General features: G+C 38.0%; 7 protein-coding genes across 10 annotated transcripts; 4 read left to right on the forward strand and 3 right to left on the reverse strand.

Annotated features, from left to right (window-relative positions):
- Positions 1–11,784: 11,784 nt before the first annotated feature.
- On the forward strand, positions 11,785–13,762 carry BNAANNG02220D (protein yae1). Its single transcript, XM_013806726.3, has 5 exons — positions 11,785–11,938; positions 12,016–12,075; positions 12,708–12,829; positions 12,915–13,036; positions 13,102–13,762. The coding sequence occupies exons 1-5, from the start codon at positions 11,923–11,925 to the stop codon at positions 13,391–13,393; spliced, it is 612 nt and encodes a 203-aa protein (XP_013662180.1). The 5' UTR covers positions 11,785–11,922; the 3' UTR covers positions 13,394–13,762.
- Positions 13,763–18,530: 4,768 nt separating this feature from the next.
- BNAANNG02230D lies at positions 18,531–22,732 on the forward strand. Its single transcript, XM_013806724.3, has 7 exons — positions 18,531–18,955; positions 19,026–19,571; positions 19,636–19,991; positions 20,583–20,794; positions 21,102–21,358; positions 21,721–21,899; positions 22,255–22,732. Exons 1-7 carry the CDS (start codon positions 18,661–18,663, stop codon positions 22,339–22,341), a joined length of 1,932 nt encoding a protein of 643 aa, XP_013662178.1. The 5' UTR covers positions 18,531–18,660; the 3' UTR covers positions 22,342–22,732.
- A 1,272-nt stretch (positions 22,733–24,004) lies between these two features.
- On the forward strand, positions 24,005–26,379 carry LOC106367039 (dihydrolipoyllysine-residue acetyltransferase component 5 of pyruvate dehydrogenase complex, chloroplastic). The gene is made up of 6 exons (XM_013806727.3): positions 24,005–24,977; positions 25,277–25,468; positions 25,550–25,637; positions 25,713–25,783; positions 25,902–25,985; positions 26,072–26,379. Exons 1-6 carry the CDS (start codon positions 24,165–24,167, stop codon positions 26,174–26,176), a joined length of 1,353 nt encoding a protein of 450 aa, XP_013662181.1. The 5' UTR covers positions 24,005–24,164; the 3' UTR covers positions 26,177–26,379.
- A 618-nt stretch (positions 26,380–26,997) lies between these two features.
- On the forward strand, positions 26,998–28,708 carry LOC106367041 (5'-3' exonuclease). Of its 2 annotated transcripts, none has more exons than XM_013806729.3 (5): positions 26,998–27,427; positions 27,507–27,650; positions 27,754–27,988; positions 28,059–28,281; positions 28,370–28,708. In XM_013806729.3, the coding sequence occupies exons 1-5, from the start codon at positions 27,071–27,073 to the stop codon at positions 28,467–28,469; spliced, it is 1,059 nt and encodes a 352-aa protein (XP_013662183.1). In that variant the 5' UTR covers positions 26,998–27,070; the 3' UTR covers positions 28,470–28,708. The 2 variants fall into 2 exon arrangements, with proteins under 2 accessions (XP_013662183.1, XP_022547173.1); XM_022691452.2 differs by having other exon boundaries at positions 27,188–27,427; positions 27,507–27,654.
- A 61-nt stretch (positions 28,709–28,769) lies between these two features.
- On the reverse strand, positions 28,770–30,801 carry LOC106367040 (protein SENSITIVE TO PROTON RHIZOTOXICITY 1). Of its 2 annotated transcripts, XM_022691451.2 has the most exons (3): positions 30,413–30,799; positions 29,937–30,310; positions 28,770–29,837 (listed from the first exon to the last, which is right to left on the reverse strand). In XM_022691451.2, the coding sequence occupies exons 2-3, from the start codon at positions 30,288–30,290 to the stop codon at positions 28,947–28,949; spliced, it is 1,245 nt and encodes a 414-aa protein (XP_022547172.1). In that variant the 5' UTR covers positions 30,291–30,310; positions 30,413–30,799; the 3' UTR covers positions 28,770–28,946. The 2 variants fall into 2 exon arrangements, with proteins under 2 accessions (XP_022547172.1, XP_013662182.1); XM_013806728.3 differs by having other exon boundaries at positions 28,770–30,310; positions 30,413–30,801.
- Positions 30,802–61,339: 30,538 nt separating this feature from the next.
- Positions 61,340–64,687, reverse strand: LOC106367042 (embryogenesis-associated protein EMB8). The gene is made up of 14 exons (XM_013806730.3): positions 64,351–64,687; positions 64,184–64,273; positions 64,029–64,090; positions 63,820–63,920; positions 63,632–63,721; positions 63,433–63,555; positions 63,151–63,228; positions 62,921–63,006; positions 62,784–62,832; positions 62,630–62,686; positions 62,339–62,469; positions 62,175–62,258; positions 62,010–62,076; positions 61,340–61,889 (listed from the first exon to the last, which is right to left on the reverse strand). Exons 1-14 carry the CDS (start codon positions 64,593–64,595, stop codon positions 61,560–61,562), a joined length of 1,593 nt encoding a protein of 530 aa, XP_013662184.1. The 5' UTR covers positions 64,596–64,687; the 3' UTR covers positions 61,340–61,559.
- A 1,381-nt stretch (positions 64,688–66,068) lies between these two features.
- On the reverse strand, positions 66,069–69,944 carry LOC106367043 (protein PSK SIMULATOR 1). Of its 2 annotated transcripts, none has more exons than XM_013806731.3 (13): positions 69,700–69,944; positions 69,159–69,622; positions 68,767–69,092; positions 68,596–68,688; positions 68,421–68,511; positions 68,247–68,340; positions 68,074–68,177; positions 67,922–67,991; positions 67,727–67,830; positions 67,403–67,519; positions 67,190–67,266; positions 66,971–67,015; positions 66,069–66,874 (listed from the first exon to the last, which is right to left on the reverse strand). In XM_013806731.3, the coding sequence occupies exons 2-13, from the start codon at positions 69,450–69,452 to the stop codon at positions 66,334–66,336; spliced, it is 1,956 nt and encodes a 651-aa protein (XP_013662185.2). In that variant the 5' UTR covers positions 69,453–69,622; positions 69,700–69,944; the 3' UTR covers positions 66,069–66,333. The 2 variants fall into 2 exon arrangements, with proteins under 2 accessions (XP_013662185.2, XP_013662186.2); XM_013806732.3 differs by having other exon boundaries at positions 69,696–69,930.
- Positions 69,945–70,140: the final 196 nt, after the last annotated feature.

The raw sequence follows: 70,140 nt of genomic DNA on the forward strand, positions 1-70,140 counted from the left end.
CACCACCATTAACGGAATATAGTGTTGTGATTTCAGTTTGAAATAGTTTATCCATGAGATTTTTGTAGGCAATGAACACCTCGCATACTTGGGATTTTATGGTGAGTGGGTACATCCAAGTATATTCGGAGTTATGGTCAACAAGAACTAGGCAGTATTTACTGTTTTCAATCGAGGGTATAGGAGAGCTCCAGACATCAAAGAATATAATTTGAGAAGAAGATGAATGTCCTAAGTGGGCATGCCATTGCGTACTGCTGGGTTTTTGTGAGGGTGAAGCGAAAACAGAATGGATGGTTGAGATAGTATATCCGAGTATAAGTCCCAAACTAGTAACCCTACTTGCAAGTTAGAAGGAAGAGGATTCACAGACCTAGGCGTTGATCACGTAGGAAGAAGGATCAGCTCGAAGAACCTGAAATCTTTGATAATAATCGCTTGCTTGCGCAGAAAGTTATTTAGAGAGTTTAAGAGATTGTAAAAGTATTCGTATATTAAAAACATGTCAAGGTTATGCCTTATATAGAAAACCAAAATCCTAATTAGAAAACACTTATGTTAATTATCCTACATATTAAAAAGGAGAAAAAACCAAATTGTAAACGTCAAAGTCGGTGTAGAGACGGTGGCATTTGTGCTGTCACAATACTCCCTCCTTTAGAAAATACTTGGCCTCAAGTATTGAAATCAGGATGTTTAGCGACAAATTCTTGGTAGAATTCCTATGTTGCCTGATCCGGGGAGTAACCTTTCCATTGTACCAACACCTTTGTCACATCTCTGTCTCTGCGATTGACCATCTTCTTCTCGAGGATCTTTTCTGGTTCTTTAGCAGTGCCTACGTCTTTGAGGTACTGAGGTAAGGTTGATGGAGTTGTTGGAGGGTTGGGGCAGAGCTTCAGCTGACTGACATGAAAGACATTGTGTATAGCTGCACCGGGAGGAAGAAGAAGTTTATAGGTGAGGGAGCCAACACGATCTTAAATCTCATATGGTCCGTAGAATATTGGGGAAAGCTTGTGAGGCAAATTTCTACATTTGAGAGAATGTTGCCTATAAGGTTGGAGTTTCAGGTAGACATGATCCCCAATTTGAAATGCGCGGTCCGAGCGATGAGAGTCAGCATATTGTTTCATCCTATTTTGTGTGCGCAAAAGGTGAAACTTCATCATGTCGATGAGCTCTTCGCGGCGTTGTAAGGACCTGTCCACTACAAGAAATTAGGTGTATTGTTACTAATTTCTCTGTCACAATATTAAAAATTCTGTCACAATATAACTATTGTAACCAATTTGTTACGGTTTATAAACGGTTACAATAGCGTCGTCACAAATTTTTATGGGTAACAAAAACGTTACAAATGTTGTGACTAACTTAATAGTGATAATTTCATCACAAATCATGACTATATAAAAAAGTAATAATATGGTCATAACTATCGACCAATAATAACGTAATTAAACCGTCATATTATGCGACTAACATAACGTTACAATTTCGTCTTTAGTTGTGACCGCACAATAGTCTGAAAATTGTTACAATTAGAGACTGGTAATTTGTCTCCACTCCGTACTAATTAGTGGCCGATATACAAATTAACTCTGTCACGCTTTATTACTAGAAATTCTCCACAGAACGTCTTAATGAGCTACTCGTTCCACATGTATTATACGTCAATTATTTATGAGAGCTTTTTGCGATTTCATCGAAATTGGATGCTAATAATTCATCCTTATTTTAAAACTTTGACTAAATCATTCTAACAACCAGTGTAAGCAAGAATACACTATATATTACACCAAAAAAAAGAAAAGAATACACTATATTATTACTATTCATTAATAGTATTTTGTTTACTAAAAAAATAAACAATTACAGTATAAAATAAACAATTACAGTATAAAATTAATCACACAACGCCTTTGTCTTTGCCTTTGTGTTCCCCGCCGCTAGTGATGAGGGAGGCGCCTCCAGTAAAGCACACTCGAGGCTGTGCTTAATGATGAGCGGTGGTAATGAAAAGCGACTCATCCGGTCTCTTCCCATTCTCTCTCAGATCCGCTGCACAGTGATAATAAGAATAAGGTGACGCCATTGATGTCCGGTAGTTCCAGTGGCTACAGAGTAGCTTATGGTGGTCAGATGAAGCTCAAATGATGACCAAGGTGATGGCTGAGTATTGTATTATCCGAAGGCAAGGAGAAACAGCTGAGCAGAGGTGAAAAGATTAAAGAAAACGGCGGCTACTACTCTCTCTCTATGGCTGCTAGGGTTATTCAGTGAAGAGGGTGATGCATATATACATATATAATACGATTAGTAAAGAAATGAAAAAAGAATACTGGGCTTTTATTGGGCTAAAGAGTGTTAATAAAAGTAAACCATATTTCAGTTTCAATACTCTCTTGCGTGGTGTTTAAAATGTTTATACAATAGATATATCACATCTCTCATATATCCCTTTTTTACCTAACTGCTTGATTTTACATCAACAAAATAATAATCAAACGCTAAATATCACAAACATAATAGGTAAAAAGTTTAGGATTTTGGTATGATAAATTATGAAAAATGATGCGTAAGCTAAATTATCATCTCTAAATTATTGGAGTAAATACTTGTTTAATATTAACTCATAGAAAGTCTTAAAAACTTCAACTATAGCAAAAGAAGTAAAATGTAAATATAATAATTATTAAAAATTAAAAATACATATTTGTCATATATATATAATGGTTTGTGACTAATTGTTAGTAGCTAAATTATAACAAATTGTTACATAAAAAACGTTAATAAGTTAGTAAAAATTAGTTACAGCAAACATAGTTACAATGACGTCACAAGTAGTGTGTTGACAATTTCCGTTACATTAATGTTACTAATTGTGACAAATTTTTGTTACAACTTTGATCGTCACTGTATTGAGACGAAATAATTACTAAACTGTGACGTAAAAATATAGTTAAAATAACGTATCTTTTATGTCACAAATTTGTCACCAATAAATATTGTCACAAAATTTCGTAACAATATCTCATTTTTCTTGTAGTGGTCTACTGCGGTGGAAGTACTCTCACCAGGAAGGTAAGGTAAGTGCACTGGAGGTGGCTGACCATAGATGATTTTGAAAGGTGAGCTGCGTGTTGCCGTGTGGTACCACCATTCAGCCAATGGTAACCAGGCGCTCCATGTTGAAGGCGAATCAGATGTCATGCAACGAAGATATGTTTCCAAAGTTTTGTTGGTAACTTTGGTTTGTCCATCAGACTGAGGATGGTAAGCAGTGGAGAAGTTTAAATCGACACCATGAACACGAAACATCTCTCTCCACACTTCGCTCAGAAACGTTGGATCGCGGTCACTTGTAATGTCTTTGGGCATTCCATGTAGGCGAAAGACCTGATCCAGATATAGCTTTGCGATGTCCATAGCCGTATACGGATGAGACAAGGCGAGAAAGTGGGCATTCTTGCTCAGTCTATCGACAACAACTAGGATGCAATGTTTACCAGATGATGGTGGTAGTCCTTCTATAAAATCAAAGCTGATAGATTCCCAAACACCAGTAGGTACTGGAAGCGTCTGGAGGAGTCCAGGTTTTGCGGCCAGATCGTATTTATTTCTTTGGCAAACCAGACAATTCCGCACATAGTTTTGAACCTCCAAGCTCATCTTAGGCCAAAAGAACAGTGACTTGATCCGTTGGAGTGTTGCATCACGACCTGAATGACCACCTACAGCGGAATCATGTAGCCATTTGAAGATATGAAGTTTGACAGAAGGATCGTTACCAACCACAAGCTTTCCTCAATGGCGAAGTTCCCCATTAAGAAAGGTGTACGCAGCGTGTGACGAGGGCTTGGCATGCAGTTCAGTGATGAGTTGCTTGAGAGTAGGGGCTGTATCCCAGAGGAGTTTTAAAGCTTCATAGAACCCATGGTTTGCTTGAGACAGGGTAAGCTGAAGAAGTTGTGAACCGGAGACCCTAGATAATGCGTCCGCGGCGACGTTTTCTTTGTCTTCCTTATACTGAATCTCGAAAGTATAGCCCATCAATTTTGATAACCACATGTGTTGGAATGGAGTTGTGATCTTTTGTTCCAGAAGGAACTTTAAACTCTTTTGGTATGTCCGAATAATGAACTTGTTGTGAGCTAGGTATGGGTTCCAGGTTTGTACGGCGTGAACCACAGCAAGGAGTTCCTTCTCGTAGACGGAGAGACCTTGATGGCGAGGTCCTAATGCTCGACTGATGTAACATATTGGGTGGTTATCTTGCATAAGAACTGCGTCTATGCCAGTGTTGGAAGCATCTGTTTCGACGATAAAAGTCTTTGTAAAGTCGGGGAGTGCAAGGACTGGAGCGGAGATTAAAGATTGTTTGAGTAGTTCGAATGCTCTCGGAGCCTCTGTATCCCAAGAGAAACCGTCTTTGCGAAGCATGATAGTGAGAGGACGAGAGATGATGCTGTATCGTTGAATGAATCTTCGATAGTAATTGGCGAGTCCCAAAAAACTTCAAAGTTGTTTTTGGTTCTTCGGGGGTGGCCAATTTTCGACTGATTTGATCTTAGTTGGATCAGTGCTGACGCCCTCAGCAGAAATAAAGTGACCAAGGTATTCGATTCTTGTTGCTCCAAAAGTACACTTTGATTTCTTGAGGTATAGTTGTTGATGTTGCAGTATAGCAAAGGTTGTGTCCAAGTGAACAAGATGCTCTTCCCAGTTCTTGCTGTAGATTAGTATATCGTCGAAGAAAACCAGAAGAAACTTTCGAAGAACAGGCCCAAAGACATGATTCATGAGTCCTTGAAACGTGCAAGGTGCATTAGTAAGGCCAAATGGAATCACGAGGTACTCATAGTGGCCTGAATGTGTTTTGAAAGCCGTTTTGTGCACATCTTCCGGAGACATACGGAGTTGGTGAAATCCTGCACGTAAATCAAGCTTAGAAAAAAAATTTTGAGCCGCCCAATTCGTCGAGGAGATCTTCTAGGAGTGGTATGGGATATTTGTCTTTGATTGTTTGCTTGTTGAGACTTCTGTACTCTACACATAGTCGCCAAGATCCATCTTTCTTCTTCACAAGTACCACTGGTGAGGCGTAGGGACTTGCGCTGTACTGAATGATGCCTTGAGTGAGCATGTATTGTATCATCTTATCGATGGAATCCTTTTGTAACGAGGGGTATCAATAGGGTCTGAGATTTATGGGGTTCGCTCCTGATTCCAATGGAATTTTGTGGTTGAAGCCCTCACGATAGGGAGGCAGAGTAGACGGTTCATCAAATACGTCCGTGTATGATTCAAGTAATTGATCCAGTGAGCCGGTGTTGTCTCTCTCTGCGCCACTTGCTTCAATATGATAGAGGATGGTTTCCGGATCCAAGGGCTGTTGTGTTTCATCTGTATCGTCAACCTCTCGAAGATGAAGCAAAGCTATGTGTGGTTCTTGTAAAATAAGTTTGTTGTGGCTGCTTCCGGAGATAACTTTGGAGCTGTTTGGTGATATTCCTCTAAGAACATGTTTCAGACCACTGAAGTGAAATTCCATGCGGAGGTTCGGGAAGTCCCATAGGATTGGTCCTAAGGTGGAGAGCCACTGAACACCAAGAACAAGATCACTGCATCCTAGCGGTAAGGTTTGGATTTCAGCCTTGAACCCGTAGCCTTGCATCTTCCATGCGAAGGAGCTGCACTTGTACTTAGTAACCAAGTCGCCACTTGCTGCAACAACTGACATTAGTTTGATTGGTGTCAAAGAGCAACCAAGTCCTTTGGCGATTTGGATATCAAAAAAGTTGTGTGTGCTGCCTGGGTCGATCAATATGTGTAGTTTGCGCTTCTCATACTGTCCCATTAAACGCATACAGTTAAATGTCGGGGCGCCGTTGAGGGCATGGACAGAGATAGTTGGAACTTTGTCATCCTCATCGCTAATAGTTGTCTCTCGGATTTGCTCTACTAGTGCAATCTCTTCGTCAAACTCTGTCTCAGCTTCCATATCTAAGAATAAGAACTCAGCACGACGATGCTTAAGTTGATGACCTGGTGTAAACGGTTCTTCACAAAACATGCATAACCCTTTACGTTTCCGCTCCTGCATCTCTTCGAAAGAGACTCGTTTTTATGGTACGTTGGGGAGGAGAGGTTTATTGTTTTGATTTGCGACTGTGTTAGTCGTGGGTGTTGATACGGTGTTGTATTGATTCTTGTTTGGTTGCGAGAAATTTGATTTTTGAGACGAGCTGAAACCAGATCGAGATGTCCTTGTAGGCGTGTGTAGCAGAGATAGCTCGTGTAACTTAGCAATTTTTGCTGCTTCAGGAACGGAATTGACCTTGGATTGACGCACATGAAGAGCTAGATGCTGGTGCATGTTTGTCAAAAAGATACTCAAGGCGTGACTCGGAGCAAGTGTGATCCTTGTCATGGCAGAGTCAAACTTTTCCAGATACACATCGATGGTGTCGTTTCCTTGTTTCAAGCTGACTAACTGCGATAGAGGATCATCAAAAAGCTCGCTGAAACGTTCTGAAACTGCAGCAACGTATTCCGGCCATAAGGGGAATATGTTGTAGCGGTTGGCAAGATATGAGTGGTGCCATTGGAGGACTTTTCCAGTCATGTGGAGAGAGGCGAGGCGCACCTTTAGTTCGGGTGGGGTACTATCAATTGAGAAGAATTGTTCGCAGCGGTAAATCCATTCTCTAAGTTCCGAGCCATCAAACATCGGGAAGCCCATTTTTGTAAGTCGTGATGATAGTCCATGGTGAAGGGGTGGGTTGGTGTTGCTTGGGTTTTTTTTTTCTGCACTCTGTTCTGGATTAGATCGATCTGGCGGGTCTGTTTGAGACATTCCCCCAGTGAGATCAGAAGTCGTTTCGCCTTGTATCCCTTCACGATGGGTAGAGGGTGGTGGTGGTGTATTGGCGAAGTACTTCTCTATGATTGCTTTGAGTGCTGTGATTTCACCTCCGAGTTCCTTGCGGATCTCTCCTGTTTGTTGAGTTTGCGTTGTGCGCAGCTCATCAATCTGTTTGCTCATGTCGTTCATAACGGTAGTCGACCTTGTATCCATATCTTGGTCCTGAGGGGTTTAGTATCTGATACCAATGAGATAGGATATCCGAGTATAAGTCCCAAACTAGTAACCCTACTTGCAGGTTAGAAGGAAGGGGATTCACAGACCTAGGAGTTGATCACGTAGGAAGAAGGATCAGCTCGAAGAACCTGAGATCTTTGATAATAATCGCTTGCTTGCGCAGAAAGTTATTTAGAGAGTTTAAGAGATTGTAAAAGTATTCGTATATTAAAAACATGTCAAGGCTATGCCTTATATAGAAAACCAAAATCCTAATTAGAAAACACTTATGTTAATTATCCTAAATATTAAAAAGGAAAAAAAAAACAAATTGTAAACGTCAAAGTCGGTGTAGTAGAGACGGTGACATTTGTGCTGTCACAATGGTGGATGGGGTTACTGGCCACTTGTAGAGCTTGTTTTTAGCGTCCTTGGAGTAATGGTACCCCCGTGCCGAGATATTTCACCTGAAAATGAGCAGGGAAAAATTCCACATACACTTGGTTAGAGTTACATAAATGATAAATGGTAACATATATATTAAGTTTTTATTGATTTTGGGAACACAAAGAATATTGGTTAAATATACAGGTTGAAGTTTTGAAAGTATTAAGGAAGAACCAGTGTGCGAGATCGCGAGACTAGACCCATCTCTTATGAGTACTTCATCGTTTCCAGAATATGGCTGATGGAGAGACGTATTTTCGATATTACTTGTGATGTGGTTAGTTGCCTCGCTGTCCAATAATCAGTTGTTGGCCATGAACTGAAGTGCCATAGCCACATTTTCTCTTGGCTGCGAAGGTGTAAATGGACAGCATACATCATAAACGTTGCGGTTTTTCTGAGCTTGAGTACACCTGCAGGCACTATGACCTTGAGTTCCACATAGTTGCCATCTCCCGAGGTATGGACAAGGCTGATATGTATCATGTTGATTGTTGTTTTGCTGCCAATTGTTGTTCTTGTTGTTGTTGTTTCGGTTTGTAAAACTTCCTGTTGTTGGGGTTGGAGCCGCGCTAGTTGTTTTTGGTGTTGGAACCTCGATGTGTGGCTATGTTTTCTGAGACATGATGGATCGTTTGTTGTAGAGTAGCGGATTGTAGTTTTGCTTCATGGTTGAGCAGCCTCTCATGAATCTTTGTGAGAGAATGAGTTGTGTCTTTATTCTCAATTTGATCAGCCACATTTTTGTACTCTTCAGGAAGACCATCAATGACAAACTCCACTTGATCTTCAGTATTGTAAAGCCTACCAAAAATCGTGAGTTGGTCAAACCTTGTGATGAGTCCCTGCATATACTCACCAACAGTCTTATTTCTCTTCTTTCAGTCTTTAACATGTTGTCTCAGTTGTTTGATGTGACCACATGTGGGTTTAGCATACGTAGCCGCCAGTGTTTTCCAGATTCGGTACGCTGTTGTGGCTCGTGAGAGCAATGGTTGGATGGCCGTTGAAATGGATCAAAGGAGAGCACTGAATACAAGTTTTTTTTGTTTGTTTCAATGTAAAAAATTCTTGATTCACTGCAGGTACAATATCAGTTGCTGAAGGAACTTCGAGAGAGTCATCTAGGTTGCCGGTGAGATCATAGGCATCAAACAGCACATGGACTTGTCTGCTCCACATCAAATTGTGTGTGTTAGTGAGTTTCGTCCCATTAGTCATGTTGACACTCAAAAATATTTTGTTAATGATGACGATGGTCTCTTTGGTTTATATAGGGGATGAAGCTATTTTGAGTGTTGTTTAGACGAGGCAAAAAAAGAGAGTATGATTTTTAGGTATGGTGGTTCTGATACCATATAGGTTTAATGATTTGATTCATTAGAAGTGTAACGTATAACCTTATATACAGACTTGTATGACGAGGATATTGAGAAACTCTAATTACAGTTAAACCTTTAAGCATATATTTCCTTGTATGTCTATATTAACCAAAAAAAAACACTTTTGAATAGTTGATCGTATAATATATAAATCTGAAATAAGAATATATTCGAATATGAACTAAGAATATTTTTGAAATTTTTGAGGAATACAAAATTCTTATCTTTCGAGGTTAATTAATATTATGGTTGGATATTTAAAACGGTTTAAAAAAAAAGAGAATTTGCCAAAACTAATCTACAACTTGATTTTAACCCCAAACTTATACCCAAATTTGAATCAAATGCAAAACTAACCTAAAAGCCTTGTGAAATTACAGCCCAGTCCCTTGTGACCAAACAAAAAACCAGAAGTCATTTTTACGAATATAGCCCTAGTAAGTCGTCTGAGATGTTGGAAGTCGTCTGGACGACTTCAAAGTAAGTCTTCTAGTGTAGCTGATCTTAAAAATAATTTTTAAATTTTTAAATAAATATTTTGATAAGCGAAAAATTAAAATCATGTAATTATAAACAGTTTTAAGTGATATAAATTAAATATAACAAAATTGAATTGTTTTCAGCATAGATGAGTGTAGGTAGTGAATCATGGTATTCTTTGGTCTAGGGTTTGGCAACATATGTTGTAGTATTGTATGTATTCTTAGTGTTAGATTTTGGAAAGCTTGAATGTTTTTTTGAAAAATTAATTTTTTACCTATACGTGTTTATTTTTGTGTATAGTAAACACTTTTGAAGTTTCATTTAATTTTATGAAGTATTTAGTTAGCTAATTAAGTTTAGGGTCTAGACGACTTGCATTTTAGTCGTCTGGTAAAGAAATTAAAACAAAGGACTTACATGTAAGTCGTCCAAATATTCCCGCCTAAATGTTGGTAACCTCATAAATATCACCAATAAAGTTATAAATTTCATTGAGTAGCCCAAATATTCATTAATAAACATGAATTAACAAGACAATGTTAAAAAGTCTTTATAGTTTTAGAGAAAATGCAAGTTTATTAAACATTGACACAGACGAAATCCACGGAGGTCATCTAGTAGACTTCCAGAGAAGTCGTCCATTTAGGTCGACGCGGACGACTTCAATCTATGTCTTCCAGACGACTAAAATATAAGTCGTCTGGTCAACGCAGATGTTATTTTTGCAATTGACTTTGAAATCTATTATCTGGGACGACTAAAAAATAAGTCGTCTACTTTTGTTTGGTTAAAAAAAACTCCAAAAAAGCTAGACGACTTACATTTCAGTCGTCATATATTAGTTTTGCATTTGACTGGATTATTTCAGAAATTTGACTTTCCTGAACGACTTACATTTCAGTCGTCTGGTGAAAAATTCAAATATCAATAATTTATTAAAACTCGACGACTTACAATTAAGTCGTCATAGGTTAGTTTTGCGATTGAAAAATAAAACTTTAATATTTAATTATATATAGATGACTTACAGTTCAGTCGTCCGTCCAACGACTTACATGTAAGTCGCCCAATATTTACGAGGTTTGACCAGAATCTCGAAATGAAATCCTGGACGACTTACATGTAAGTCGTCAGGCGGACGACTGCATTGTAAGTTGTCTGGGTATAATTAAATATTGAAGTTTTTTTTTCAATTGCAAAAATAACCTATGACGACCTAATTGTAAGTCGTCTAGTTTTAATAAAATATTGATATTTCAATTTTTACCAGACGACTGAAATGTAAGTCGTCCAGAAAAGTCAAACTTCTGAAATAATCCAGTCAAACGCAAAACTAACCTATGACGACTGAAATATAAGTCTTCTAGGTTCTTTAGAGATTTTTTTGTAACCAAACAAAATCAGACGACTTAACTTTCAGTCGTCTCAGAAAATAGATTTCAAAGTCAATTGCAAAAATAACCTCTGCGTTGACCAGACGACTTCCAGGTAAGTCGTCTGGACGAACAGATCTGAAAAAAAACTTGATTTCATACCTTATATTGGTGAGATAACTTCTTTAGCACACATAAGGCTTCTCCAAGAACACAGAATCTCAAACGAAAGTGACCCACCCAGAATCGTTAGCTTCTTTGACTCTATGATCCATAAAAAATGTAGAATCAAAATCTTGGGTTTTTTTAGCTTCATGTGGAGAGAAAGTAAGAGAGATATTGTGTTTAGTTCATAAGAATGGAGAAAGAAGAAGGATAAATCGATTTTGGGAGCATTAAGAGCTTCAAATTGGTTGTTCATGGTGGTTAGTGTATTGATGACAATGGCAATCTTGTAATTACTTAAAGATGATGAGGGTGAAAGAATAAAAATGTCATTTTCGAAAAGAAAAAAAATTGATGGTATTTTCGTGAATTATGTGAACTTGTGGAGGTGAATAGAGCAAAACTAATTTCCAAAAAAATGAGATTAGTTTTGTGTTTGAGTTTGAGTTGTAGGTCAATTTTGCAAAAACAAAACCTTACAAAAATCTGTTTACTTATTATGATAACATAACAAACAACATCCCTAGGTTTCAGAACTTAAATAAATAATCGATTAAGTTTCAAAATTCTAAAACTTATAGTATAGCAATAATCAATGATTTATACACATTTTTAATATATAATAAATTTTATATGAAATTTATTTATTATGTATTCAAATCTTCTTTTTTAGGCAACATCTGTATCGTAATCTATATTTTTCATTCTGAATTGAAAAGTTTGGATGTTGAGATTGATTTTTACCTAATTGAAAATGGTAGATAATTAAATTATAAGCCCACAGTTTTTAAATCCAAATTAAATTAACCGAAAACAAAACTACTGGGTTTGAGCCTCATAGTCATCATAAGACATAGGCAAAACTGGGGTGGGGTGAGGGGTAGAAAAAAGTAAAGTGAAAAAGTCCTAAAATCTCTAAACTTAGTAGTGGCCGTCGAAGTCTCTCCGTACTCTGACGTCTTTTGGGTCAAACTTCGCTGTAGAACGGATGGAGCCGTCTGAAGGTTGTGATAAATAATAATAATACCATTTCTATGATTTTGAATAAAAGCTTTGTGTTTTGTTTGTTACGATTACACAGATGACAAGTCTAATTTTGCCAAAGAGCTTTACGGAGAAGGTTTGCAGCTTTCAAAACCTGGTGAGAATCTTACCTTCATATATATGTTAGATGCAATTGAAGTAGCTTGAGGTCTTTGTCTCTTGCTCTGTACCTGACAATGCTTTTTTTTTTTTGTGATCTTATGGCTAAAATATATGTTGTCATAGTTTAGTAAGATTTCAGTGTGGCCTCACTGAGAAACTGGATGATTCATATCCTCATGTTTGTTTTGATTTTGACGTGATCCTGTCACACACTTGATGAAGTCGGTGTCTTCTCAGTTCCTGCCATCTGTTCTAGTTTACACATGCACTTTTTGTTTGCTAATAATGTTCTCCTTGCAACCTATGCTCAGTTATAGGTATTGTTAATTATATTAGATTTTGTTTGCCAATGTTGTTCCTGCCATCCGGGTCTACGGATGAAGATGCTTTTGTGTTCCGAAAACTTCAAAATCATAGTGTGAACATGGATATGTTACTGTATTGTTGTGCTAGATATGCTCAGATGATCAAAGAGTGCATGTTTCTGAAACCCATCTGCTCATGAGTTCTTTGTTGTCTTGCTGTGTTCTTAGCTGGATCCTCTTTTCTTGGATTCTTATGTGAACTAAGTAGATTTCATGATATGATTAGAGCAGGCAGGCATTAACTTAATGTCCGTTCGTTTAGGTAATGATGATCACAATCTTGAGGGTTTAGACGGATCCTTCTTTGGAAGTTCAAATGATGAACCAAGTGAAGCTTACTCAATGAACAAGGAGGCGGAGAAGATACGTGAGAAATTTCACACGGTAATATTTTCTCTAAATTGAATTTGTTTTTGCCTTTATTTACTAAAGAAATGTGATTTGATTTTTTGCTGATTCGATGTCATAGGTTGGATACCGTGATGGGATTAGTGCTGGGCAAGAAGCTTCTGCGCAGGAAGGTTATAATGTTGGATACAGGGAATCAGTCCTGGCTGGCTACAAGTTTGGTATTGTTAGAGGTGTTTCCAGGTAATTAATAGATTAGCTTTTTTCCCGGCTATGAAGCATATCTAATACTTATTCTGTTTTTGAAGTGCGATAGCTTTCTTCCCAGATGAGCTCAGAGAAAAGCTGATCGATGAACAAGAAACTAAAGACAAGTTTCGTAAATTACACGATTCTGTGCATGCTCTCTCAACTGAAGCTGCAATGAAAGTGTTTTATGGCACTCTGACTACAAAGCAGGTGGATGACAAGAGTGGAGAAGAAGGGTCTGACTCTAGTCTTGCTTCTATTACTTCCACAACTGACTTGGCAAGCTATGTAAGTGAGCTAAGCTCTCTTCTTGACAAATCTCCTAAGATTGAAGTTAGATTGGACACATAGACCAAGAGAAGCATGGAGAAGAAGGCTTGACTTTTTGGTCCTGGTTCTGGTGCTGCAACCGACTTGGCGAGCTATGTTATGGAGCTAAGCTCTCTTCCTGACAAATAGGAAGCTTGCAATGCAAGATGGTGAGAATATAACTTCTTTGGTAGTTTGGATCGTCCCAATATTTAATGAACAAGAGTATATACCACTAAACAATAATATTATCCTTTTACGCATAGCATTCTTTCGGAAGAAACACTTTTTTTTTTCTGTCATCATCGGAAGAAACACTTTCCCGGAAGAAAGATTGTATTGCTATTGTGAAATCTTTACCAACAACTGATCATGTCATTTGAAAATCAAATAGATGCCCATCTTGTCCTAGTGATTTGTTCACCAAATAGAACCTTCCGATCTTCCTCAGTTGTAACCTCTTGTTGCAATAAACTGCATTCAGAGTGAAAGCATCTAAAGTCAATGAGGTCTCAGTACACAACTGTTTCACCAATATAATCCAGAAGCTTATTTTGTAGAAAAAAATCAGTAAAGAAGTGCTCAGCTTTCTGCTTTATCGATCTGCCTGAGAGGACACCGTTGAACCATCATGAGTGTGTTTTCTCGACTAGTATTATGTGTATCTAGAAGCTTAACAACATAGTGGAAAGTCTTATTATCCTCATCATGAGTGTGTATCATGTAACGGCGGAAACCTTAAAACTATTATATCAATTTAGAGTCATATTTTTTATCTGATGATAAAGTTGTCTTTTAAGTTTGAAATGGTCCAACAAAATAATATAAAAATATTTGGAACATCATAAATATATTTATTATAATTGTTTTTTAACGCTGATTTATTAGGACATTACATTTTATGAGAAAGATTACATAGGCGATTCTACAACCGACAATACTAACTGCCTTATGAAGATCTAGGTCTAACTGCATCATCTGAGCCGTCCTATGAAGATCCATCCCTGACCAGATCTACTTGCATCATGTTGAAGATTCCTCGTAAACCTTTCTTCTGTAGCCTGTTTTAATAAATCACTCTCTCCGGGACTTGAAACCTGGATTTTTTGTAATCTGCAAGAAATTCCATAGTTTGGGGTTCGAACCCAAGATCTGGGTGTAAAAGCCTTTAAACCTTAACCAATAGGCTACGGTGCTTCCACCGATTACTATTTTGGCCATCCGATTATATTGATTTGGGTTAACACTTAAACAACCGAAATCTCTTATATATTAATTGAGAAACATTTCAACATTTTTTTGTAGCCACGTGTCACCATGATAATAAAATTCAGAATTAATTCTTAGAAAAATAGATTGGTCCATCTTAACATATATTATACTTTTTAGTAAACTAACTATAAAATTGATTATTAGTGTACAAAAGTATATTCTCGCACTTTCCTTAAATAAAAGCTACAGAATTACCTAATATGATTAACATATATATGACAATTAATCATTATGAATAATTAATATTTGATAACAATTTTTGTATCTTACCTCTTTTTTAAAAAAAAATTTATATTATTAAAACTTATTAGACAATCACATTAACCATATACTAATAAAAATTAGTTTTTTTCTTATATGATATATTTTGAATTTTTTAAACGACTATAAATAACAAAAAATGTTAAATGTCTCACACTAAAATTTTGTGATCAATGGCTTAAATTGTTTTGTAATAACAAAATACAAATGATCATAAAATCGTATGAATATGAAGTCTCATTTAATAGACATTCATATTATATATCAGTATAGTTTAAAATTAAACTATATAACATATAACATCTAAAAATACATAAATATGTTAAAATCTCACATTAGAAATTTTGAAATTTTAATTATGAAATTTGCATTGAAAAAATCGCACATTAGAAATTTTGTGTTTATTATATGAGTATGAATTCTCAATAATAAATATTTATATTAAAATATACTATATATATGTCCATGTCATTGAAATTTAGTTATATGCCATATAAAATAAATATTTATTTACCAAAACAAATATTATAAATAAATGAGAGGTATTGTTTTGATTTATGTGATTACTCTAATTTAATTATATACATGATACTTAAATGATCACAAATAAATAATAATGTATAAAAATTATTTTTATATATAACATTCATCCCGCGCAATTGCGCGGGTCTTAACCTAGTTTACCATTTATTGTATTAACTCTTATATTCTTATGTAATTCATTCAAATTTTTGCTATGTTTTGTATGATCATGGCTGAGTGGTCTTCTTGTTAGATTTAATGGTTTTTTAGAGTATTGATGAACTTGTGATATATAGAATTGTTATGGTAATCATATTTCATCCTTCACCAGGATTAATCTTATTGCTTATTTGGAGTAATTGACTAGAAATCTGATCTTAGGATATTTGAGAAACATGAGAATGAAATCAACACTTGAACTGAATCTTGTTGTTCTAAGTTGTTAATCACAACGAAAATTGGTCTAGGACTTAGTAAACGTATCAAATTGGCACCTAATGTATTTCGAATAGCAACGAGAGTTGGACATCGATGATTTAGACATCTGATAGTAATCACAATGAGAATTGAATGGCTTACTTATGAATTCGAGTTCTAGGATTAATCTTAATAAAACCGTTAGCAATTATTTATTTGAGTTATGATTTACCTGTTTGATATCCTGGATCTAACAATTTTCCTATCTATTTAAAAACCAATTTATTTGTTTTTTATTTATTTATTGCTTTCATATTATTTTTGCCTAACTTAACCTATAAACTTACAATTTATTGTGTAATCCACATTCCATGTAGATTTGATCCATAAATATTGCAATCGATCTTTTATTTGAGAGAGTTGCTCTTAGAGTAATTTGAGCATTATCATCTTCTCCTGGTGGACATCATCAGCAAAAGACTATAAAAACGAAGGAAGATATGAAGAAGAGAAGTGTATGACCCTTGAATTTATAGCCGATATTACATATATATCGAGGAGATTATGGCAAAGGATAAATCGAATATATGAGAATAATATTATGTGGATATCATGGGTGAATCACAATTATCTCCGCGAAAAAGGAAGATTTGGAAGTTCAAAATATATTTTATCCTTACTCCGTAACAAGCAATGAACGAGCCCATTAAGGATTGGGGGACAACTATTGGACCCAAAATCTTACAAATCTCGTTAAAGCAAAGACATGGACAACGTTTGGCGCAAATCACATATGATTGGAGCTCGAAGAAAACAAAGTCAACAATAACCTTAAGATGACGACTTCAAGGTAGATCCAAACGAAGGTCGATCTTTGGTGATTAATCTTGAACTCGACTAGGACCAGAAGCCAAGTTTGCAGGATTGCAAAAACAAGTAACACCAAATGGGATATTTGCCAAACAAACTATAAGATTTGTTGCAACCACCAAGTCTCTAAGATTTCCGGGATCGCAACGTTAGGAAGAAGAGGAAATATCAGAAGCTATAAACAAGATGATGGATTATAAAAGGGATACAAGAGCAAGGAGACAAGACACACTGGAACACTCCTTGGCCTATTGACCTCGAGCTCTTCACTTACCCATTTGAATCTTGTCCTTACTTTGATTCCTAGTCTAAGTCTTGTTTAGACTACCATTTTCATACCTTGTAAACCATTCAACATCAATATATATAAAGTCTATTTTCATCAACTTGAGTTTGATTACATCGTTTTATTCTGAGGATATTGTTGCCACAAAATTCTTCTTCCCTAATCTATTACAAACATTACCAAATACCAAGTGTAGGTTTTAGGATCCACACGCATGATATAACTCATTAACCCCTTTGCGCTAGTTTGAAAATCCAGTAACCGCCAAATAACTGTTTCCGCTCATTCTCTTGGGATATTAGTACACATTTTGGCCCACTAACCTTTTCGCCAAAAATGCATATCAGTATGTCCATTCTCTGAACTAACTAATCTCAGATGACAAAACCAACCATCTTGAATCCGACCAGCATGTTCTAAACTGACAAGCCCAACTGTTATGTCTGAATCTGCAAATACTTGTTTGAATCTGACAATACTTGTATTAATCTGACCATCACTGTCAGGTCAACAAGCTCAACCGTCCTAACTGAATCGGATCATTGTTCAGCTGTCCGGTCCGAAAATGACCACACTTGTCTGAATCCCACAATTGTTGTCCGAAAATTTCACATTATCTGAATAACTTTCCAAACTCTTATGAAATTCACAAACTGATCTGAGTGTAAAACCAACTGGCCGAGCTTATCTAGCTCCAAGCAGTACATTCCTACTCAGAATCATTTTTCATCTAGTGCATCCAAACTTGGCCAAATATTTCTCATTATCGTCCAACACTGACTAGGTTGTTCGAACTGTCAAAGCCAAACCGTCTTTGGACTGTTCACTACGGAACGTGCACGCTTCACTCTAATGAAATTTGAGGGTTGGCTTTGGAAAGTAGCACTAGTGGCATCAACTATGAGGAGTTGACAACAACAAAAGTGTTTTGAGTTATGGTGTTCGGAATCGGTAGATCCACGGTTTGCTTAGACGTGTACTTTTTTGTCGATTTTTATTTTGTATGTTGCGTAGTTTTATTTTGGTTTTATTATAGCCGAGTCTTTTTGTACATTTTCGTTTATTACTATTTATTTTGTTTAAACTGCGGTACAAGTAGACAATTTTATCAAGAAAATGATTCAAAATTGCTGGATGGACCCAAAATCTATAAAGCCAAAAAGCCCAAAATAGAGAATATCGACAAATGAACGGGTCGGACCAGATCTAGGGGCTTGATTCCCCGCATACAGATCTAAGTCGCCGGAAGTGCGTCGAATCACGCGCAATCATCTGTAAGACCATTTCCAATGTATTTTGCTATTTTCACCTCTAAAATAGGGGAATTCTATAATAGAGGTGAGATATGCTCCAATGTATTCCCTTAAAATAGCAATCTCTAAAATATGGAATGCTATTTCTTCCTTTATAAATAGAGGAAAAAATAGAGATCTCTAATTATAGAATAGAGGAAGAAATAGAGGTGGCTTGGAGCAATTTCACCTCTAAATACTATTATAGAAGTGAAAATAGCAATGGGTCGGAGATGCTCTAACCTAGCTATGTTTCTCCTCTCTCTCTCTCTCTCTCTCACTTATTAATGATGTAAATCGATCTTTATTCGTCCGTGAAGTTAAGTCAACCTGCTTCATTCACACTTGAAATCTCCTTCTCAACAACCTTCTCTGTCGACAATGCTAGTATGGCTCAATATAGACAATCGGGAACCGAGAGATTCAACGGTCGCGTCGGCGGCAGTTACCCTCACAACGGCGCATCTTCTTCTGAGCATATAGCGATCGGGATCCGGAACGGCGTGGGAGGAGCGACTCAGCACGGGAAGACTAATCGGTGGAGGCGATCCGTAGTACGACCAGAGAGGATTCGTCGCCTTGGAATCGGCTCTGTAGTCTTTGTCATCTGCCTTGTGCTCGTTCTCACTGTTCTAGCCTACTATTACATCTCTGGCTTTACTAACAGTGGCTACGATGATAAAGGTTCGTTCGATTCCTTCCCTTGCTATCTCTTAAGATTGTTTCTTATCTTTTGTTTGTCTGTCTGGATTAGATTCTTACGACGGTGATTTTCTGGCGAATGTGACGAGAATTGACCCTGAGAAGGTGCTTGAGTTTGGTCAGGGGTCAGTGGTTCATGGACGAGACTCGAGATATTGGGATAAGGATGACAGACGACGGGATGATGACTATAATGAAGATGGAGTAGAGCATCTATCTGAAGATAAACATGTTGTTGCTCAAGTGAAGGGGAATGTGGGTTTCTACAATGAAGCTGGACGGAACGAATTAAACAAGTATGAAGCCGAGTATCAAGCTTCCCTTGTTAACGGTGGTGGTGGTGGCGATCACGAGGCTCTCGATGTGGACCCTAATGACGATGATGCCATTGATTCTCAAGGGGATGAATACGTTGATGACACTGAAGATACGCATAAAGAGAAGAAGCCCACCGAGGTTCTGAGCAAGGAGCATACTGAGGAAAAGGATTCTTCGAAAAGGCCACTTGAGGATTCTTCTCTTGTTAGTACGGGTGCTAAGTCCGGGAAAAAATCACGATCTGATACAAAAAGAAGAGGTCGAGGCCGCAGATCTTCAGGTGATAACTTCGTAATCAGCTTCCTTTGAGAACTTCTGCTCATCATCATTCTTTAATCTTTCAGGTGCATCTTGTGAGATGAAGCTGTTGAATTCTAGTCAACCAATAGTGGAGCCCTTGAATACTCGAAAATCTGCTAGGTTCTCCTTACAGTACATAGATAATGAAGATAAACCCGATGGGGAAGAGCAGTGGGAGCCTAGGTTTGCAGGTCATCAGAGTTTACAGGAGCGGGAAGCTTCCTTTTTCGTTCAAGACAAGCAAATTCATTGTGGTTTTGTCAAAGCTCCCAAAGGATCTCCAACCACTGGGTTTGACTTGACAGAAGATGATACTAATTATATCAGTAGATGCCACATTGCTGTTATCTCATGCATCTTTGGCAATTCTGATCGCTTGAGGCCTCCTGCCAATAAAATGGTATTATTCCCTCCATCGTTGTTGATGTATCTTTATGTTGTTTGGCCTTCTGATTTTCTGCGTCTAAAATTTGTTTCTGTGACCAGTGAGTTTTGTATCATAATAGGAGTCTACCGCGCATACATTGAGCCTAAGTTTTAGTGGCACATACATAGTCCCTAGCAGAGACTTGCGAGCCGAGTTATCTTAGAGAGTTCAAGTGACACGTGTTAAATTGTAGGTGCAGTTTAACTAACTGTTGTAGACTAATGGGTGGAAATAGATGAAAATGAGCAGTTTTGAGCTAGGTACACTAATAGTGAGTTATAATGAATGCTTAAATAGCTGGCATCATAAAGTTGGTTCTGTGAGTGTTTTCATCAGCCATGGACACCCATCTGTTAAGATCTCTTCTCATGGCCTTATAAAGGTTTACCAGGACCTGGGAGTAGCTCCTCTAGCAAAACTATCTTGCTTCAAGGAGCAACCTCATGTTTCCTCGAGAATCTCAGAAAACACATTTGCTCTGTTGTGTTCCTTATTTCCTTTTGCTTTATTGGTTATGGTATTTTATTACTTGTGCTAACCTGAATTTTTTTTCTATTCACTTAGATAAGTCGGTTGTCAAGAAAAAATGTCTGCTTCATTGTGTTCGTGGACGAGATTACCATGCAAACACTTTCTGCAGAAGGCAATGCTCCAGACCGAGCAGGATTCATTGGTTTGTGGAAGTTGGTTGTTGTGAAGAATCTTCCTTACGCAGATATGCGGAGGGTAGGAAAAATACCAAAACTGTTGCCACACCGACTTTTTCCATCAGCAAGGTAAGTCTTATGTCATAACGATAACTCTCATTTTTGATGGGTCTGACTAGCACATATCTTTCCAGCAGTTGCAGTTAGAAAACAGATAAGTGTTCCATGGTTGAGTAGGTTTAAGGAAAAATACCTGAAAGAACATGAGTTATAATTTGTAAAGCATATGCATAATTGTCATTCTGAGCCACAAAGACAAAAGCCATGTTTGGAATACGCATACATCTGGTTGCATATCCAATGCCGACCAAGTTCTCAAGTCAGACCAAATCTATATTAGTACACAAAGAAACTCAACTGCTGTTTATTCTTCCAGGTACTCAATCTGGTTAGACAGCAAGTTGCGACTTCAGTTGGATCCTCTACTCATTCTGGAGTACTTCCTATGGCGTAAAGGTCACGAGTATGCTATATCCAATCACTATGACCGCCATTGTTTATGGGAAGAGGTTGCACAAAACAAGAAGCTGAACAAGTACAATCATACTGTTATAGATCAACAGTTTGAGTTTTACAAGGCTGACGGGCTGACCAGATTCAATGCTTCAGATCCGTTTAAGCTTCTTCCTAGCAGTAAGATTTTGTTGGATAACTGATATAAACCGAAAATTTCAACCCTTTTTTTTTCTGCGGGGAGCGTTTTGCATTAGTTAGTGGCCATAACTGGGTTGCTCATTAGATGCACACTGAGTTTTTAATTTCCTTATCAAGTATTATTGTTTATGATCAAGTCGAGGATTTAGATATTCGCATGCGCAACTATGCTAATAGTTTTTGCAGCCATCCATTACTTCAACATTTAGGTTATATGCTCTTTGTTGGTCAAACCCTTATTGCCACCATGCAAGGGTCAATCAATACCTGGCATTGGTCATATGTACAAAACATTTTTGCGTTTTGCTTACTTACAATCCTCTTGTGTATCTTGGTCGCAGATGTTCCAGAGGGGTCTTTCATTGTACGTGCACATACTCCCATGTCGAACCTATTCTCGTGTCTTTGGTACAACGAAGTGGAACGCTTCACTCCTCGTGACCAGCTGAGTTTTGCCTATACTTACCAGAAACTAAGAAGGATGAATCCTGACAAACCATTTAATCTTCACATGTTCAAGGTAAAGAAAGATATTAATAACAATAAGCTGTTTGATGCTCGTCTAAAGCAGTGGGTTGCCTTGCCTCCATTTGTAAGCTGGGTTTAGGGTTGTTTAGTCGAAAGTGCTTTTGACACGAGGTTGAGTAAAGTCCTATAAACTAGTAGTATCAGAGCCAAACCCCAAATGCAGTGAGTGGCTTGTCTAGTCGTGGAACCCATAGGGTAGTATGTAGTGGTCTCATATTTTATGGATGTCTTTTTGTTACAACGATTGAATTGTGGATTAGATTTCATACCGTAGTCTGCGTAGCAAAGAGTATCTAGAACTAAATTTCTAAGTTTCATATGTTTTGTTTCCTCGTCTGAATTTTCAGGACTGCGAGAGAAGAAAGATTGCAAAGTTGTTCCGACACAGATCAGAGGAGAAGCGAAACCTTATACAAGCAGCACTACAACAATAAACGACCTGAACATCTTTTTTTTTCTAAAATCTGTCCTGTATATTACTTGTTGGTTTCTCTACTTCCATATTACACAGTGTCACTTGGAGAAAAGCCACGTTTCTTTGCTCCTGGGGACTTCAAAACTTATTTACGTTGGATCGAGTATGTTGCTTGGAGGCGAGAGCCAGATGAGGTATACGAAAACAATGTGAGGTGATTTGTAGTGTAGCGCGACGTTTTAAGAGTTGAAACTTTGAAAGAAGAAGAAGAAGAAGAAAAGCTTTGATTAGATTCGATTTCATGAGAAGAGGGTCCTCGATTTTTATTCAATTCATTGCTTTGTTTTTTGTCTGTATCACTATCATGCAACCAATTTATCCCCTTAAAAAAATATAATACATTGATTATATTTTACTATTTTGAAACAAACAAAAAAACACAACCACAATCACCAATATAGAAGAGATTTAAACAATGATTAGCAAAATATCTTGTGAATGACTAACAAACCAAACATAACAACACGTACATTCTAATTTAAGTTGTGAATGAGGTTAATTGATAAGATAGGCAATGTCACAGAGTGAAACTAAGGATTACCCTTTTTATCATTCATAATATTTTCATGCTTTTCTCGGGGGGTTTGGAAAAATCTAGAATCAATACAATTTTTATAATCCTTATTCACAAAAAGAAAAAAACGTGAAATGACTAGTACAAAAAAAAATCAAGAAAAGGAATCCACGTCATGTTTTGATAATGAGTTTCCACTTACTCATATGAAATTGGTCCAAATAAGATCTTCTTTCAACTCTTGAATAACCTCCTTCAAGCTTTCAACATCCAGTTTCAAATTTTAAATTATTTTCTCAATGTTCTCAAGGTATGTAATTTATCATACATATCTTTCAACAGTGACTCTTCTACTCACTTAAACAAATGTTCATATCAAAAAACAATGATGTTGTTAATTTTATCTTCACATCCAAAAATGGTGTAGAAAATCATCAAATCAAACTTATATCTCTTTTAGTTTCACGCTGCTAAAGTGAAGTTTAAGAATATTCCGTTGATAGGAATATAGACACATCATTACTACAAATATACTTTGAAGAAAAACTTTACTTTCTAAATTGTGTTTTCTAAACAAAATGAACATATTCCTAACTATAAAGTTAATAAAATCGATTTGAAAAGAAGAAATTTTTGGTTTTGAAAAAATGGGGAAAAATATATAAAAAGATAAGATGAAATTGATATTGGGTTAGGATAAAGATTACGATTTGAGTATTTAATTTAAAAGATTATAATTTTGAAATGACGTTGTCTTATTCAGTGTAAACAGTACATGACCTATAGACAATAATACATGGTGACTAAAATTAAATTTTAAATAGCTTAGTCAACGAAGAGTTTGCTGTTTTTTTAGATAAATTAAGATTATGTGAAAAAGCGATTTGAGTTTAGTATTTAACAGTCTATTTTTCTATCTATTAGTAATTTTTACCAAACAAAAATAGCTTAGAAAATTCTTTATTTCATTGGCTTTCTAACATTTTTGATATATAGAATTCAGAGAAAAACTATACACAATTAAAATAGTTAAATTAATGTATAATTAAAATAGTAAAAAAAAAAAAAGGAACAAAATGGGCCTCAGAAGAAGCCCAATAGACACCAAAAAGGGGGCGTGAGAAATAAAGAAAAGAGTAGAGGTGAGAGTGGTTGTCACCGGTGACAACTAATTCGATAATTCCGAGGAACGGTCCATCCATCCATCGCTTCCCCTTAAATCCCATCGCTACTCTCTACACTGTGGCATTGTGATTCACGAATTCAACATGTCTGGTCTTCTCAACACGTCGTTCCTTCCTTCCTCCACTTGCAGAACCCGATCCTGCTCCTCCTCCGCTCCTCATTTCCGCGTTAACAAGCCACGAGTCGTCACCGTCCGGGCGAAGATCCGAGAGATCTTCATGCCTGCTCTCAGCTCCACCATGACCGAAGGCAAAATCGTGTCCTGGGTCAAATCCGAAGGCGACAAGCTCAGCAAAGGGGAGAGTGTTGTGGTCGTCGAATCCGACAAGGCCGATATGGACGTGGAGACTTTCTACGACGGTTATCTCGCCGCAATCATGGTCGAGGAAGGCGGTGTGGCTCCCGTTGGATCCGCCATTGCTTTGTTAGCTGAGACTGAGGAAGAAATCGCGGACGCTAGGGCTAAAGCTTCCGTTGGTGGTGGAGGCACTTCCCAAGCACCTCCGGTTGTTGAAGACACGGTTTCTTCGGTTCCTCCCCCGAAGGCTGTGTCTTCTGCTTCTGCGTCTGCGTCGGCAGTGCATCCGGCGTCTGAAGGAGGGAAGAGAGTGGTGGCTTCTCCTTATGCGAAGAAGCTAGCCAAGGAGTTGAAAGTGGAGTTGGCTGCTTTAGTTGGAAGTGGGCCTATGGGAAGGATTGTTGCTAAAGATGTTGAAGCCGCTGTTGCTGCTGCTCCTCCTGTTCAAAAGGAGCCTAGTGTTGAGCTCGGCTCCGTGGTTCCATTCACCACAATGCAAGCCGCCGTGAGCCGGAACATGGCTGAGAGCTTGTCGGTTCCCACTTTTAGAGTCGGTTACACAATCAACACCGATGCTCTTGATGCTCTCTACAAGAAGGTGATTTCATTTTCTTAAAAAAATTGATTGAAAATTTGGATCTTTTATTTATTCTGATTGCAAACATTTAGAAAACTAATTGGTCAAAAAGGTTTTTGAACTTTCGGATGAATAGTATAATTGGAGCTTAAGGGTTAGAGTCCAATGTCATAGGAGGCGGTTTTCACTGATCTGCAATGAGAGATAGATAGATAGTTAAAAGTGTATATGATATGCATGAGAGAAGCATATTACGACTGGTTCCAACCTGCAAGTGTTATTGATCTTTTTTTTTTTTTGCGCTTGGTTGGCTTGTGTAGATTAAGTCTAAAGGTGTGACAATGACGGCACTACTAGCAAAGGCAACTGCACTTGCACTCGCAAAACATCCAGTTGTAAACTCTTCCTGCAGAGATGGTAATAGTTTTGTGTATAACAGTAGTATCAACATTGCTGTTGCTGTTGCTATTGATGGTGGTTTGATCACTCCTGTTCTTCAGAACGCCGACAAGGTGCGCTCTTTTCAACAGTTTTGAGTTTACTCTGTCTTTGAAACGGTATCAACGGATTGTTCTAACTCATTTTGTAAACAGGTTGACATTTATTCATTGTCTAGAAAATGGAAAGAATTGGTTGATAAGGCCCGAGCCAAGCAGCTGCAGCCTCAGGAGTACAACACTGGTAATACTGATAGTTTGATCAAATGTAAAGACATCGTTTGAGCCTTGTTTCTTATTCCTTCTGGGTAATTTTCAGGTACTTTCACTCTCTCTAACCTCGGAATGTTCGGTGTTGATCGGTTTGATGCAATTCTTCCCCCTGGAACTGTAAGTGTTTTCCCTTTTATGTACAAATTCAGATTCTGTCAAACTACTGAGTCTAGTTCTTTGGCCTAGAAAGGGTTAAACAGTTCATTAACTTTCTCTTCTTCTGTGATCAATGAAGGGAGCGATTATGGCTGTAGGAGCATCACAACCTACAGTGGTTGCTACTAAAGACGGCCGCATCGGCATGAAAAACCAGATGCAGGTAACTCTTGTTCTAGAAATTGTTCCTCTTCTCTTTTTGTCTTCATGGAACTTGTTAATGATGACTGTTCACTTACAAATCCACAGGTGAATGTGACGGCAGATCATCGTGTTATCTATGGTGCTGATCTCGCACAGTTCTTGCAAACATTGGCCAGCATTATTGAGGACCCAAAGGACCTTACTTTCTAGGCCTAATTACTGCCTTTTTTTTTTTTTGCAACCCAATCTTCTCTGCTTTTGATTCCATGGGAGCTTTGTATTTCTGCCGTAATCAGTTTCGTTGATAGAATCGACTTCTTTTTCTAAGAGTAATGTTGGAACATACTCATTTGTTTGTTTGAGATATCTCCTGCAACATTTGGCACATTGAAAGGCCTTCTCATATGATTTCATTGCAGAATTTTCATACAAATATCCATAGTTTATTTCCATACAAATATACAGGTTTAAAATAGCTAAACGATACTTAAAATATTTAAAATACCTATTGATTTTCTATCCAAATATTTAAGTTGAAATAATTTTTATGTTAAGCGTAAGTACTTTGACATTCATTATTCAAATTTATATGTTATATATTATTTTTATTTTTAGATTTTGAAAGATTAAAAGTGTATATAACCTTTAATTTTTGAAGAAAAAAATAAATAGGTTATCCAAACCCAAACCGAAACCCGTAAAGATCCGAGAACTGAACTAAATGGTTCTCGAATGCCACCTCTAATCAAATGTAAAAACTGTTATTGATAACAAAATGTATATTGTTTATAACTTTTAAGTGAAATATATATTTTTTAAAATCATCTTGCTTAGGGTGCGGGTAATCATCTGGTGCTTATACTAATATTCTACCAATCAAGGAATTATGAGTTTCGGCCAAACTTTTTGTAATTAGAAAAAAAATGTTGATTATTGAGATACGTATGTTGTAATAACGTTGTAAGTTTTTCATCTGAAAAGCCCACTTAAGGCCCATAACCTTCCTGAGTTAGAAAAAGAAAAGAAGGACAAATGAAAGCGAAAACGTCTGTGGATAATTAACAAATTGAGTGTAAAACCCTTCTCTCTCTCTCAAGGTTGAAGATGATGACAACAGTAGGATTTGCTCAATCGAATTCTTTTCTTCTATTCTTGAGAAGTCAATCCATCGAAAAGAATAAAGCTTCGCGAGCAAAATGGGTCACTTCTTCTTCTTCTTCTTCACATCTTCGCGCATCTTCAGTATCGCCCTCTTCCACTGAGGCATTTCATCGAACAGATTATGGGCAAGCTATTGCCAATGATGGTATGAATGAAGAAAGCAGGAAGAAAAAGAAAAGGGTCTTCTTCTTAGACGTTAGTCCACTCTGCTACGAAGGAAACAAGCCAAGTTCACAAGCTTTTGGTCACTGGCTTTCACTCTTCTTCTCTCAAGTCAGCCTCACCGATCCCGTCATAGCTGTAAAACACTCTCCTCTCTGCACAAAGTCTTTTCATTTCTGCAATCTATGAAAGCGTCTGAAAGATGTTTCCTTTGTAGGTTCTTGATGGAGAAGAAGGTAACAAGCTACGCCGAGAGTTACTGCCTTCATATAAAGCGCATAGGAAATCACCAAATCCTGGGAAATACTCCAAAAGGCCACACCAATTCGTTGAAGAAGTTCTTAGAAAATGCAATGTGCCAGTGGGTAAAACTATGCTTCTACTCAGTTGTAGTGTTGGTGTTTGAACTTAAGCCATAGAATTTTGAATAAATGATCTGACTTGAAGCTGGTTTGATGGACAAGGTTGTTAGAATACAAGGGCATGAAGCAGACGATGTGGTGGCTACACTTATGGAACAAGCCGTGCAAAGAGGGCACCGCGCCGTTATTGCATCGCCTGACAAAGACTTTAAGCAGCTGATCTCAGAAAATGTTCAGATTGTCATTCCATTGGCTGATCTCAGAAGATGGTCTTTCTATACACTGAAACACTACCATGCCCAGTATAACTGTGATCCACAGTCTGATTTGAGCTTTCGTAAGTGTACATTGCTTTGTTATGTATATTAAAGCCAACTAAATTTGGCTATAATGGATTTTGGTGATAGGATGTATAATGGGTGATGAGGTCGATGGAGTTCCGGGGATTCAGCACGTTGTCCCGGCGTTTGGAAGAAAAACAGCGATGAAACTTGTGAGGAAACATGGTTCTCTGGAGAGTTTACTAAGCGCTGCAGCTGTAAGAACTGTGGGGAGACCTTATGCTCAAGAAGCCCTTACCAAATATGCAGATTACTTGAGAAGAAACTATCAAGTTCTTGCCTTGAAAAGGTTCCTTTCTTTCTCACTTTCATTTTGATTATTAATGCATGCATCTCCTGTTGGATATTCTGTAATCATTCCTTGTTTTTTATCCCAGAGATGTGAAGGTACAGATTGAAGAGCAATGGCTGGTGGAGAGAGATACAAGCAATGACTCAGAAGTACTGTCAAGTTTCTTCTCAACCTTGCATGGATGATACTAAGAAACCTCAAGCAAACCAACACATCTTGGTGCTAACCATTCAATGGATATCTACTCAAGAAGTGATGTTAGCTTCTGCTAGCGGCTAATCTTTTAGTTAATTCGCAAGTTCACAGTGTAGTTGCATACTGGATTTGGTTTTATACTTCCTTCCATATATGTGGTGAATCTATATATCGAATTAGTTGGTATTATAACATGAAGATAAAGGAGAGGTCAATTCATTGCCTAAAATTGTTGCTAACAATTAACATGCAATAGTTGGTTCCACCAATGTGAGAGCCATAAAAGGTAATAACAAAAAGAATCTAACTTTTTTACATTAGCAACAGATTTTAGGAAAAGCGAATACACTTTTGCTACCTGATATTATTCTAGAAAATAACAAAACTAACGGCACAAAGGAGCTGCCTAAGGCTAAAAAAAACTAGAACATCTAACAAAATAGCTTAATCATATATTGAAAATGCCTTTAGAGACTAGTATCCGAAACAGAGCCAACACCACCATTGATGGGCGAGCAACCACATGCACTTGAAATAAGCATTTGAAATGAATCATCAAATATAGATCGAGGAAACCCTCCAAAGTTGCATGTATCAAAGCTCAGCGGTGAGAAAGACTCCTCGAAGCTTATCTTCCCATCCATGAAACAAGGCTGTGAGGTTTCTTGATTAGCATTTGCTGCAGAACCAAGACTGAAACTAACCATTGCTGCGTTGTTGTTATTGTTCCCGCAACCAGAGCTCCCTCTCTGAGAAGATGCAGCAGCCGAAGGTTTTGTGTCTTCAAGTGGGATCGCAGGAGTGTGTCCCTGGAACAGAGCAATGTGACCGAACAGCTTGTCTTTGCGTGAGAATGTGGTACCACAGGAACAGAGCCACTTGTTTTGACCGCAGTGCTTCTCGTGGGTTTTGAGATCGGCAATGACAGAGAATTTCTTGGTATGGCAGCGGCTGCAAGTGAAGCTTTTGTCGCAGTGGGTGCGTTTATAATGGTTCTTCACGCACAGAATGGTCTTCAAAGGCTGGAACCTTTTGTGATCCTTGTTGCGTTTGCAGCCGGGGAATGGGCAAGAGTACCTTTTGATCAGCATCGGCTCATCAGACACGGGTAGGGTTTCTTTGGTCGGGGGCTTGGCCAGAGCGGCGGGAGTTTTGTACTGGTCACCGTGCCCTCTCATGTGCATCCTCAGGTTGGCGTCTCTCTTGAAACCCTTGCCACATATAGTGCAGAAGTTGGTATGGGGTGCGAGGATCTCCTCTTTCTCAAGCTGCTTAATCTCGTAGGAACCGGGAGGAAGGTTCTCTCCTTCCTCGGCATCATCTTCGAGCTCTTGGGAGGCGCCACCGTTGTTAAGGGTCTGTGAAGCAAGGTTATTAGCCTCCCTTGGAAAAGGGAACAAGGCTGAACCTGGGGCTGTAGTAGACAACATATTAACAGATGGAAGAAGACTACCTGCAGTTGAAATCAGCTGTATGATTATGGAAGTAAGATCAGCGGTTATGAGTTGCTGCTGCTCGTCTTGAAGCTGCCCGTTTCGGCTAAGGATGAGGTGAACAAGACCCTGCAGTTCGTGAATCTTCTGTTCCATAAAAGACAGGTTGCACAGCATGGTCCTCGGATCCCACGCTTGAGCCTTGACGCCTTGCACACTAGCTTGACCACCGTTGTTGTTGTTGTTGTCTTTGCCCGAAGAAGAAGCTTTGAAAACATGCAAATTAGGCTCCTCCTTCTCCTCCATAGCCATCTCGTAATCCAAGATGGAAGCACTTCCCCAATTGTTCTGACACAGATCATCCTCTCCTGTTTCCATGTTCTTTGTCTACGTTACACCTTCAAAAACCCATCAGATAAGATGATCATCACATCAATTTTAATTTAAAAAAAAAACAAACTTGGAATTGAAAAGTTTAATAGATAGAACAAATCTCAAACTTTTTTGTCTCCCAAAAGTATCTTTCTCACACCACTCTAGAGATCTACAAATCGATCGATGATAACAAGCAGAAGAATCAAATCATCACTCGCCCACAATAAAATTCACTCCATGACAGTAGCCTTTAAATGGTTCTTCGGGACCTCCAGTGGCCGCTTTAAAGGATTAGGAGAGAAGGAGAGCTTGAGCGAAGGGACTCTCCTCTCCACTTTTCCGATTTTCAAGTCAACGAAATTATCTCAGCCGTTCAAATGTATTTTGATCGGCCATCCACCAGATCTGACGACTCTCAGGCGCTTTGTCGCATCAAACACAGTAACGCTACAGAAGAGCCGTTGATTTATGGAAACTATAGATGACGATACGATAGAGAAGGGGGTAACTAGCGTGGGTCCACACCACAATTCTTATGTCACGACTTTTCAATATGTTTTTCTCAGTCCGGTGAACTATCTATCCATGCAAACTAGTGTTGTTTTGTGTATTAAAATGAAACATTCCGATGAATCAATCACTCAACTCCATTCTTATAAACCCACCTCAATTTTTCACACAAATGAATGTGAGTTTTCAATCAGCATCTCCATATATCTATTTCATTTCAAAATAATAACTAATAAAAATAAGAGAAAAAGATTAAAATAGCACTAAACCAAGTTTATGTTCCCAAAATAGCACTCAAAGCTCAAAATCACAAAAATAGGTTTCATTAAAGAGGTAAATATACATTTATACCCCTTTGGTTAATTAATCCAAACCTTAGGGTTTAGAGTTAAGTGGTGGGGTTTTGGAATTAGGGTTTAAAATTTTATAAAAAAAAATACTAAAATAAAAAATAAAAATTTTAAAAACAGTTTCAAAAAGAATTTTTAAATATAAAAAGAAAATTTGAAAAAAAAAATTAAAAAAAAAAAATTCGAAAAAAAAATTATAAAAATTTCGAATCTGAAAACATATAATCTGAAATTATAAAAAAAAAATTCATTTTTTATTTTATTTATTTTTATTTTATTTTATTTATTTTTGTTTGTTTATTTAATTTTAAACCAAGGGTATTAGGGATATTTTACCCTTTAATGAATGTCATTTTTGTGACTTTCTCCTTCAAGTGCTATTTTTGAGACATAAACTTCAAAGGTGCTATTATTGACAATTGCCCTAAAAATAATCCTTTCAAATTTAAAAATTATCTTCCTAAACTAAAGAGAAAAAGACTAGAATAGCACCAAACCAAGTTTATGTTCCCAAAGTAGCACTCAAGGCTCAAAGTCACAAAAATAGGTTTCATTAAAGAGGTAAATATACACTTATACCCCTTGGGTTAATTAATCCAAACCTTAGGGTTTAGAGTTAAGGGGTGAGGTTTTGGAATTAGGGTTTAAAATTTTATAAAAAAAAATATTAAAATAAAAAATAAAAATTTTAAAAACAGTTTCAAAAAGTATTTTTAAATTATAAAAAGAAAATTTGAAAAAAAAAATAAAAAAAAAATTTCGAAAAAAAAAATTATAAAATTTCGAATCTGAAAACATATAATCTGAAACTATAAAAAAAAATTCTTTTTTTCATTTTTATTTTATTTTTATTTTTATTTTTGTTTGTTTATTTAATTTTAAACCAAGGGTATTAGAGATATTTTACCCTTTAATGAATGTTATTTTTGTGACTTTCTCCTTCTAGTGCTATTTTTGAGACATAAACTTCAAAGGTGTTATTATTGACAATTGCCCTAAACTAAATGTCATGAAATTATAATTATTTTCAAACATATTTTCTGTAAAATTACACTTTTTCGTCAAAACCAGCAAAATGCACATGCATTTCTTTTAATTCAACATCTTCCTTACATTGGTTTAAAAAGTTAAATTATTCAACATGTCCATTATTAATCGTCGTAGAATTATTTTTTATAAATTGTTAACTTAATGGAAAATATATATTTATTTTTTATTTAAAAATTAATTTTTTGTAACACCTAATAATGTATTAACAATTTCATCTTAACTCATTTTGTAGATGAAATATATTTTTATTTTATTTATAAGTTTTTTATTTTTATGAGATAGCTAAAATATACTTTTTAATTCAAAATCCGATTTTTTTTGGTATAGCTGATAGTATTTTGTAGTTTTTATAGTTTTTCATTTATAGTAAATATAAACATATATATATATTAATTCTATTTATTTTAAATTTTTAAATTTAATCTATTTTATAAAACTTTATAGGAAATTTTTGTTTAATATTAGATTATAACTATTATTAAAGTAGGGTTCATTGTGATACTATAGAATCATGAAATTGTGTGGTAAAAGAGAAAATAGACCAAAAGTTATGTTTTATTGATCAATAGAGCATGAGTACAATGTATTGGTCCAGAAATCCTAGTTTATCTACATGTTTCTATAGTCGAAGTGTTCCATAGTTGATCCCCCTCTTATAGAGTTTATGAGTCTCTTTTATAGTTTTTTTGTAGTTGAAATTTAGATTATCATTTTATATCCTAAAATATGGAAAGATCTACTTTTAGTATAAGCTTTTTTCATTTTACTCGGAGATTAGAAAACACACGATATAGAGGCCAGAATTCGTTTAATCAGGAGAAAAAACAGGCGTCCTGCTTTAAGTAGTAGGAGGAATGATTTCCTAGATTAATATCCCAACAACTATAGCCTTTTTTTATATTTAACAACTTAATTTAATTATTTATATAATATATAAACTATAAATATTTTTATAATATTTTGTATGATAAAAAACCTATTATATGTTTAGATGAATTAACATATTTCTCTAAGTATTATAAGAATCATTGTGTTGATGACACATAATTATTTCAAATATTGTAATGCTTCTAAAATAGCATATAAGATACTTTTGGTTAGTAATGATCGCCTTTTAATAAAAATATATTATATTTCTCTCCAATAGTTTTTGTCAAATATATATAATTAATATAAACAAAATACTTTCTCGATTTTATAATAAGTGTCACTTAGACACATTTCACACAAATTAAAAATTAACAAAATATACTAATCTACCTTTATTTATTATACAATTATTTAAATAAATTGATTTAACTAAATATATATATATATTGATTATTTAAAAGGGTAAAAAAGAGATTTAATGTAAAATTTAAGTTGAGAATATAGAATGACATTTTATTAAAACGAAAGGAAAAAAAAAACTAAAATGATATTCTTTATAAAACATATAGAGTATATTTCAATAATTATATTTTAATAAAACGAAGGAAAAACGTAAACAGTGAACCAACAATCTCTTGGTCTAGTGATAAAAGAGTGTTTAGTATGCACTTCACCGTTCTAGTTTAATTTTTGTTAGGAAAAATTATTGGATTTTCGGTAAAAAGGTGAAATCACTTTTTAAATTTCCAAAAAAAATCTTGAATTGTGAAGAACCTCCACCTGGCAGGAAGGTTTGTTTCGTTCATGCACCACTTGAAGGCCAAAGTTGAAAACCAAGGATTTTTTTATTTTATTATCTTTTGTAGATGCATGGAGCGGTGATACATCGATATCATAGGCACGGCTCAGGGGAATCCAGTGCAGACTGTAGATCCTTGTTGAACCACCGATCCTAATGACATCACCTTCCTTCACCTCAACACAAGCATCTGGCTCAAATTTCTGATCCGCAACCCCTGTCCCATGCACTATATCCAAGGGAACAAAAAATCGATGAGAAACAATCTAATAATATCTGATGCCAAAAATTTCTGGAAGAGGGGAGTACCAGAGGATAGATCGGTGAGGAAGAGTTTCTGGCGAGAGGGAAGAGAGCGAATTTACAAGTGATATCTGCTGATACTAGGGTGCGTGAGCAGAATATCGCAGTCTGGATGGCGGCCGACGAGCAGAATCTCCTTAACCTCGGCGTCATCCTTGCCGTGAGAAGAGAGATCGCGACTGTTGACGACGAAGATGTTCTTGAGAATCGCACCCTTCTTCAGTACACTGAACACGGGGATCCTCTTCTCCCGCACTTGGTGCTTCTCCATCGGTGGTTTCTCTTCTTTGAGAGATATTAGGACGAAAGGAGATGAAGAGATTACAATCTATATTACTCTTGGCGATGTGGACGAGTTTTGATTTTTGAAAACCGAAAAAAAAGAAGAGAGGAGGCCGTTGAAGAATGCCCTATATCATCTATTTATTACTCGTAACGGCTACTTGTATAATAAAATAATATTCAAAACCAATTAAATTAAATCTAACGGTTAAGGATTTCCACACATTATTTCGATACGAAATCAGTTAGTCAATTTTGTAGATTTAAATTCCCCTCCCCTCCCCCAACTAGGGTGGTTCTCCCCTTCGATTTCAGACTTTGGGGTTTCAAGACTTTAACCAAACCGAAATAGAATAAACTGGGCTTGGTTCTGTTTGATCCAGTTCAAATCATTTCGAAACAGAAATATATAATAGAACACATAAATTAAATGTGAGAATGAGGGATGTGTAAGAAAGATTCTGGGGAGAGACTTGAGAGACTCTCTCTCTCTCTCATCATCATCTATTCCTGCTTGGAACGAGCAAGCCTTGCACAATGCCTGAGCTCAGCTCTCTTCCATTTTACTATTAAGTAGCAAAGCGAAAACAGTGTGTTTATCTGTCAAAACACAAACAAACATGCCTCTATCAGATTTTCCATACAGTAATAATGATTATAAACCACATCACATGTTAATTTGTTCTCAAGTTAAATACGAAACAGACCCTCCAATTCTCAGTCCCTTAGTCAGCCATGGTTCTAATTCATTCTACAAAACTACACATTTCCACTTCTTCTCCCTAGGGTGAACACAGGAGGAGGAGGACTACTGTCTGTTTAATTTTGTACAGCTTTAATGGATGATGTAGTTGGAAACAACAATCTATGCACTCTAAATCTTGTTCATGAAACCAGTATATCCTTCTTATATATTAATGCAGAGAAGAAGGAAAAGGGCATTGCTAAAGCCTAAATGTATACCAGGATTATCATTTCTCAACAAACTGTATTTCAACTAGTAAAGATAGTGTCAACATCAATGGAGTGAATGTTTGTGGTGTCAATAAACTTTTAGTCTCTTCTCAACATCAACATAGAAAAGAGACTAAAAGGAAAAGTTCGCCCTATCTTTCAGTTTCTCTCCCAACTCTTACGCAACCGCTTTTCTTTCCAGTGGCAATGGTTTCTTTTCTAGCGATGGATGCTCATCGTCACCTCCAAAGAAGCCCACTACATCCTCCTTCTTTCGGCATCTACCTTGTTTTCTCAGTTCTCAACAAGGAAGATGAGACGACAAAGCTTCGAGACAGTTTTCTAGCAGCATGTGCGGCAACTCTGGGTGGTGCGGCGTGTGGCAGTTGGTGGTTCACCTGTTGTTCATGTGCCTTTCTGGTATTCTCCTCCTTTGGGTTGAGATGGTAGCTCATTTGTTTTCTGTGTCGCAGATTTTTGCTTGGTGTCAGGGATGTGAGGACTGTCCTGATTCAGGTGAAGGTGCGGTGAATGAATTTGGACGATTCACCCCATATTGGTGGCTATTGTCTTTTCCGCTTGTATCTTCTTAAGCATGGGTTTGCGGCTTGGCCAGATCTCTATGGTTTGGGTTCCAGCGGTGAGGGCTCACATGGCGAGGCTATGTGTTTGCTTCAAAGGAAGTGGATTTCAGAGCTCCTATCTCAGTTTCTTGATTTCCGTTTAATTCTTAGATCTCTGCTAGATCCGGTGTGGCCCATTTGCATCTTCCGTTGCTTGTTTTAGTTTACGACTTTTTGGACAAAAATTATAGCAGTTCTTCTACGAGAGGAGTGAGTCCCCTCGAAGCTCCAGTGGTGAACCGGTGTGGAATAGAGGCAGTGATCCTGGTTTTAGGGACTATTTTTTCTTTTGTGGAGACAATTATTGTGGCTGCTTTTGTCAGAGGATGGCGGTTGGAGGCAGCTCTCTAATTGTCCATAAATTCTCACGTATTTTTGGTTGTTATTCTGGTTTCGTTTTTGTGTTAGTTTTCGGAGAACCTATAAGTACTCTCTACATTAAAGCTTTTGAGCGTGGCTTTTTCGGAGGTGCTCGTGGCAACTAAGATGAGGATTCAATTTATTGGATCTTTGGCAACAACACAAATTTCTGAGTTTGATGCTTGGGATCGGTGTTTCCACATAAAATATCTTCTAATTAAGTTGTTAAGGCGCATGATTTTTTCTCGATTTCTTCATATCTTTTTAATTACATGCTCTTTGATTATGTTATAACACAACCTTTATTTGGAGTCTTTTCTTTTTAGTTTTTCTGTCTTCTTACTTTTTCCGCAATTCCTGTCAAAATTTTAAATTTATATACAATTTACCGTTATACCAAAAAAAAAACATCAACAGAGTGACTGACTTTCACTTTTCATACTGACGTATTTTAACGATGTAAAAAGTTCCCTTAATTTGTGATCAAATATATATTAAAAGCAACTAACACCAGTTGTCGGATAACCTTGTACGAGGTTCTCTTCCAACTACGTTTTGTGTTTATTTTCTTTTACCGATTTCATTTTATGAATAATTTTAGATTACTACAATTATTGTTGGACAAACATATAATTTTTCTATTAAAAAGAGTGTTACACTAAATGAATTGTTAATCAAGATGTAAACCTTGTTTAAGAAAGCAAATATAAATTGTATTGTAGTCGTTTTTAAAGAAAAATTCCTCAAAATGTTAAGTCGTTTTTAAAAAATTTTGTCACAAAAATAGCAATCAATGAGGAAAATGACCAAAAGGTTTTTTATTAAAGGTTAAAAATACATTTATACCTTAGAGTTAACTAATCTAGACTTAGGGTTTAGAGCTAAAGGGTTGAAATTTTTTCAAAAAAATTAAAATTTTCAAAAAAAAAAGAAGCTATTTTAATTATTTTTAGAACTATTTTGTGACAAAAACTTAAAAATGAGTAATTGAGAAAATTGCCTTTTTTTAATGTTATAGTCGTTGAATTTAAACATAAGTCTCTACTATCCAGTTCAATCTAGGTTAATATTGAAATTTATTTTGTATATTAACAGTATATATATTTAAAATTTGAAACCTATAAAACAACGGATGAGCGTTGATCAAAACTGAAATGGAAAAAAGAGATAGCTACTAGCAAGTAGGAGAAGAGTTCAAAACCAATTAGGATTTTGAGATTTGAGAAACTAACAATAAAGGAGTAGTTGTTCGGACAAAGTGGGCAAGAATGATTATACCCATCAAGAGTGGTGGGTGGGAGCCTCGAACCGTAGTGTCTATGATATTACATCAAAATCCTAAACTAAGAAAAAGTGGAAATAACCATTTATTTATAGTTGATCACAATGATCTTTGCTAATCAAATCTAGTAATATGGAGAACTGACCACATCTCTTTCTGCGTGAAATCACAAACATATTAATACTTTCCGGAAATGACAGGTTAATTGTTGATTAGTACATGAACGATGATGTCTTTTCTGACGGCTATTGTTGTTTCCTTCCATCTATATTTCAAAAAACATTCAGTTTTCCAACTCTTGTCATTTTATTTGTTATCAAATCAAAACAATACGTGTCGCATAATTTCGAGCCACCATGGGTGGAATATGTTGCATTGTTCAAATGCTAACATCTGGATTGACTGACTCATGATGAGCTTATATTTATGTTAAATAAAAATGGCCCTTCAGATATAAATATGCTTTCATGTTTTGAAGAGTCATTACCACCTTAACAGTAACTCAGTCAATATTTCAAAGCACATTCGCAAACTAGTGCAGGTGGTCTAAATTCAAGCACATCGTTGGATAAACCCCGATATTCTAATTTTAGTGGGAATGAAAATCGTTATAGTTGGATGACAAAATGCAATTCCACAATCATAAAAAGTCGCAATAATATGAAAATGTCATCATTCTAAAACGTATTCCATGTTATTCTTGTGTAAGCGAGTTGAATTGATTTGGCTTACTTGAAAAGAAAGAACAACAGTGGATGATGATAGATGCATCATCAGTGAAAGTGGCCATATTGAGAGTTATGGAGCAATATGAGCTTCAAACATTTCGCTGCAGCTGCTGCACCACTCTCTCCTCTTCTTCCTCCATTGAACGTTGGTTTTTTCCTGTAAGGAAAACAAGTTCGGCTGTCGTACCTTTCTCTTAACACGACGTCGTCTGCATGACTCCAAGTCCTTCCTGTAACGGCCCGATCCCCCGGCGTCCGACCGGGGTTATCGAAGGGGCGTTATGGACACGTGTCTACTCATTTAGACAACCCTATGTGTCCTGCTACTGGTCCCGAGAGTCGACGGGCGCATAACCTTCTTTAAAATACCGTCACACCCACATCCATATACTTCTACTAATTACAGTCCTGCGCACAGGGAAATGGAAATGGAGGAGTGAGCAACAAGGTACTCAGTAAAGTGACTCTAGACCAGCCTGTCCGCATGACACTCTATACTATTCTATGCGAGAACTAGGACTGACTAGCCACTACAATCAGGTAATGTATCTTAACATCATTTCATATTGTCATCACTAATTGTCCACCTTCAATTCCATACATTTCTAGCAACCTAGTGAACAATCAATACAATGATCTCACTCATTGCCACACACGTTAAACCCTAGACTTAACCAACTCATCATACCAGACCGACTCGATCATATGACACCTTTAACTCTCCGTTACCCAACCATGATGCACGTTTTTATATCCCGCCTCTCGCGGTTGGCACTTCGTTTCTTATCATAGTGGGTAGCTCCCACTAGGCTTCTACCCCATATTCATGTGGATTCGCCACATCTCCTATGGATACCTGCGAGAACTACTGCCACACATACTTTCCTTAGACTCTATATGCTTCCCCACCCATGCTTAACCGTAACATTATTCTTTCATACTTTTACTTATTCTTTCACATCCTTATCATTTTCACTTATCCCTTCCCATTCTCATTTACTTTCCTTTTCATTTGGACTTGTACTTGGACTCATTCACTAGACGCCACCCGTTATCGGTGTCACACACAATACACATCGCACTCAAGTTCTACTTCAATAACATTAACAATCATTACTCATTTATCAGCTTAGCATTCATTTCTCTCTAGCATCCTAGCTTTAATCACAACAACACATGGGACTACACATCCAACATACAAGCATCAATCACCAATCAATCATCACCACCACAACTCAATTCAGTTCACTAAGTCCCATTTAACAGTATGAGGGTTCTTATGCATCATGATCCATTCATCTATCAACCTAGTAATAACCATGTTCTATCATCCTAGCTCTCAAACAGGGTCTAATCAAACCTAACTCCAACATAAAGGAGTATACAGAATCATGAGAGAAAGTTGGGTTTGAGACACTCCACCTTAGCCTAGATCTGGATCTGGATCTAGAAACAAGAGACAAGGGAGAGGAGATCTGAACAGATCTTGAACAAGGAAACAAGAGAGCGGCGAGATCTGACCACCACCGCCAATCGGCTGCAACCACCACCACCACCACCACACGGCACCGGCGAGGAGGAGGGAGAGAGGAGAGAGATCACGGAGAAGGAGAGAGAGAAGAAGAGAGACGGCGCAGGAGGAAGAGAGGTCGACGGCTAGGGTTTTTGGCCTCCAGAAATTCTCTGCAGAGCTTCGCTTCAGATTTGTGATGAGACAAAAGAAGGGGGCTGCAACTCATTTTATAGGAAAATAAGAAGGGAACCCTAGGTTTTTGTCAAATGGGCCGTAGAGAAGCCCATTTCTTTATGAAACTTCTTGGGCTAGGAACCGGGCCGTTATAATTCTCCCCCACTTGAATGGAATTCGTCCCCGAATTCCGTGTGTCGATACTCCAACTCTTAACATTCCGAACCCAAATGGGTAAACAACTCGTCCTTTGAAATCTAATGGTTCATGCAAAAGACCAGGTTCCATATTCCTCACGGAGATCCAACGTCCTCTTAAATCCCACATCGATTCTCCAACAACGTTCTCATCCTTAGATTGCTTTCATCTCATATGCATCTCCATATCCCCACCACTCTTGTCGACGTAATTTTCTGATGGTCATGTACCTCTTCTATCCTTTCATAAAGCAGCTCATCATCAACAATTAAAACTACTAAGCGGTTTCATGAATCATCTCAGGCTCGAGATTCTGATCTCCCCCACTTTGGTCCAACATAAGGAATTCAACATGGTTGTTCATACAATTCTCATAGAGGATATCCATTTACCTGAGTCGTAGCTAATGTCTTGCATGGATTCAACTAATGTCAGCTCCATTAACCAACTTCCTCTCTAAGCTCAACACACATGTACACCACATATGTTGATTGCCATGTCCTTGGCGACCCAACAATAAAATATATTGTTATCATATTCCATTTCCATTTTGACACATACAACTCTTGCATCAATCATATACGGCCTCACACCCCACCGTTCTCAACTAACAAGTCTCAACTGCAAAGCTCCATTAAAACCCTCTTTATCCTTACTCATGGCAATTCCTCTTCGAATTCTGATAAATCTGTTTGCTGCCCACTATAATGCCCATTGCGACCAATAAACTTGTCCCATGATCTCTTCCTTCACCGTCGCGTGGTACCCAACCACATCTCCGTTGATTAACTTAGCGAGCACTTCATCTCACGAAACTTAACAAGCTACTCCCAAGTACCATCACACTCCTCTGGTGGAATAGAATATTGTGTCTTCGATCATCACTACCGCGTGCTTATCTTAATACACTTGCGCATCGTACATCCACTTCACAGGAAAATGTTGCGCATCAGTTGATCCAAAGACACACTTCTACAACTGGTAATGTCCATTACCAGCTCGTAATGTTGTCTTCTGAATATTTTTCTTTGATATCAGAATCTGGTATTACTGTAAGGTCAATCGCTCTTAGTAAACTCCAAAGCTACTTGCTGTAGGTTCCCACAACTCAACGAACTATAGGGTGCTATCCGATATGGTTCCTATGACTAGACGATGTTCTGTATTTCGCTCTATGGTGTATGTATTATCTCAGTTCAATGGGTCCTTAAAAATGTTCTAAAGCGTCTGCATACTCGGCTGCTGCGGCAATGGTATCCAATACTTAGAGCTTTCACTTCCAAATACAAATCATTCTCCTTTCCACTTAACTCTTCAGCTTTCAACATCAAGATAGCTGATGAGGCCATCCAAGTAGAGGTTCCCGTAGTTAGGCGCGGTCCGACTACCCGAAGTGGAACCAGGGCCTTGCGAGAAGGTTTCACCAAAGCTGTCCAGCATATCCTTGATCAAGATGGACAGACTGACCAGGACCAGCTGCTGATTGAGAAGATGGCCCAGTTGAAGATTCAAGATCAAGCCGGCCCAAAGGAGGTTCAGGACGCGGCCGACCCGATCCAGTTCAGACTTAACCAAGCCGGACTTATCATTTCCACATCCGAGCTTGGTCCAGACTCAGTTTCCATTTCATCCACTCCACCTCTTCCCGGTTCTGAGATCTAGCCAACCACCAAGGGGAGTAGCATGTGTTGTACTCTTTTTCCTCACCAGGTTTTTTCCCATTGGGTTTTCTTGGTAAGGTTTTAATGAGGCAACATGCAAGCATACTATTAGCCTTGGTCTAGGCCTTCTCAAACCGACAACCAGATGTCTGGTTTATTTTAATTTATTTGGTTAAGACTTTGGGCTAATGTTTCAGCCTCATTTTCGGCCAGCTTGTTTAAGGCCTTTTATCTTTGAGTCTCATAAGGGATAAACCCTATATAACTCCATTAAGTTGGCGATTTTTGCCTAAGTCTTTTATGAAATAATTTTTGCCTTTGCAAACCTAAAACCCTAAGTCTCTTTTTCTGTGAGAAACAAGAGAGAGCAGCCGAATCTTATCAAGCTTCAAACCACCAAGCTTGTGGCGATTCTTCACCTCCATTCCATCCACCGATTTGCCTTGAGAGTGATACACATCCAGCAAGCCAAATCCTATAGCTATCCACCTCCATCCACTGTTCTTGTTGAGAGAGATACACATCCAGCAACAAGGATCCATCCCCCATACTTCTATCCTTCTTTTATTTTGTTTTATCTTGCGTCATATAGTTTTAGATTTTTCCATTCATTATAAAAATCCATAAAGAGTCATATTTGCTTCTGTTCTTCATTAATCATATTGTTTACTTTCTGTTCATTATTTTGATTCATAAAAACTCATAAAAATAGCATCCTTTTGTTTCAGGAACCAGATCGGCCATCTCCCACTCCATCGCGTCCGTCTAGCCGTCCCATAGCCGTCCGTCCGTCCTGTCCGGTCCGAGTTCTCGAACCTCAGACCGTCCGTCCGTGCAGTCTGATTCTTGGCCTGTATCATTTTGGTATCAGAGCTCAAAGCTCCTACACCTTCGGTTGTATCCTATCATTGCTACTTTTGTTATTTGTTTGGTTCTTCAACTTGTTTTCTTTCCTGCATACCTTTTGATCCGTTTTTGTGCATCTTTCGTTCTAGTATTATGTTTTTAGCATCCATCGATTTTCACTTTCCTTTTTGATCGGATTTCCCATTTAATTGCATTTAATTTTCTTGGTTTGCACTTCAAGTTTTTCCATATTTAAAAAAAAAAAAAGAAAGATTGCATTTTCCTATTTTTACTTTTCGATTTTTAACAAAAAAAAAAAAAAGGAAAACTTACATTCATTGCATATCATAGATAAATATCCTTATTCTTCTTCTACAGATTCTTTGCAAATCACCCTTTTCTTTCTCTCTTGTCGCAGGACAAAACCATGGGAGACCTAAATGGTGCACCAACACAAGCCGAGATCAATGCTCAGCTGATGGCTAACCATGCTGAACTCCAAGCCGCCCTGGCTACTGTGACTGAGCAGCTGGCTCAGATAGCAGGAAGGGATAGAGCTAATGCTCCACGGCCAAGGAGGAGAAACCAACCCATTCCGGAAGAACAACAGTCCCAATCCAGTGAGGACAACTCGGACACTGACCGTACCGAACCAGAAGAGCCGCGGCGTGAACGAGCCGGACGTGGGAACCGACGGGAGTATCGGGTCCAAGGCGATGCAAGCCCGGTCCGAAGGAGATTCAGAGACGATGAAGTAGCTTGGCAGGGAGGCAAGGATCTCAAACTTACTCCTCCAACCTTTGCTGGAAAGGTTGACCCGGACGCCTACATCGAATGGGAGAGGCGCATGGAGTACATCTTTGAGTACTACCGCTATACCGAGGCCAAGAAGATCGCTTTAGCCGCAGCCCAACTGACGGACAATGCCCTAACCTGGTGGGACAGGGAAGTAGCCGAGGTTGGCAGAGTCTATAGGATCGAGACTTGGGATGAGATGCGCGCTAAGCTCCGTGCAAGGTATATTCCCTCATACTATCAGCGGGACTTACTAAAACGTTTTCGTAAGTTGTCTCAGGGTACTAGGTCCGTAGAGGAGTACTTTGAGGAGTTTGAGGCTCTCAAGAACAAGCTCAGGACGCGCGAGACCAAAGAGGTTATGATGGCTCAGTTCCTAGAAGGCCTTCAAGACCGTATCGCTCGCAAGGTGGAGAGGCAGACCTACGTCAACTTCAATGATCTCCTCCACTATGCCATACAGGCCGAGCAGCACATTAAAAGGAAGAACGCCTCTAGTGCCAGGAACAAGACGCCATGGGCTTCATCCGGATCCAAGGGGACTGAGAAGAACAAATCCATTGAAGTGGAAAACCGGTTTAAGAAGAGCCAAACCGACCAGTCCAAACCAGGTTCATCCGAACCAGGTAAGGGACAAACACAAGCTCAAAGAACTCGTGATATTACTTGTTTCAAATGTCAGGGGAAGGGGCACTACGCCAGGGACTGTCCGAACAAGCGTGTCATGATCCTTAAGGCAGACGGCGAGTATGAGTCCCAAGACGAGGCCGATGTAGAGATGGCTGACTTAGGAGACGAGATAGTGGATTATGCTGAAACTGGTGAGCTACTGGTGGTCAGACGAGCTCTCAGTGCTCTCTTTGATCCAGAAACCGTCCAACGAGAGAACATCTTCCATACTAGATGTAGCGTGGAAGGCAAGGTATGTAGTCTAATTATTGATGGTGGCTCTTGCACTAACGTGGCCAGCAGGTACCTTGTTGAGAAGTTAGGACTAGCAAAGTTGCCACACCCCAGGCCATACAAGCTCAAGTGGCTCAATGATGAGACGGAGCTTAAAATCTCGGAGCAAGTTGTTGTTTCCTTTTGTATTGGTAAGTACCAGGACCAGGTGAAGTGTGATGTGGTTCCTATGCAAGCCGGTCATCTACTGTTAGGGAGGCCTTGGCAGTTTGACAAGGAGACTATTCACCATGGGAGGACTAACATCTACAGCTTTACCCACAACAACAAGAAGCACAACCTGGCTCCTCTCAGTCCACAAGAGGTGTACGAGATGCAGAGGGCCATGGATCAGTCTGGATTGTTTAGTAAAACTAACCTTTACATCTCTTCTAGTAAATTGATTAAATCATTGCAGCAAGACACACAGGTGCTACTAATGGTTTTCAAGGAAGGTTGTTTTGCAGGTTTTGAGGCACCAGATTGTCCAGCTGAGATGCAAGGACTAATGGACCAGTACAAGGACGTGTTCCCTGAAGAGATACCAGCCGGCTACCACCCCTCCGAGGCATCGAACATCAGATAGACTTTGTGCCAGGCGCCCCACTTCCAAACCGAGCCGCATACCGAGTCAATCCGGAGGAGGCTAAGGAGCTGGAGAGACAGGTCCAAGACCTCATGGACAAGGGATACATTCGGGAGAGTCTCAGCCCATGTGCAGTACCCGTCCTATTGGTGCCTAAGAAGGATGGAACATGGCGTATGTGTGTTGATTGCCGAGCCATCAACAACATCACCATAAAATATCGGTACCCCATTCCTAGACTTGATGATATGTTAGATGAACTGAGTGGTTCCACTGTGTTTTCCAAGATTGATCTTAGGAGTGGCTATCACCAAGTTCGGATGAAAGAGGGAGACGAGTGGAAGACTGCTTTCAAGACCAAGCAAGGCTTGTATGAGTGGCTGGTGATGCCCTTTGGTCTTACCAACACCCTAGTACCTTCATGAGGCTTATGAACGAGGTTCTAAGGCCTTACATTGGTAAATTTGTGGTTGTCTATTTTGATGATATATTGATTTATAGTCAGTGCTTATCCGATCACATTAGCCATGTAGAACAGGTTTTGAAGGCTCTCAGGCAGGAAGGACTCTTTGCCAATCTCAAGAAGTGTGCATTTTGCACTGACCAGTTAATATTTTTAGGCTTTGTTGTGAGTTCACAGGGTTTGAAGGTCGATGAGGAGAAGATCAAGGCCATCCAAGACTGGCCCACACCGACCACTATTGGGCAAGTCCGAAGTTTCCATGGCCTAGCCAGCTTCTATAGGCGGTTTGTCAAGGACTTCAGCACCATTGCTGCACCCATGACCTCAGTGATCAAGAAGAATGTATCCTTTGTTTGGGGCCCTGCCCAAGAGGAGTCTTTCAACAAGCTTAAATATAGTTTAACTCATGCACCCGTTCTTACACTCCCTGATTTTAATAAAACCTTTGAGATTGAGTGTGATGCATCAGGTACAGGCATTGGAGCTGTCCTCACTCAAGGGGGCCGACCGGTGGCATTCTTTAGTGAGAAACTGAGTGGAGCTGCCCTCAACTACCCAACCTATGACAAAGAGCTATACGCTCTAGTAAGGTCCCTTGAAACTTGGCAGCATTACCTTTTGTCTAAGGAATTTGTTATTCATACAGATCATGAGACACTTAAGCACTTGAGGGGACAGACCACACTCAAGAAGAGGCACGCCAGATGGCTCGAGTTCGTGGAGACCTTTCCCTATGTGATCAAGTACAAGAAGGGCAAGGACAATGTGGTGGCCGATGCACTGTCCCGGAGACACACTCTCATTGTGACTATGGAGGCCAAGATCATGGGTTTCGAACATATTAAAGAATCTTATGCCACTGATCTTGATTTTAATGAAGTTTTCAGGAACACTGAGAAGGGGGCTTTTGGTCCATACTACCAGCATGAGGGGTTCCTGTTCAAGGGAAGAGGCTGTGCATTCCCAAAGGAGCCATGAGGGAACTGCTGGTTCGGGAGGCCCATGGTGGCGGCCTCATGGGACACTTTGGTCGGGACAAAACCTTGAGTGTCCTAACTGAACATTTCTTTTGGCCAAACATGAAGAGGGATGTGGAGAGCATATGCGCCAAGTGCACTACTTGCCTTAAAACCAAGTCCAGGTCACATCCTTACGGTTTACAAATGCCATTACCGATTCCTAACCACCCTTGGGTAGACATTTCTATGGACTTTGTGCTGGGTTTACCCAAGATAAACCACAAGGATTCCATTTTTGTAGTGGTAGACAGGTTCTCCAAGATGGCCCATTTCATAGCCTGTAACACCACTAATGATGCCACTCAGACCGCCGATCTATTCTTCAAAGAAGTGGTCCGACTACATGGAGTTCCTCGAACCATTGTGTCTGACCGTGATGCCAAGTTCCTCAGCCATTTCTGGAGGACACTATGGGGCAAGTTCGGAACCAAGCTACTATTCTCGACCACTTGCCATCCCCAGACCGACGGCCAGACTGAGGTAGTAAACCGTACGCTTTCTCAACTGTTGAGAGCTACGGTCGGTAAGAATTTAAGAAATTGGTTGTCTTGTTTGCCTTTTGTTGAGTTTGCTTATAACCATGCTAGGCACTCTACTACTAACCTGTCACCTTTTGAGATTGTCTATGGGTTTCAGCCAGAGACTCCTTTAGACTTCACTGAACTGCCCAGCTCCATGTACCGCAGTCGTGATGGAGTCGCCAAGGCAGAGTTTGTTAAGAATATGCACCTGAAGGTCAAGGAGAGGATAGAAGCCAAGGCGGCTAAGGTCAAGGCCAAGTATGACCAGAAGAGGAAGGAGGTACTGTTCGAACCCGGGGACTTGGTGTGGTTACACATGCGGCCCGAGAGGTTTCCAGAAGCCCGGAAGTCCAAGCTCTCTCCTCGTGGGACAGGACCATTCCGCATCCTAAAGAAGATCAACGACAATGCCTATATCCTTGACCTCCCAGCTGAATTTAAAATTTCACATACTTTCAATGTCTCGGATTTGTCTCCTTTCCATGCAGATAGTGATGACTTTGCAGATGATGGTGTTCTGAGGCCAGAACCTCTTCAAGAGGGAGGGAATGATGAGGCCATCCAAGTAGAGGTTCCCGTAGTTAGGCGCGGTCCGACTACCCGGAGTGGAACCAGGGCCTTGCGAGAAGGTTTCACCAAAGCTGTCCAGCATATCCTTGATCAAGATGGACAGACTGACCAGGACCAGCTGCTGATTGAGAAGATGGCCCAGTTGAAGATTCAAGATCAAGCCGGCCCAAAGGAGGTTCAGGACGCGGCCGACCCGATCCAGTTCAGACTTAACCAAGCCGGACTTATCATTTCCACATCCGAGCTTGGTCCAGACTCAGTTTCCATTTCATCCACTCCACTTCTTCCCGGTTCTGAGATCTAGCCAACCACCAAGGGGAGTAGCATGTGTTGTACTCTTTTTCCTCACCAGGTTTTTTCCCATTGGGTTTTCTTGGTAAGGTTTTAATGAGGCAACATGCAAGCATGCTATTAGCCTTGGTCTAGGCCTTCTCAAACCGACAACCAGATGTCTGGTTTATTTTAATTTATTTGGTTAAGACTTTGGGCTAATGTTTCAGCCTCATTTTCGGCCAGCTTGTTTAAGGCCTTTTATCTTTGAGTCTCATAAGGGATAAACCCTATATAACTCCATTAAGTTGGCGATTTTTGCCTAAGTCTTTTATGAAATAATTTTTGCCTTTGCAAACCTAAAACCCTAAGTCTCTTTTTCTGTGAGAAACAAGAGAGAGCAGCCGAATCTTATCAAGCTTCAAACCACCAAGCTTGTGGCGATTCTTCACCTCCATTCCATCCACCGATTTGCCTTGAGAGTGATACACATCCAGCAAGCCAAATCCCATAGCTATCCACCTCCATCCACTGTTCTTGTTGAGAGAGATACACATCCAGCAACAAGGATCCATCCCCCATACTTCTATCCTTCTTTTATTTTGTTTTATCTTGCATCATATAGTTTTAGATTTTTCCATTCATTATAAAAATCCATAAAGAGTCATATTTGCTTCTTTTCTTCATTAATCATATTGTTTACTTTCTGTTCATTATTTTGATTCATAAAAACTCATAAAAATAGCATCCTTTTGTTTCAGGAACCAGATCGGCCATCTCCCACTCCATCGCGTCCGTCTAGCCGTCCCATAGCCGTCCGTCCGTCCTGTCCGGTCCGAGTTCTCGAACCTCAGACCGTCCGTCCGTGCAGTCTGATTCTTGGCCTGTATCAATAGCTTATATCCATATCCTAATCCTTATTCCATTAAGGACTACCCTCCTCTCCTAACGAGGATTATGAGTACATGCCAATACAATACATTAATTCCACATGCTTTTTTCCCGGTCTGCCTTCCTAGATCTCTTCCTATTCATTAATCCCTGACCTCCGTGTAGATTCTCGCTACGCCCCGATGCTATCCCCAACACACTACAACATCCCCGAACACTGGTACACTACTAAATACGCTTCCCAAAATTCTATCACTTCATATCGTTCAAAACTCTAACCCCAGCAGGTCTCCATGCAGGTTCACACCATCGAGAGATATTAACACTACCACATACACTCCCATGGTCATCATTCTCTATACTCCCTCGGTCCTAACCGAGGTAGCCCCAATTGAAATTGCCCTTGCTGAGACCGGTAGTTAGGATAGCATTTCAACCGCAGATCCTTCTAGTTGAGTCCAGCAGCCCCGGCCTGGTGTTTAGGTACTCAACACCGAACCTAACCTCATCCCCTGAGTCCTTTGTTCTGACCATGTCTTCCTTGATGAACGAACCTCCTATCATGGCCCTACTGGTTGTGCTGGTAGTACGCTCCCATCCATTATATTCTAGTGTGGTTCTTTTCACACTTCCACTCTTGTCACAGTGAAACCGCCTCGTGTCAATGGTGATGTCGCAAGTTCTCAATTGGGCTCTGAGTATGTGATGCTTGGTTAGCCTCTGATCGTCTTACAACCAAAACTATAGCTATGCACCCTTCTAGATCAGCTCATGATCCCTGTAATCTTGCACGTTACAACTATTCTTCAAATCGGTTCTCATTTCTTCAGGAAGCGGTGAATCTGTTCTCGCCCCTTAGAGAGTGCTCGACAAATCTCCTCAGGGGATTACATCCTTATTGCATTCCCTTACATCAGCCGGGTTTCCACCTCTGGCTTTTCCTACAACCACTCAAACTCATGTGTCTGACGATGAAACTTCGTCAATGGGCATCACCGACAGGGTACCACCTTTCCCTTTATGGTGCGCTGAATCTGGGTGTGGATCGGGTTCCACCATGCAGGTCCACAATACCCAAAATTGTCACTCTGGTCGTTACTGATTGTCGAAGACATCCTTCAACTAGAAATCCAACCAGAACCATAATAGAAGTATAGATATAGTGGGTGGTTTCAAAAACTCCTTTCACAATCCAAAAATTCATAGAAACTTTCACAAACAATTTTTTTTTTTTTTTTGAAAACGTCGGAAATGCTGATCCCTTAGGACAAAACTAAGGGATCTTAACCCACTCGGATACCAATTGTAACGGCCCGATCCCCCGGCGTCTGACCGGGGTTATCGAATGGGCGTTATGGACACGTGTCTACTCATTTAGACAACCCTACGTGTCCCGTTACTGGTCCCAAGAGTCGACGGGCGCATAACCTTCTTTGAAATATCGTCACACCCACATCCATATACTTCTACTTACAGTCCTGCGCACAGGGAAATGGAAATGGAGGAGTGAGCAACAAGTTACTCAGTGAAGTGGCTCTAGACCAGCATGCCCGCATGACACTCTATACTACTCTATGCGGGAAGTAAGACTGACTAGCCACTACAATCAGGTAATGTATCTTAACATCATTTCATATTGTCATCACTAATTGTCCACCTTCAATTCCATACATTTCTAGCAACCTAGTGAACAATCAATACAATGATCTCACTCATTGCTACACACGTTAAACCCTAGACTTAACCGACTCATCATACCAGACCGACTCGATCCTATGACACCTTTAACTCCCCGTTACCCAACCATGATGCACGTTTTTATATCCCGCCTCGCACTTCATTTCTTATCATAGTGGGTAGCTCCCACTAGGCTTCTACCCCATATTCATGTGGATTCGCCACATCTCCTATGGGTGCTTCCATATTCTTGTGTTTTCGCCACATCTCCTATGGATACCTAGTGAGAACTACTGCCACACATACTTTCCTTAGACTCTATATGCTTCCCCACCCATGCTTAACCGTAACATTATTCTTTCATACTTTTACTTATCCTTTCACATCCTTATCATTTTCACATCCTTATCATTTTCACTTATCCCTTCCCATTCTCATTTACTTTCCTGAGTACTTAGACTCATTCACTAGACGCCACCCGTTATCGGTGTCACACACAATACACATCGCACTCAAGTTCTACTTCAATAACATTAACAATCATTACTCATTTATCAGCTTAGCATTCATTTCTCTCTAGCATCCTAGCTTTAATCACAACAACACATGGGACTACACATCCAACATACAAGCATCAATCACCAATCAATCATCACCACCATAACTCAATTCAGTTCACTAAGTCCCATTTAACAGTATGAGGGTTCTTATGCATCATGATCCATTCATCTATCAACCTAGTAATAACCATGTTCTATCATCCTAGCTCTCAAACAAGGTCTAATCAAACCTAACTCCAATATAAAGGAGTATACAGAATCATGAGAGAAAGTTGGGTTCGAGACACTCCACCTTAGCCTAGATCTGGATCTGGATCTAGAAACAAGAGACAAGGGAGAGGAGATCTGAACAGATCTGGAACAAGGAAACAGGAGAGCGGCGAGATCTGACCACCACCGCCAATCGGCTGCAACCACCACCACCACACGGCACCGACGAGGAGGAGGGAGAGAGGAGAGAGATCACGGAGAGGGAGAGAGAGAAGAAGAGAGAGAGACGGCGCAGGAGGAAGAGAGGTCGACAGCTAGGGTTTTCGGCCTCCGGAAATTCTCTGCAGAGCTTCGCTTCAGATTTGTGATGAGACAAAAGAAGGGGGCTGCAACTCATTTTATAGGAAAATGAGAAGGGAACCCTAGGTTTTTGTCAAATGGGCCGTAGAGAAGCCCATTTCTTTATGAAACTTCTTGGGCCAGGAACCGGGCCATTATACTTCCTCTCGGCAAACTCTCTGGCCACATAAACCTCTCCGACAAGGGATTCTTCAAACTCTCATAGAACTCAAGTGCCCTCTCGCAAATCACACCCTGAATCCAAAACCAAAACATGTTACTATTACACAAAAGTGCTTTGTTTAAAACAAAGTACTGGATACATAATCTTGTTAGTTAATTACCTCTGACATGGCTTTGATCTTGAGAGTTATATCGTTGCTAAGAAGAACGAGCTTTTCATCAATGTTGTTATGGTTTCGGTAAAGAAGTGCACATTCGAGAACTTCATCTTCTGATGTAGGAGAATCGATCTCTAGTGCATAGTTATTCCACTGAAGTGAAAACGGGAATGCAAAGCCATTTGACTGGGGAGTGACTGGTGGTGTTGGTGCAGTTGCTTTGGTTTCCTCTAACGGGCTCTGAAGCTGAATCCACCATTTGGTATTAACCTGGCACTCTTCGATCCAATCCAGAGCTGACGAAGCCATATCTACTGTTCTTCTAAAGAGAACATTGCGAGTACGCTTCGTCTCATTTAGTTCCCTTTATCACTGAACAATGAAACCAAATGTGAAGGATATTTCAAATGGTAAAAAACAATTGTTCAAAGTGATTAATTATATAAGAAATAAAGATTTAGGTGATTAAAGAAATGATATATTATCACAGATAAATTCTCCCAGGTCTGTATGATAGAAGCATCTGCTGGATGCATTTACAGCCTGATCGAATAGGAAAAGGTAATTATTTTATGGTTTTGCTTAGAGCGTTAAGGGACGATAGGAACTATTATCAGTGTATGATTGATAGAGAGTACACAAAGCCAGAGGGTTTAAGGTTTCTACCTGTTCTTGGTATGACCAGGTGTGTCCCCTTGAGACCTTGCAGAAGATGCAGTGTCTTCCTAGAATCCTTGTCGAGGAGTGAAGAAGTGTCCAACACAATGGTCCATCTCATCTTGTTCTTTCCATCAGAAAGGTTCTAAAACACACAGTGAAACTTAAGGTTACTACACAAATAAAAATCAAGGACTTTCGAACTAATTAGGACTTACAGAAGAAGAACGAACGCCCCTAGAAATGTTGTTTCTTGCTGATGCAGTCGAAGGAGCCTCGGTGTATGATTGGTTTTGGGACGATGATTTTTCAAGTATCGGTTGAAAAGGCGCCCGTTCAGCTTTCTTCTTCAGTGCCACAGGCTCATGCTTAACCTTTGAGTTGCTGCTCATGCATTTAACATCTGGTTTTTGTTGCGCCAACAGGTTTTCTTCCACATGAATATCAAAGAATGGTTTACGCATTGCTTTAGAGGAGGAGCTTTTAGTATCCTTAATCTCTCGCAAGCGTCTTAGCATATGAGAGTTTGGGGTAAGATTCTCCTTATCTGGGGTAAAGATTTATGGTTCTGTTAACGCCGCGATAGCAAAACTGGAAGGAATCTTTAAGGAGCTTGGTTTTCCCGAAAGCTTGGAAGAGCTCTTGCTATCTTGTAACCTTTTCAACATATGGGAGCTTGGGGTCAGATTCTCCTTGTCAGGAGTAAAGATTTCTGGTTCCAGTTTATCTGCACCATGATCAACAATCAGATAAATGGACCTGCCACTTAAAGCCTTTCTCTGCAGATGTGCATTTGCTTGTTTCCCAATTTGTTTTTGCTTTCCTTCACTCTTGTTGGTCCTGACCTGAAGAACAGAAGCATCTTTCCCCCTCCTAGACCAAATGTTGCTTGTGCTCAATCTTCTCGAGGAACTTCTTGAGATATCCAGCTCAGACAGTACATCATCTCTAACAGCGAGTGTTCGCTGTGTCTGGTTCTCTTGATCTCCAGTATAATCAGAAAGCAGTTTGTCCTCAAACGTTTCTGCAGATAAAGTCGAAGGAATTGGAACCTCCTTACCAGTATTTCCTTCTCCCTTTATTTCGCTTAGGATGAACGATTCTTCAGTGCTCTCAGGGGCATTTAACAATTCTGTTCTAGGTTTCTGAGTTGGTGTTAACAAGAAACTTTGTAATCCACTCTGTTCAAGGTCCTCCGAATGGCACGTGCTGCTCCCATCATCATATATGTTTTCACTTTATCCTTGTTTTTTATTCTGGTCTCCTGCATGATTCGCTTCATTGCCTATTTCATGTAGGTTCTCAGTATCAGTCTCTATGGAAACTTCATTCCCGTATTGAGAACCTAAGAGGCCTTGGGCGTCTTCAGTTAACATTTCTATCAGTTGCTTACCTTGAGGAGAGGATCTGGGAGACACTGCAATATCTTGCCCTGAGACCTCAAGTTCTCCATTGTAAACGTGACTCTTAATTTATGCCTTGGTTGGGTGTTCAGCAGTTTCTCCATTGACTTCTTGAAAAGGGCGCATAGTCTCAGCCTCTGCAGCCAGTTCAAATGCCTGACAACCTGCGGCTTCAAAGCAACCATCAATATGTGCCAAACTTAGAGAGCCGCTACTTGTACTTTCTGCCTGGACTTCATCTGTGATCTGTAGATTTTCTGTCCCAATGTAATTATCTCTTGGGACTGGAAGCGATGAAGTCTCCTTTGCAGATAGATATGTATCCTCATCCTCACTAGGGACAGATGATCCACTTCCTTCAGACGTCACATCCAGATGTCCATCTCCATCTTCGGCTGACGCTTGTGACTGCAAGAAGGCAAATCAATTTTTTGGGGTAAGGAAAGTCAAGGAACAAGAAAGATTGTGAGGAACTTAGCAAATACGTAGCAAGTGCTTAAAAGCAAGAAGGTCGAACCTGATGCTGATGTGCAACCTCTAGATTTTTTGTAGATGCATGGAGCGGTGATACATAGATATCATAGGCACGGCTCAGGGGAATCCAGTGCAGACTGTAGATCCTTGTTGAACCACCGATCCTAATGACATCACCTTCCTTCACCTCAACACAAGCATCTGGCTCAACTTTCTGATCCGCAACCCATGTCCCATGCACTATATCCAAGGGAACAAAAAATCGATGAGAAACAATCTAATAATATCTGATGCCAAAAATTTCTGGAAGTAGGGAGTACCAGAGGATAGATCGGTGAGGAAGAGTTTCTGGCGAGAGGGAAGGGAGCGAATTTGCAAGTGATATCTGCTGATACTAGGGAGCGTGAGCAGAATATCGCAGTCTGGATGGTGGCCGACGAGCAGAATCTCCTCCACCTCGGCGTCATCCTTGCCGTGAGAAGAGAGATCGAGACTCTTGACGACGAAGATGTTCTTGAGAATCGCGCCCTTCTTCAGTACAGTGAACACGGGGATCCTCTTCTCCCGCACTTGTTGCTTCTCCATCGGTGGTTTCTCTTCTTTGAGAGATATTAGGACGAAAGGAGATGAAGAGATTACAATCTAATACTCTTGGCGATGTGGACGAGTTTTGATTTTTGAAAACCGAAAAAAAAAGAGGAGGCCGCTGAAGAATGCCCTATATCAATCATCTATTTATTACTCGTAACGGCTACTTGTGTAATAAAATAATATTCAAAACCAATTAAATTAAATCTAACGGTTATGGATTTCCACACATTATTTCGATACGAAATCAGTCAATTTTGTGGATTTAAAATCCCCTCCCGTAACTAGGGTGGTTCTCCCCTTCGATTTCAGACTTTGGAGTTTCAAAACTTTAACCAAACCGAAATAGAATAAACTGGGCTTGGTTCCGTTTTATCCGGTTCAAATCATTTCAAAACAGAAATACATAATAGAACACATAAATTAAATGTGAGAATGAGGGATGAGATAAAGAAAGATTCTAGGGAGCGACTTGAGAGACTCTCTCTCTCTCTCATCATCTATTCCTGCTTGGAACGAGCAAGCCTTGCACGATGCCTGAGCTCAGCTCTCTTCCCTTTTACTATTAAGTAGCAAAGCGAAAACAGTGTGTTTATCTGTCAAAACACAAACAAACATGCCTCCATCAGATTTTCCATAAAGTAATAATGATTATAAACCACATCACATGTCATTTTGTTCTCAAGTTAAATACGAAACAGATCCTCCAATTCTCAGTCCCTTAGTCAGCCATGGTTCTAATTCATTCTACACATTTCCACTTTTTCTCCCTAGGGTGTGAACACAGGAAGAGGAGGACTACTGTCTTTTTAATTTTGTACAGCTTTAATGGATGATGTAGTTGGAAACAACAATCTATGCACTCTAAATCTGGTTCATGAAACCAGTCTATCCTTCTTATATATTAATGCAGAGAAGAAAGAGAAGGGCATTTGCTAAAGCCTAAACGTATACCAGGATTATCATTGCAATGACCAGAAGTGGCCCTGACCAGAACCGAGACAAAGACTCCGTGCGGATCAAAGTAGTTTTGAGTTGAGAAGCTCTTCCAGTTTTTTCTCAATAGCCGGTTGAGGCTCTCTGCAAAGTATACCCCACCCACTGCAAATTGTTTTGGAACACATCAACACTAGCAGTAACATGTGTACTGATGGAAAAACTAACATCGAAAAACATTAAAATGATATGGAGATGCCAGTCATTGACTTCATGCTTTTAAACTATAAACTATCATACTTTACTTTCACAAACCATTGTGTATCCGAGGGAATTTTCTAGCATACAAAATCATGAAATCATTTCTCCATATGGATGGTGTTGTTACTCACTAACCATGGAACCTGAGATGTGAAAATAAATCTTTGCACTGAACCAAAAATAAAAAGCCTAGCTATGCTGTGGATTCCTAAAAGCAAGTGCGAAGGAAGAGATATCTGATGCTGCAAGGCACAAGTGTCGAAAGTAGCTCTTTGATACAAGACAAAATACTGCAAACCTAGCCCCTAGTGAGATCAGGAGATGGATGATTCATGAAACTTAAAAAAACACACTATCAAGACCATAATTTACAACATTACAGACCGGTAAATTGCCAACACCTAAGAACAAGATCAAAGAGGCTGTCATATTAATTTATTTATTTATTAATTTATTTTTGTTATTAACAGCCTATTATGAGTTTGCATTTTTTATTTATTTTAAATTTAAATTTTAAATTTAGTTTTATGCTAATTAACTAAGATTTTGAACAGTTTGATTTATTTTTTTTATATTTATAAAAGCTTTAGTAATATTGGCTAAATTGATTTCTAATGTAAGTAACATGGAATCAAAAGAGGTTAGAAGTGAATAAGTAAATGATTTTGTAAAAAATATGTGTATTAGATCATTTAATGTCGGTAAATATTTTTATTAATGGGTCCATTATTCAAGTGGGTTGCATAAGAAAAACAAACGGTAAGAGAAACGTGAATCCCTTTTCTACTTTATGTAAACGGTTATACGTTTTAACGTTGAACCATAAGAAGTAGGTTTACAGAGCAAATTACTGTTATATCCTTAATGAAGCATAAACCATCATTTAAAAAAGATGTATTCTTAGGTCCACTCCCTAGGGTGAACCTCTAGGTTCACCAACCAATAAGATTATCTTATTTTATATTCGATATCTTTTAAAAAAGGAAACAAAATATTGTCAAATTATATTTTGTTTTTAAAATTAAAAGGTAAAAAAAATAATAATAATTACAAAAAAAATATTTTAAGTCGTCAGCATAACATTAAATCCTAAACCCTAAATTCTAATCCCTAAACCCTTAATCCTAAACCCTAAACCCTTGGATAAACCTAAACTCTAGGATAAATCTTAAACTCTAGGATAAATCTTTAACCCTAAATTAAAATCACTATACACTAAAACATTCAAGCGTTTAGGGTTTAGGATTTTAGTCGTTTTTTATTTAGAGTTTAGGATTTATCCAAGGGTTTAGGGTTTACCCAAGGGTTTAAGGTTTACCCAAGGGTTTAGTGTTTACCCAGGGGTTTAGAGTTTAGGATTTAGGGTTTAGAGATTAGGATTTAGGGTTTAGTGTTTTGTTGACAACATTAAAAAAAAAATTTTTAATTTTTTTTTCTGTAACTATTATCTTTTTTTATTTTAAAAACATAATATAATTTGAGAATATTTTGTTTACTTTTTTAAAAGATATCGAATTTGAAATAATGAAATCCTATTGGTTGGTGAACCCAAGAATGACTCTTTAAAAAAGCAGTAGCATCACATGTAATATGCTAGGATAATAAGAGGGCAAATAATACGGATGATCCTGTTTTAACAGTATTGATTTGGTGCAATAACCATAAAATGTTTATAGTTCATAAATTAACAAAAAAATGGTCCAAACAATATTTTATATATTTGATAAGGGTACGTGAATCAGTAGGATAATCATATTGAACAAATATTAGACAAATAACCATGTAATAAAGGATGAGGTTTGATGTGATAATTTAGCATGAAAACATACCACTTTCTCCATTTTTGCGCGTGAATTGGCAAATGTGACGCCTAAATTTTACTATAATATATTTGTTCGATATGTAGTATAAACTAATATATGCACACAATTTTGTTATAATTTCATTTTACTCGACGCTTTGCTATATAATTTCTCTTTACTCACCAGAGCCACCTTTACTCGCTGTGTAAAAGATAGATTCTAGCAATTGGAGAGTTGACAACAGAAGATAATAACTGTAATATGAATCATAAAAACTATGTATTATACTATATGTGTTTGAAAAATAGCATAGAATAATCTATTTATACAAATAGCATATTAGTAAATATAATTGCCTTTTTTCTTTACCAAAAATTAACATAATTGTCTTGCTAACTGCACTAGTCAATTCAAGCAAAATGAAAACACGCAACCCACAGAACACAAATAAAGGCCGAAACATATTAAAATTATCCATTATCAACTGTCCTAGTCAACCTAAAAAAAAAGAGGGAAAGATGATGAAGAGAAAAGGAAAAAACAGGACAAGAAAAACGAAGAGAATAAAAAGGAATTAAGAGAATAAGAAGGTGCAGAAAAATCAAATAGAAAAAAGAATTGTAAAAAACTGTATTGTATCACTAAATAGAATAGTATATAGTATTTACAATATATTATAACCAATTACATATTGGTTGTTCGATGAGAGAACAAAATGAAAATATAAAAAATATGAGAAAAGATCTAGAGTTTTGATTGAATTAAAACTTTAGACAAATCAATTCATATAAAATTATTTAATCTATATATTTAAATATGGGGTATCATTTGAAGTAGAAATTAGACTATATTATATGAATTTACGATATAATATAGAATTTATAACTCGATTTTCTTACTATAATATGATATACCAAATGTTATAATATATATATATATATATATATATATATATATATATATTTGTTTTAAAATTTTCAAAACACATCATAAATAGAAAATAAAATCTATATTTTTTGTGAGTATTTTATAAATTTGAATAATTGTTTTTAAGGAAGCTAGAAGAAAAATAATATTAGAGGGAAAAACATTTTACAATAAAAGAAAAAAGAAAATAAAGAAAAAAACAAAACCTCTATATATGCTTATACAGAGGGGCATAATTGCAATTAATACATAATATATATGAGTATTTGCACTCTCTACCCATACAATTTTGCCATATTTAGTGATATACCTAAATACACTATTGGACACTGTCATTTTCTTTATATGACCATGGTATATTCCTATCGAGCATGGAAGTTATCATGGATACTATCAAATCTGTAGGAGATATCTTTGTAAATGGGGATAAAATCGTTATTTTGCTCACTCTATCATCAGTATTTGTCCCAAAGTTTTACTGTGCTAGGTAAATTCTTAATATGTCACTTTTTTTTAGTATTTTGAGTCAATTTACTCAATATATTGTGTATCCTAGCAATTTAGGTGCTATGGTCATTTGCCTAATTAATTATTTTTCATAGTTATATTTGCCAATTTGTCTATCTTTAATCCTTCTTAATGTATTTCTTCTACTCAAACTAGACCTGTTCTAAAAATAAGTCAACTTTAAATAAAAATTCACTTCTTTTCTGTTTTCTAAAATAATTTTTTATCTTATTCTCTATAAAATACTAGAGGTTTTTTTTGTCAACCACTAGAGGTTAACTCCGCACTTCGTGTTATTTTGTTTGACATTTATTTTTACTCAGTTTGATATATTTGTGCAAATCATTGTTTATGTGGATTTTTTTATTATTATTATCACTTTCGTTTGAAGTCGTTTGATGGAAGAATATTCAGCTTCACTTTTGATTGAAGTTGTTTGATGGTAAAATATTCAGCTTCAATCTTGATCAACTAATTTTTAATACAATTTTTGAGATGGTTTGATTGAAGTTTCATATTATTTTTATTTTGATATAGATCTTTTGATTATTTTAGATTATTTAGTTTAATTTCTGCATTTGTGTGTTCATTCTTATAGTGTTTATATTACGTCTCTTGTATTAAATTTATGTTTGAAGATATTTGAAATTCATATCGCAATTTGTTTTAGTTTTTCTCATTTATTAAGATACGGTACCACTCTAACTTTTAATGTGAGAGTTCGATTCCAAAAATTTACTTCGCAAATAATAGTATAGATTTGTAGTATCTTTTCTAAATAAATTGAAATATTTTTTTATTATGTAATAGTTTTTCTTTTGTGGTTTTGAATCAGTTTAATTTTTATTTTCTTTTGCTTGAGTTTAGTGATCCAATAAAGGAAAACAATCCGCCATATTCACTCATTTTTATTTTTGTGGAATTTATTTTAAGAAACGTAAAAAGTAATAGTGTAGGCTGCTTAACGAATACTCAGGTAAGTACGAAAAAATAAGGTATTTTCTCTTCAGCTACTACTGATGTTTGTCTCAGTTTTATTACTAATTTCGACTGGGCTACTTATCCTGGTAGTCGTTGTTCTATCACTGGTTAGTGTGCTTATCTTGGCAACTCGTTAATCACTTGGAAGTTCAAGAAACAAGATGTTGTCAGTGGCAACAGAACCGAAGCTGAATAACGGAGCATGTCATAAGCAAGGTGTGAACCTATATGGCAACTCTTGATTATCTTAAACATTGAGGTACAAACAACCGCTAAGGTCTCTAATGATAATAAATCTGCCACGTATATAGCTACAAACCTTGTTTTCCATGAGCGTATCAAAAATGTGTAAATCTACTGTCACACTATTAGAGACCAAGTCAAGAATGGTTTCATCTAGCTTATGCATGTTTTGAATTTCAATCAACACGCATACATTTTGACAAAATCATTGCATCTAGGACCATTTCTTTCTCTTCTTGATTGAATGTCTATCTCAAGTCTCTTTACTCCTCAGCAGAATTCAGTATCAGATAGTTGATTGTGTGGACTATACCAATGGTTAAGTTTCCCTTTGCTTTAAATCGTTGTATATATATGAACTGGTGAATAAATTTACGATTAGAGAAAATATAATTCATATATTTTCAACATTTATCTTCAAGTTGATCCAACGGCAAAGACTTCACGCACAAGAGTGTCTACAATAGCTAGCTCAGAATCTTCTTCTGAGATGACTTGCTATGTAAGATCCTTATGAACCCAACGTGATTCCTTACTCTTATCAAATCCATGTGCACAACTACATAATCACCGTGATAATGATGTATAGTTAGAGAGGATAACTTATTTCTATAGTTCTACCAAAAAGGTAGGAGGAGTTCTCTACATAAATTCTCTTATTTCCTCTGCATACGCGTAGAGGAATAGGATTATAGGACTGTGTAGGATAATGTTATTAACATACGTATTACGAACAAACCAGAAGACATATATTAAATTAAGAATCTGCAAATGAAATTGTTGAGGGAGGAGAGAATAAAGCATCTTCAGGACTTGGAGGCTGTTATGGGTCGTTGCTTCTTACGAAAGAGGTAGTTCATGAGCATCCCAACTAAAGGGAAACCTGTTACCATGCCTATGTAACCAAGCAACCATATGGACCGTTTTGTCTGGCGGCACAACACGTTAAAGCTTCTCTTATCTTTAACCTTTGGTCCTCTCTGTTTCAATACTTGTGTTGCATCTTTTGACCGTGTGGTGTTTTCCTCCAAGTTGACTGCTGCTACCAACCCGTCTTCTCCAATGTTCAGGTACGGGCCTTGGTTTATTGAAGGTTCCTCCTGCTTTCTTGATCCTGAGCTTCCACTCTCTTGAATCTGCACAAACTCGAATTGGTGACTTTCTCTTTCAGGTCTCTATCTTTGAATGTTAGGTAGGCCGCCATAAAAAATCAACCAATAGACAAAAACAGTTGAAGATAACAAACAGAGACTTACTTTCTGTGTATGCATATAGCGACTGCAGCTAAGGGCGCCAAGAAACTCGTTGGTGGCCCGAACCCACCTGTACCAGGTAGCAGCATATACATATATATATAACCGTTTACGCACTTATCTGCTTTCATGCTTCATAAGAAAGAATATAGAGAGAGAGATACACACCACAAGCTAGATGCAGTTAATCCTTCGAAAAAAGCTAGATGTCCCCCGTGATTTGTTGTCACCAAGACAATGTTTTTGTTTGCCCTTTTTTCAAATAAAATTCATGTAAATAATGTATCTGTAATAAGGATTCAAAGATTTAAAGAGATCACGGCGGGTATTACCGGCATTCTTCCCAAGGGATAGCTTCCTTTGTGCATAAGGGATCATCTAGAGCACTGATACAGAGTAGCGGCACCGCCACGTTTCCTACGTATTGGGTACTGCTAGATTTTCGGTAAAACGTATCCACAGTCTGCGTTAGGGGTGCAAGTCGTTGTCAATTTGTTAAATTAACAGAGAAATTAACTTAGCTCTGATTATGAAGAGCATCATCGCAAAGATGTACAGATAAGGCCAATCCTGGAGGAAAACTAACAACGAAAGTTAAAATACAACGGGAAAGAAACAAGTACCTCAAATTTCCCGACATGACATGTAGCATGATTGTCAAAATCTCGGATGGAACGTGACTGATGAAGCAATAAAGTTGGGTAACAACAGACAAATGTTAGTAGCAAAATAAAATGGATATGTGGTTGGTTACACAATGTAGCTTACACTACTAACCTTTTTTATGCCTTCCCAATTAGCAAGCCGTGTATACTGAGGTTCATGTCTGCAAATGAAACTAGAGTTATAACTGTAACCTGATCTTCTCAATCAAAAATATAGGCAGTACTTAGACCAGTGAGGTGTGGACATACAATTGGGCATAACCTTGAAGTCCGATGGTTAGAGCTCTGTCGTACAACCTTTGTTTGAATTTTCGGGAGATAAACCTGTCACCAATCTTGTTGGGAAGAGAAAGTATAATCTATCAAGCGTCCTCTTATATCAAAGGTTTCTAATCAGATAACTAGAGAGAACTTGGACACGGCAAATTTTGGAATCAATATATGTAGAAGAAGAAAATGGTTATGAAAAATTAACGCACCAAGAGGTCCCATGGAGAGCAAATAGCAACACCGCCCCTCAGAGGAGTCTTCTCACCCTCTTCCCCAAGGTATTTCACCTAAAACATTCGATATATTCAGGTTTGTGTTGTCTATTAGATGAACCTTTTCATGCAAATCATTGTATTGAAAAAGGCTAGGCTGCAGCCGAGTGAGCAATATCATCATCACACTTGAACGAAATTCAAAGCTAAGCAAAGTTGCTCTGCTGGATCAAACAAGAAACTAGATTTTTTTTTTTTAAAAAGGACTAGTGTTCCTACCAGAATATTAGCGCCAATGCTAGTTCCAATAGCAAAGAGAGGAGCCATAGGGAACTCGTGTTGAAGATGATCAAGAACTACCCGTACATCCTCTGTCCATCCAGCATTATAGAAGCAATCGGACTGCAACAAAGGGGGAAGATAATAGAAGAATGTGTATACGTTTCATAGAAGATGAAAACAAAAGTAGGGAACTCACAGTGACAGAAATACCACCCAGTCCTCTATGGTTGCTAATAACAACATTCCAACCGGATTTTGCAGTGTTATAGGCAAGGTGCTTTAGATACTGTACATTTTTTTATAATTTAATGGGTCATCATAATATTATGCACTGTATATATAAAGCACAGTCCTAGAGCACAGATAAGAGAACAAGAGACTTACTGCAGAAGAAGAATCACTAGTTAGCCCTGGAATAACAACAGCAATGGGAGTTGTGTCTTCTTTACTGATTTCTTTCTGATTGTGAGGATCCTCATCAGCAACTGCAACAAAAAAAAAAAAAAAAAAAAAAACCAGTTTCAATTAAAAAAATGGTAAATGTTTTTTTGGAGGGGGTGGGGGTGTCGAATAAATTAATGTAATATATATACCATGGGAGTTGGTAAGCCAATCGAGAGCAATGGTTCCACCATCAGAAGCACGAAAGAGCTTTCTGACAGAGTACAAATGAAGGAAGGAAAGAGGAGTTTATCAGCTCAAAATGCTGTCTTTAAAAAAAATTAGCACCAAAAGAAATGGCAATCACCTTGTGTAGGTGAAAACGGGAGGCAATCCATGGAAATTAAGGAAACAAGTCTGAAGATGAGGACTCGCTAACCACGGTGTCGCCACATACCTTATTAGACCATACAATAATCGAATTAAAATTTTTCTAAAATCGTATATATAGGCCAAATAAAATGAGGTAGTCACCGGCCGTGAAGAGTCCGGCAGCGAGAGACAACACCGTGGTAAATAGGAGAATCTGGGTTGTAGATGAGATTCACTCGACCTCTGAAATACTGAAGAACCGCATCACCAAGGAAATGGAACTCCACGAAATTGTAGAAGAATACGGTCCAGATGAGGATGAGAGCGTAGAGATAGTGACGAATTGGGATGAGCCAGAGACCTTCAAAGAGAAGATCGTATGGAGAAGGGGTCGTCGGATCGTCCATTCCTTAATTAGAGAGACGGATCTTCTTCTTCTTCATGTAGGCCTACGAACGACAAGGAACTGGCGGGGGGCGGGTGCAGTGTTTTTATTATCACCCGATTCACATTATTTAATTCATATTTTAAATTCTTCTTTTTTTTTTTTTATTATTTACACGCCGACGCTTTCGCTTCTCACATCTAAACCTTTCATTTCGTTTCCTAGTAAGCAGTAACACGACCATTTCGTCACGTTACAAGATTGGACTGCAAATCCCAATTTGAAGGGGAACTACAACCTTTTCCTCACAATCTTTGATTTTCTTCTTCAACTTTGTCTAACGTGTGGGAACAATGGTTTTGAATAGTTCACTTCTTTTTTTTTATAAAAAAAAGAGTAGTTGCGGAGAAGTGTGAATTCTATCCACCATCCATACTTTATCAAACGAAATATGCATTTCTCAAGTTATCCCTTATATATTAATTAGAAAATATTACTACATTGTTTTGTAGTCACGTGTCACCGTGAGAATGAAATTCAGAATTCTTAGAAAAAAATAAGTTGGTTCATCTTAATTTATATTATATTTTTTTTATTAAACTAACTACTAAATTGATAAATAGTGTAGAAAAAGAATATCCTCGCAGTTTCCCTAAATAAAAGCTACGAAATTACCTAATATGATTAACGTATATATGACTATTAATAATTATGATTAATAAAGATTTGATAACAATTTTTGTATCTTTATTCATTTTTATCTAATTTTATATTATTAAAAGAAATTAAACAATCACATTAACAATATAATAATAAAAAATTAGATTTTTTTGTATATGTTACATTTTGAATTTTTAAAATGACTATAAATTATCAGAAATTTTAAAATCCCACTTTGAAATTTTGTGATCAATGGCTTAATTTGTTTTGTTATAAAAAGATACAAATAATAATAAAATTATATTAATATGGATTTTTATTTAATAAATATTCAAATTAAATAATATATATTTTCAGCTGACGACTTAAAGCAAGAAAATTGGTTGCATCAATTTAGTTGTCAAAACTATGTGGAAGACTAAGGTCAAAGTAATTTGATTTTGGAAACAATACTAAGCTGTTGGTTCTAAAACCATTAAATATTCTCAATGATGTTAAAGTAAAGAATTAAAAAGTTGTAGAACCTGTTTTGTAATAAAAATTCACTTGATGACCACATTATGGTTTTTATAGGTATAAACACAGTGATAAAATTTTTAATCCCAAATCGATCAGGCTCATCATAAATTCAAAATAGATTTCACTCTACAATTACAATTACAAATGTTCGGTCCGATTACATAAAGAAAACATAATTGTATGCATATTAAAAAAATTCAAACACATATACATATTTAATTTGTTAATACTATATATTTTAAATTTTTATTATATAAGCGTTCACTTTGGACTGGTCTTAGCCTAGTATACCATATAAAGTAAAAAAAATGAGCAATCAAGAAAACATTTTATAGCATTATTATTATTATTTATTGTATGTACACAATACAACAAGATAATAGAACCACAATACAAAGGAAACCAAAGCCAAATTACACCCACAAACCCCAAAACCAAAATGTAGTAGTAGTAGTACAAAGTTACTAACCTCTCTGCCGTTTCTGATCTTCACCTACTAAGGGGCTTCTCCATGGGGATCAATTTCATCATTTCTGGAGGGAATAAGAGAGGATGCTTGTTTATCCAATTCATTTGTTTAGCTACAAGCTCCGAATGGTGTCCACACGATCAATCACATCCAGGGCTTTCATGCGATCTATCTCAAAGTCAATGATTGGCACAGATGAAGGCCTTCTCATTGCGAATGCATCCTTCTTACTCTTCATCATCTCCCCCATCATTGGCGAGTGGCTACTGCTTTTGCTCAGCCTGTGATGCTTACACAGCCTTGCTTTAGCCACCGTCTGAAACTCTTGGCTCTTGCTGATTCCTGGCGTTTTCCTTCTCTTGCTCACGTCTCTAAGCATCTCTTGATCTTCCATCGTCAGCAACGGAGACCCCATACTTTGGTTGTTGTGTGAACCGCTCGAGAGCTGGATCGTTTTCTGGTTAGGTGATCTGATTGGAGACTTTACCGGAGATCTTAGCCCAAAACCAGTAGTTGCCCTCACTTGGGTAACCAGATGATGCAGCCACACCACCAGGTCTAATATGTAAGCCTCAGTTTTTTCTTTATCTGCATGGTGAAGCGTATCTATCCTTAGTATGCTCTGACCTGCTGGTCTCTGGTTCGCATCTGACCTGAAATTATTTCCCATGTTCTATATCATTCAGCAAGCAACGCAAAATGTATGTATATTCAGCACAAAGAGAGAATAGCCTAAGAATCAAGCTTACCCGGAACTTGCCCATTCCCCAACCCATCCAAACCCGTGATGCGCTCTGGTTGAGAAAAGAAAAGACAGAAGAGTAAGCCTGACTTCCTTAATTTATAGAAACCAAGGGGGTTTTGTCAAGTGTAACAAGCTTAAGTTGAGAGAAAATCAAAACAGATACAGAGTTCTAGTGATGAAACAAACCAAAAATAATGAGAAAGAAAATAGCGTAGAAGCTTACTTGGTTGTGTTTGTAGCAACAGGAACAAGCCACTGCAACGTTTTTTCCATTTCGGCTTTTATTTGAGGAACAGTGAGCTGTTAAGAACAAAATAAAAATAAGATGAGCAGGCATACATATAACATTTTTAAAGTAACAGTGCACATCGTAAATTCATTCTGTCAGCACAAAAGCATTATATTTATGTGCAGTGTGGAAGAGTACTAATAATACCTCTTCCTTAACCTGGAAGGACTGTATTCTGGAGCGTAAAGCAGATTTTATACTTGGGGGCAAACCTTGGTACAAAGCATCTCTTGTGCTCGAAGGCATAGTGCTAGACCGGGACACCTACTCATAGAAATGAGAAAATAACTTAATTTGAAATGAATTCCACAAACCGACACAGTCGATATGGGTCCAATCATATTGATATTTGATAATGCTTCGTGGCAGATCATTGGAGACGAGAAACAGACGATTCACAATGCCAGGCAACTAGACAACTGCCCAAAATACGGAAAGTAAAACATAGTGAAAAGAAGAATAATAACTTACAAGAGTATCAATTTGAGTTATGATGTTTGCGTAATGTAAGGCAAGACCTGCAGAGCCCAACTTTTTATGATTGATTGATGGGTCATTTGCAGGCTTGTCAGAATCTGCAATATCAAGTAGAAGGATCATGAATTGATATTTCATATTAGAAGCTGCAATAAGACTAAAACCCTTTATCCGATAACTGAGCCTCACCTGCACCACCAAAGGCTTCGTGAATCTCCAAATGCAAGAAATGGACAACGTCCACTAGTTTCTCCATCACCTAAGAATTATTAGTATGTTCAATAATTATAGAAACTTGTCAAAAAGGACATATAATTGGTTTATCAGGTTGCAGCCCTTACCTCTTCTAAGATCCTAGACCAAAGAGATTTTTTCTTTAGGTTTCTTACATGCTTCTTCTGACTCTTTAATTCAGTTCTCAAGATAGCGAGGGTATCTCCCACACCTTAACAAAATTGGAACAGAAATTAGAACGGTAAGCAACAAAACGGAAGACAATATCATCCATATCTACCTCGTTGTACTGTGCTTGGGTTCTCTTCTTCCTGGATCTTACGTTGGTAGTCTTGTTCAAACCTATCCAGCGCATGGAGTTCATGATACAAGTCCTGAAAGCATAGCCGATCAAAAAAGAGTAAATTGCCATCCAGAGAGTCAAGCAGGACCAATTATCACGAAAAATACGTACAGCTGTGAAATGAACAAAAGTCATCAGCTGGTGCATTATGGTTTCTGCTTCCTGTTTCAATTGTTTCTGGGGAGTAAATTCAGAGCCCAACCTAAATCATCATAACACACAACTAATGAGAAAAAAAAAAGAATAGACCCATCGTGTGAGCAAAGCGACAGGATCATGTTGGAACCTGTCAAAGAAGCGATCCAGGTTGTGGTACTGAGGGTCCTTGCAACGATTCCCAAAACGCACCACCTCTCCAGAAAAAATCTTCAACTCTTCTCTGTTCAATAATACAAGACTTTGAGCCACAAACAGAAACCAGAAACAAAACAAGAGAGGAACAGAGAGTAGTGTTAACCTTTTATCAGCAGCAGCTATCCTCAAGAGTTCATCCATATCCTTAGAGATAAGGTTTTGTACACCTTCTGAAGGCAACACAGCCTCTTTCAAATGTGTGGTGCTATCTTTAGACAGAGAATGCATAAGATTGGCGCCTTTAACAATGGTGTTAGCAACTTCGAAGGACAAGATAGAGATCTTATTCCCTTTAATGGTGGTGGCAGAAGAAAAACCAGCATTGAGATTCAGGTTGGTCATGCTACTCCCAAGTGTGTCCAATACATCCACAGCTTTACCAAGTCCCATAGTGCCAGCCCTGCCTAAGAGTGAGCTTACTTCGGAAACCTATAAAACAGAAACACCTCAAGTCAAGTCCAAAAAAAGAGAAACTGAGGTAACAGTTTTATATACCTTTGCCACAGCAGCAGCAGCTTGCCTAGACTTAGTGGATCTTGATTTCTGAGATAGGTCCCTTGATAAACGGGGAATACCGTCCTCAATATTCTGAGGATGAGTTCCGAGAGTGGGAAACGAAAACGATTCTGATGAGGGCTTGTCCTCCCTCACCGGAGAAGGAGGATCACCACCATCTTTGTGTCTGAGATCACCAGCAGAGCCATTGTTGAGATGACCATTATTAGCATGTGGAAAGGTTCCAGCAGGAGCGTTATTTACAGAGGAACTCCTAGAGCAAAGCCCACCCATCACCGCCTTTTTTTATTATTATTAATTAAAAACTAGCTTCAAGGAAGAGTCTCTACGAGACTTGAAAAGGATGAACAATGTAAGTAGCAAAGCACTGGAATAGCAAATCCTGATCCGTGTGAAAGCAGCAGTCCATTTAACATTAGTGGAGCAATTGCTCACACAACAACCTGCCATCAACACAAGTCAATAATATCTAACTACAAAATTGCAAAACCCTAGATTAGAAGCAAGAGGGGAGACCTACGAGGCAGAAGAAGACTCGGATCTGGGAGTCAGATCAAACAGATTCTACGCAAGTCCGGCTTCGTTCTTGCTCACCCACCATGAGCTAAAGTCACCAAGTCCAGCTGAAGAGAGAGAGTTGGAGAGTGTGAGAATGGTGAAGCTGCCAAAGTTAACCCGAATGGGCTTTCTCCCTCAATTCAAAGTCTTCGATGCACATCTCTCTTCTTTTTATTTTCGTGTGTTTTTTTATTAACAAGTTGCCATATTATTATATTTATTATATCAAATATCGATTACTACAACAATAAAACACTATAGTTTATTCAATTTTGGTTTTAAGTATAGTTCGGCAATTTTAATATGAATCATAATTTTTCATATAGTAAAATAAGTACTGTGAAAAATATATATTTTCATCTTTAAAAATAAATTATGATCCTTCAATATTTTAACAATTTTA

The sequence above is a fragment of the Brassica napus genome, chromosome A9 (genome assembly GCF_020379485.1).
Source record: "Brassica napus cultivar Da-Ae chromosome A9, Da-Ae, whole genome shotgun sequence".
NCBI lineage: Eukaryota > Viridiplantae > Streptophyta > Magnoliopsida > Brassicales > Brassicaceae > Brassica > Brassica napus.

Excerpts from the sequence above, each read along its gene's own strand:
- BNAANNG02220D (XM_013806726.3), top strand. Across the intron at positions 12,830-12,914 it reads TACGTGAGAAATTTCACACG|GTTGGATACCGTGATGGGAT; the intron begins GTAATATTTTCT and ends TCGATGTCATAG. Across the intron at positions 13,037-13,101 it reads ATTGTTAGAGGTGTTTCCAG|TGCGATAGCTTTCTTCCCAG; the intron begins GTAATTAATAGA and ends CTGTTTTTGAAG.
- BNAANNG02230D (XM_013806724.3), top strand. The coding sequence starts at position 18,661 with ATGGCTCAATATAGACAATCGGGAACCGAGAGATTCAACGGTCGCGTC. Across the intron at positions 19,572-19,635 it reads TCGAGGCCGCAGATCTTCAG|GTGCATCTTGTGAGATGAAG; the intron begins GTGATAACTTCG and ends TTAATCTTTCAG. Across the intron at positions 19,992-20,582 it reads GGCCTCCTGCCAATAAAATG|ATAAGTCGGTTGTCAAGAAA; the intron begins GTATTATTCCCT and ends CTATTCACTTAG.
- LOC106367039 (XM_013806727.3), top strand. The coding sequence starts at position 24,165 with ATGTCTGGTCTTCTCAACACGTCGTTCCTTCCTTCCTCCACTTGCAGA. Across the intron at positions 25,469-25,549 it reads TTCTTCAGAACGCCGACAAG|GTTGACATTTATTCATTGTC; the intron begins GTGCGCTCTTTT and ends TTTTGTAAACAG. Across the intron at positions 25,784-25,901 it reads CAATTCTTCCCCCTGGAACT|GGAGCGATTATGGCTGTAGG; the intron begins GTAAGTGTTTTC and ends TGATCAATGAAG.
- LOC106367041 (XM_013806729.3), top strand. The coding sequence starts at position 27,071 with ATGATGACAACAGTAGGATTTGCTCAATCGAATTCTTTTCTTCTATTC. Across the intron at positions 27,651-27,753 it reads TTAGAAAATGCAATGTGCCA|GTTGTTAGAATACAAGGGCA; the intron begins GTGGGTAAAACT and ends TTGATGGACAAG. Across the intron at positions 28,282-28,369 it reads CAAGTTCTTGCCTTGAAAAG|AGATGTGAAGGTACAGATTG; the intron begins GTTCCTTTCTTT and ends TTTTTATCCCAG.
- LOC106367040 (XM_013806728.3), bottom strand. The coding sequence starts at position 30,290 with ATGGAAACAGGAGAGGATGATCTGTGTCAGAACAATTGGGGAAGTGCT.
- LOC106367042 (XM_013806730.3), bottom strand. The coding sequence starts at position 64,595 with ATGGACGATCCGACGACCCCTTCTCCATACGATCTTCTCTTTGAAGGT. Across the intron at positions 63,229-63,432 it reads GCATTGGCGCTAATATTCTG|GTGAAATACCTTGGGGAAGA; the intron begins GTAGGAACACTA and ends CGAATGTTTTAG. Across the intron at positions 62,259-62,338 it reads ATCCCTTGGGAAGAATGCCG|GGCAAACAAAAACATTGTCT; the intron begins GTAATACCCGCC and ends ATTTGAAAAAAG.
- LOC106367043 (XM_013806731.3), bottom strand. The coding sequence starts at position 69,452 with ATGGGTGGGCTTTGCTCTAGGAGTTCCTCTGTAAATAACGCTCCTGCT. Across the intron at positions 68,178-68,246 it reads CCCAAGCACAGTACAACGAG|GTGTGGGAGATACCCTCGCT; the intron begins GTAGATATGGAT and ends AATTTTGTTAAG. Across the intron at positions 66,875-66,970 it reads GGGGAATGGGCAAGTTCCGG|GTCAGATGCGAACCAGAGAC; the intron begins GTAAGCTTGATT and ends AAATAATTTCAG.